At 43.2% G+C, this 72089-nt stretch overlaps 3 protein-coding genes across 7 annotated transcripts in view; all 3 read left to right on the top strand.

The window, feature by feature from the left end:
* Nucleotides 1-4954, top strand: part of LOC142748580 (zinc finger CCCH-type antiviral protein 1-like) — a 33894-nt gene extending 28940 nt beyond the window's left edge. For all 3 annotated transcript variants that reach the window (XM_075855665.1, XM_075855667.1, XM_075855666.1), the window contains exons 13-14: nt 1100-1251; nt 2827-4954. In XM_075855665.1, the coding sequence (XP_075711780.1) occupies nt 1100-1251; nt 2827-3113 (439 nt within the window). In that variant the 3' untranslated portion in view covers nt 3114-4954. The remainder of the gene's footprint in view (nt 1-1099; nt 1252-2826) is intronic.
* Nucleotides 4955-12505: 7551 nt separating this feature from the next.
* On the top strand, nt 12506-51907 carry ETV6 (ETS variant transcription factor 6). Of its 3 annotated transcripts, XM_075855669.1 has the most exons (9): nt 12506-12986; nt 13593-13809; nt 26728-26863; nt 45753-45917; nt 46333-46467; nt 46733-47275; nt 48038-48180; nt 48298-48398; nt 50962-51907. In XM_075855669.1, the coding sequence occupies exons 2-9, from the start codon at nt 13783-13785 to the stop codon at nt 51065-51067; spliced, it is 1356 nt and encodes a 451-aa protein (XP_075711784.1). In that variant the 5' UTR covers nt 12506-12986; nt 13593-13782; the 3' UTR covers nt 51068-51907. The 3 variants fall into 3 exon arrangements, with proteins under 3 accessions (XP_075711784.1, XP_075711786.1, XP_075711785.1); XM_075855670.1 differs by lacking the exons at nt 12506-12986; nt 13593-13809 and adding an exon at nt 26474-26587; XM_075855671.1 differs by lacking the exons at nt 12506-12986; nt 26728-26863 and having other exon boundaries at nt 13332-13809.
* A 15686-nt stretch (nt 51908-67593) lies between these two features.
* BCL2L14 (BCL2 like 14) overlaps nt 67594-72089 on the top strand; it is an 11655-nt gene continuing 7159 nt past the window's right edge. Inside the window, exon 1 of the mRNA XM_075859782.1 lies at nt 67594-67720. The gene's annotated coding sequence lies outside the window, so the exon portion shown is untranslated. The remainder of the gene's footprint in view (nt 67721-72089) is intronic.

Below are 72089 nucleotides of genomic sequence, written 5' to 3' on the forward strand. Positions count from 1 at the left end.
AGAAAATAGCCCCAACTCACGGTGACTCCATTACTTCCCTATGGGTGGTGGTACCTACAGAGAGAGGATAGCCCCAACTCACGGTGACTCTATTACTTCACTATGGGTGGTGGAACCCTACAGAGAGAGGATAGCCCCAGCTCACGGTGACTCCATCCCTTCACTATGGGTGGTGGGACCTACAGAAAGAGGATAGCCCCAGCTCACGGTGACTCCATTACTTCACTATGGGTGGTGAGACATACAGAGAGAGAATAGCCCCAACTCACGGTGACTCCATTACTTCACTATGGGTGGTGAGACATACAGAGAGAGGATAGCCCCAGCTCACGGTGACTCCATCCCTTTAATATGGGTGTTGAGACCTACAGAGAGAGGATAGCCCCAGCTCATGGTGACTCCATCACTTCACTATGGGTGGTGGGACCCTACAGAGAGAGGATAGCCCCAGCTCACGGGGACTCCATTACTTCACTATCGGTGGTGAGACCTACAGAGAGAGGATAGCCCCAGCTCACGGTGACTCCATTACTTCACTATCGGTGGTGAGACCTACAGAGAGAGGATAGCCCCAGCTCACGGTGACTCCATTACTTCCCTATGGGTGGTGAGACATACAGAGAGAGAATAGCCCCAACTCACGGTGACTCCATTACTTCCCTATGGGTGGTGGTACCTACAGAGAGAGGATAGCCCCAACTCACGGTGACTCCATTACTTCACTATGGGTGGTGGAACCCTACAGAGAGAGGATAGCCCCAGCTCACGGTGACTCCATCCCTTCACTATGGGTGGTGGGACCTACAGAAAGAGGATAGCCCCAGCTCACGGTGACTCCATTACTTCACTATGGGTGGTGAGACCTACAGAGAGAGGATAGCCCCAGCTCACGGTGACTCCATCACTTCACTATAGGTGGTGAGACATACAGAGAGAGAATAGCCACAACTCACGGTGACTCCATTACTTCACTATCGGTGGTGAGACCTACAGAGAGAGGATAGCCCCAGCTCACGGTGACTCCATCCCTTCACTATAGGTGGTTGGACCCTTTGCCTTATGGCCTCTGCTTTGTAATATTGTATTTCTTGCTATTAAGGCAAAAGGAACAGATGAAAAAAGTCAACAAGGGACAAGACGTTAAGGAAAACCGTCTGTTTCATGGCACAGACAAAACGCACGTCGACGCCATCTGCAATCAGAATTTTGATTGGCGTATCTGTGGCACACATGGCACAGTGTATGGACAAGGTAGGTCTTAGCTCCTCGGTAGTTAGCAGCATCCACAGAACAGCACCTATTGGAGGGCTGTTTGTTTTCTCACGTGGGCTGCAGATGATTCTGGGAGTATCGATCCAAGTCCTCGTGGCCAATCAGATGCCACCTGGGCATAGTCGTTTAAATGAAGGGCGACTTCCATAGTGAGTGAAACCATTCTGACATAACAAATGCCTTGTAAAGGGAACTGGTTGCAAGACAGGCTCCCGTAAATATATTCAATTGACAGATGCTCTGTAATCCTACAACTAGGGGGCGCACTCACACCCACAATATGGCTCCCTGAAATATAGAAAATGTCCCTTCTAGCCATTCTGAAGAGCCAAGATGAATGACATGACACTTCCTGGAAGCCGTGACCCCATAGAAATAGGAAGGGCGGAGCTTGCTTCTTATTGGTCCATTAAGTGGATGCAATCAGATCCACTAGTTTTTGACTGCATCACATGGGAACTCCCATCTAAATGGTGCAGGGAATGTGTTGCCAGAAAAACATGTTTTTTAAAAAAAAATTAAACATTTAGTGTGTGGGTGATTAAACATTGTTCAAATTTATTTTATTTTTTTTGCACGAGCCAGGAAATATTATAAATTATTTCTAATTTATAATACTACCCATTTTTGGTCACTAGATGGAGCTATTCCCAAAATTGCAGCATTGCAACATTGGGTTAAAAGCCCTCGCTCTAGTGAGCTCTCAGCATCCCCCCCTCCTTTATCCTGGCTAGTGCCGGGATAAAGGAGGGGTTTGAACGGTGTAACCTCCTACACTGTGTGTCGCCATTTTTTGAGCTAACACACAGTGTAGTAGGTTTACATACAGTAGTAAACACACACAAACACGAACATACATTGAAATCTCTTACCTGCTCCTGCCGCCGCGGCTCCCTCCGGCCCGTCCGCTCCGTTTGCTGCCGCTGGTGCAAGTGCACAAATCCGGAAGCCGCGACCGGAAGTAGTAATATTACTGTCCGGCCGCGACTTCCGGTCCACAGGAAAATGGCGCCGGACGGCGCCAATTTCGAATAGGACTGTGTGGGAGCGGCGCATGCGCAGTTCCCACACAGACGCCGTACACTGCAGTCAATGGGACGGGAGCCGTTCGCAGTCCCTATGGGACTGTGGCTGCCGTATTCCATGTCTGTATGTGTCGTTAATCGACACACACAGAAATGGAACAAAAAATGGCAGCCCCCATAGGGAAGAAAAAGTGTACAAATAAGAAAAAGTAAAACACAAACACACAAATGAATATAAACGTTTTTAATAAAGCACTAACATCTTTAACATATAAAAAAATTATTTGTGATGACACTGTTCCTTTAAGGATGTGGCTTCATCGTGTCACAATGTATCAATACATAAGACGCTTTCAGATTAGTAACTATGTATGTACACTTGTCATGACACATATTTCCATCATCCTCAACCTGTACAACTACAACTCCCAGCATGGCCTGAAAGCCCCGGGTTCCGCTATCATATCTGATATTGTACTGGTGACTTTACTAGGGAGCGGCTTGTAACCTGCCGACATTCTGCCCACAGGAAGTTACTTTGCCCGCGACGCCTCGTACTCCCATAACTACTCCACCCCGACGTCTAGCGGGAAGCGGTTGATGTTCGTAGCTCGCGTGCTGGTGGGAGACTACGTGACTGGAAACCCCCAAATGAAGCGTCCGCCGGAGAGATGCAGCCGCAGCGCCCAGTGCTACGACTCCTGCGTGGACAACATCATCAATCCCTCCATCTTTGTGGTGTTTGAGAAGCATCAGATCTACCCTGAGTATCTCCTAGAATACGAAGAAGAGAAAAAATCCTGCGCTGTCTGCTGAGGCGCCAAACGTAGAAGGAGGAGCGGAGCCGAAACGTCTCATAGTCTGAACCTGGAAGATCGCTGCAATTGTAACAAAAAATCAGATCAATTTTTCCACATTGGTGGGGGATTTACTAAGCAAAACGCGCCACAATTCTGACCCATACGGTTGCAAACGCAACCGCGCCAAATTTATTATGTGTTTTAGACGCTTTTAACACTTTTCTAGACGGTTTTTTATAATGCGCCAGATTTGTTAATTGTGTGCGCCATTCTTTTGCGCGCAAACAAATTATACGTAATGTCCAGCAGCCGTGAGATGGCGTAAGGAAAAGTGTCTAACAAGTCCATAAAGATGCGCCAAATTTAGCATACTACGTGCGCCATTGTGATAAATTTGGCTCATTTTCTGCCGGTCTGGGGTTATACTGTCTATCTTTAAGCCATTTTTTATAAATCTCCCCCATTGTCTGATCCCACTACGAACCATTCAGAATTCTGCTGATTTGGTGCATTGCATTTTAGGAGATGTGGTGTATTGTTTTGTTTATGAAAACATTACATCGGTTACAATGCATGCTGTTCAGGCACTGAGCCACCAGGGGGCAGCATCATGTCTTAAACCAGATGTCTTAAAAGGGTCTTTCCAGAATCCACAGGACCACAGGATAGGTGATCACTTTCTGACGCTTGGTCCGAACAAGCCCCCCTCCCGCTCCTCCTCGACCGCAGTGACGATCAAATTGAATGTAGCGGCGGCCGAGCATGCGCGCTACCGTTCCGTTAACAGAAACATGCTCGACCGCCGCTCCCTTTAATGTCCTCCAAGGATCAGGGGGGCCCCCAGCGATCAGACAATTATCACTTATCCTGTGGATAGGTGATAACTTATGATTCTTGGAAAAATCCCTATAAAAGAACAGAGAACACAGCTCTATATGTGACTAGAGTATAAGTTACAAAATATTCTATGTACATACCTCTGTGGTTTTGGAGCAGTGTAATGTTCTTTAACCTTGCCTAAAACTAATTTGAGGAGATAATACCTCAAGCTGCTGTACTTTAATCTTGGGGTACACCCAAGGCAGCCTGATGGGCCTCTGAGCCCCTAGGCGAGAATTAGTGAGGTCATCATGCAGGCGTGGTGACATCATTTAATGTGAGACAACCACTAATAGGGATCTACTGCAGTCCCCCTTCATCTTTGTGGGGGTAGACAGGACCTGTGGGCCCCTGCAGCTTCAGGACCTGTGGGCACTGGGCAGTCCTTGGTTACACTTCGCAGCACTAGCGCTTCCACTTGATGGAATGTTTTCTGGATGATATCCAGTCTTACTCTCGTTTATCTGGACTCAGGTCCGTCTTATGTGATTACGGCCCTCCTGATCCCCTGAAGGTCCATGTTACCCAACAGGAAACAGGCAGGGGGGCAAAAAACTGAATATGAAATCAGAATTTTTTCAAGAATTTCGAATTTTTTTCTGTAAATTCACTAGAAAATTCTACACAAATCAGTCACTTCTGCAAAGATAAAATTCTTAAAGGGATTCTCCACTACGGCCCCATCATATACCAACGGCTCTTCCTAGGATATTTCCTCTGCTAATATCGACATGTCCTGGGGTAGAGCCCAATGGCCAGGGGTGACAACAATAGAGAACCCCTTTTCTTCTGTTGAATGGTTAGGGTCACCCAAGTTTTACTGAACCCTTGTAGACAATTTTGACTCTTCCATATCCTAAACCCTCTTTAAAGTGATCATGGATGTGCAAAATTATTGTTAGTAAATGTCCATGTCTTTAAAATTGTGTATCAATAAAGATAAAATAAATAAAGGGTAACTCCACCCACAATAAATAATTCCTATTACTGGTGTTACTTCTGTAGTTTGTCTACATTGTGATCAGACATGAGATCCACACATCTTATATACAGTAACAGCTATTCATCTATTACTACTGACAACCAGCCTGTATATCATGTGTGAGAGGTTGTCACAGCCCCGCCCCCTGTTACTGACATCACTGATATATAATATAATTACACTGTGATCAGACAGGAGATCCACACATCTTATATACAGTAACAGCTATTCATCTATTACTACTGACAACCAGCCTGTATATCATGTGTGAGAGGTTGTCACAGCCCCGCCCCCTGTTACTGACATCACTGATATATAATATAATTACACTGTGATCAGACATGAGATCCACACATCTTATATACAGTAACAGCTATTCATCTATTACTACTGACAACCAGCCTGTATACCATGTGTGAGAGGTTGTCACAGCCCCGCCCCCTGTTACTGACATCACTGATATATAATATAATTACACTGTGATCAGACATGAGATCCACACATCTTATATACAGTCACAGCTATTCATCTATTATTACTGACAACCAGCCTGTATATCATGTGTGAGAGGTTGTCACAGCTCCGCCCCCTGTTACTGACATCACTGATATATAATATAATTACATGTGATCAGACATGAGATCCACACATCTTATATACAGTAACAGCTATTCATCTATTACTACTGACAACCAGGCTGTATATCATGTGTGAGAGGTTGTCACAGCCCCGCCCCCTGTTACTGACATCACTGATATATAATATAATTACACTGTGATCAGACATGAGATCCACACATCTTATATACAGTAACAGCTATTCATCTATTATACTGACAACCAGGCTGTATATCATGTGTAAGAGGTTGTCACAGCCCCTCCCCCTGTTACTGACATCACTGATATATAATATAATTACACTGTGATCAGACATGAGATCCACACATCTTATATACAGTAACAGCTATTCATCTATTACTACTGACAACCAGCCTGTATACCATGTGTGAGAGGTTGTCATAGCCCCGCCCCCTGTTACTGACATCACTGATATATAATATAATTACATTGTGATCAGACATGAGATCCACACATCTTATATACAGTGACAGCTATTCATCTATTACTACTGACAACCAGCCTGTATATCATGAGTGAGAGGTTGTCACAGCCCCGCCCCCTGTTACTGACATCACTGATATATAATATAATTACATTGTGATCAGACATGAGATCCACACATCTTATATACAGTAACAGCTATTCATCTATTACTACTGACAACCAGCCTGTATATCATGTGTGAGAGGTTGTCACAGCTCCGCCCCCTGTTACTGACATCACTGATATATAATATAATTACATGTGATCAGACATGAGATCCACACATCTTATATACAGTAACAGCTATTCATCTATTACTACTGACAACCAGGCTGTATATCATGTGTGAGAGGTTGTCACAGACCCGCCCCCTGTTACTGACATCACTGATATATAATATAATTACACTGTGATCAGACATGAGATCCACACATCTTATATACAGTAACAGCTATTCATCTATTATACTGACAACCAGGCTGTATATCATGTGTAAGAGGTTGTCACAGCCCCTCCCCCTGTTACTGACATCACTGATATATAATATAATTACACTGTGATCAGACATGAGATCCACACATCTTATATACAGTAACAGCTATTCATCTATTACTACTGACAACCAGCCTGTATACCATGTGTGAGAGGTTGTCATAGCCCCGCCCCCTGTTACTGACATCACTGATATATAATATAATTACATTGTGATCAGACATGAGATCCACACATCTTATATACAGTGACAGCTATTCATCTATTACTACTGACAACCAGCCTGTATATCATGAGTGAGAGGTTGTCACAGCCCCGCCCCCTGTTACTGACATCACTGATATATCATATAATTACATGTGATCAGACATGAGATCCACACATCTTATATACAGTAACAGCTATTCATCTATTACTACTGACAACCAGCCTGTATATCATGTGTGAGAGGTTGTCACAGCTCCGCCCCCTGTTACTGACATCACTGATATATAATATAATTACATGTGATCAGACATGAGATCCACACATCTTATATACAGTAACAGCTATTCATCTATTACTACTGACAACCAGCCTGTATATCATGTGTGAGAGGTTGTCACAGCCCTGCCCCCTGTTACTGACATCCCTGATATATAATATAATTACACTGTGATCAGACATGAGATCCACACATCTTATATACAGTAACAGCTATTCATCTATTACTACTGACAACCAGCCTGTATATCGGGGGTTTCAAACACCCCCTCATGTACATAGCACAAGGCCGGCATCAGCACGCAGCGAACCCGGGCAAGTGCCGGGGCCCACTACCCTTGGGATGGCCGACTTGGCCACCGGGTGCTGATGCTCTTGCCAGGGATTCCACTCCTAGAAGGAGCCCCTGCCTAGGAGCGGAATCCCCCCTCCCTGGTAGTGCCACACAGCCCCCTTCACTGGTAGTGCCACAGAGTCCCCCTCTCTGGTAGTGCCACACTGCCCCCCCCAGTAGTGCCACACAGCCCCCCTCTCTGGTAGTGCCACACAGTCCCCCCCCCCCCGGTAGTGCCACACAGCCCCCCTCTCTGGTAGTGCCATACAGTCCCCCCCGGTAGTGCCACACAGCCCCCCCTCCCCAGTAGTGCTACACAGCCCCCCTCACTGGTAGTGCCACAGAGCCCCCCTCTCTGGTAGTGCCACACAACCCCCCTCTCTGGTAGTGCCACACAGTTCCCCCCCCCCCCCCCCCCCCGGTAGTGCCACACAGCCCCCTTCTCTGGTAGTGCCACACAGTCCCGTCCCTCCCGGTAGTGCCACACAGCCCCCTCTGGTAGTGCCACACAGCCCCCTCTCTGGTAATGCCACACAGCCCCCCTCCCTGGTAGTGCCATACAGCCCCCTTCCCTGGTAGTGCTACACAGCCCCCCTCTGGTAGTGCCACACAGCCCACTTCCCTGGTAGTGCCACACAGCCCCCTTCCCTGGTAGTGCTACACAGCCCCCCTCTGGTAGTGCCACACAGCCCATCTCTCTGGTAGTGCCAGACAGCCCACTTCCCTGGTAGTGCCACACAGCCCCCCTCCCTGGTAGTGCCACACAGCCCCCCTGGTACTACCACACAGCCCCCCTGCCTGGTAGTGCCACACAGCCACCCTTTCTGGTAGTGCCACACAGTCCCCCTCCCTGGTAGTGCCACACAGCCCTTCTCCCTGGTAGTGCCACACAGCCCCCCTCCCTGGTAGTGCCACACAGCCCCCCTGTCTGGTAGTGTCACACAGCCCCTCCCCCGGTAGTGCCACAGAACCCCCTCTCTGGTAGTGCCACACAGCCCCCCTCCCTGGTAGTGCCACACAGCCCCCTCCCTGGTAGTGCCACACAGCCCCTCTCCCTGGTAGTGCCACACAGCCCCCCTCCCTGGTAGTGCCACACAGCCCCCCTCCCTGGTAGTGCCACACAGCACCCGCCTGGTAGTGCCACACAGCCCCCCTCCCTGGTAGTGCCATACAGCCCCCGCCTGGTAGTGCCACACAGCCCCCCTCCCTGGTAGTGCCATACAGCCCCCTTCCCTGGTAGTACTACACAGCCCCCCCTCTGGTAGTACCACACAGCCCCCATCCCTGGTAGTGCTACACAGCACCCTCTCTGGTAGTGCCACACAGCCCCCCTCCCTGGCATTGCCACACAGCACCCCTCCCTAGTAGTGCCACACAGCCCCCCCTCTGGTACTGCCACACAGCCCCCCTCCCTGGTAGTGCCACACAGCCCCCCTTTCTGGTAGTCCCACACAGCCCCCCTCCCTGGTAGTGCCACACAGCCCACCTCTCTGGTAGTGCCACACAGCCCACCTCTCTGGTAGTGCCACACAGCCCACCTCTCTGGTAGTGCCACACAGCCCACCTCTCTGGTAGTGGCACACAGCCCCCTCCCTGGTAGTATCACACAGCCCCTCCCCCCGGTAGTGACACACAGCCCCCTCTCTGGTAGTGCCACACAGCCCCCCTCCCTGGTAGCACCACACAGCCCCCACCCTGGTAGTGCCACACAGCCCCCACCCTGGTAGTGCCACACAGCCTCCTCTCTGGTAGTGCCACACAGCCCCCCTCTCTGGTAGTGCCACACAGCCCCCCCTCTCCTGTAGTGCCACACAGCCCCTCACTGGTTGTGCCACACAGTCCCCCTCTCTGGTAGTGCCACACAGCCCCCCTCCCTGGTTGTGCCACAAAGCCCTCCTCCATGGTAGTGCCACACAGCCCCCCTCTCTGGTAGTGTCACACAGCCCCCCTCCCTGGTAGTGCCACACAGCCCTCCTCCCTGGTAGTGCCACAAAGCCTCTCACTCTGGTAGTGCCACACAGAAACCCCCCTCCCTGGTAGTGCCACACAGCCTCTCTCCCTGGTAGTGCCAAACTGCCCTCCTCCCTGGTTGTGCCACACAGCCATCCTCCCTGGTAGTTCCACACAGTCCCCCTCTCTGGTAGTGCCACACAGTCCTCCTCCCTGGAAGTGCCACACTGCCCCCTCTCTGGTAGTGCCAAACAGCCCCCTCCCCATAGGTAGCGCCACACAGCACCCACCCTGGTAGTGCCACACAGCCTCCTCTCTGGTAGTGCCACACAGCCCCCCTCTCTGGTAGTGCCACACAGCCCCCCCTCTCCTGTAGTGCCACACAGCCCCTCACTGGTTGTGCCACACAGTCCCCCTCTCTGGTAGTGCCACACAGCCCCCCTCCCTGGTTGTGCCACAAAGCCCTCCTCCATGGTAGTGCCACACAGCCCCCCTCTCTGGTAGTGTCACACAGCCCCCCTCCCTGGTAGTGCCACACAGCCCTCCTCCCTGGTAGTGCCACAAAGCCTCTCACTCTGGTAGTGCCACACAGAAACCCCCCTCCCTGGTAGTGCCACACAGCCTCTCTCCCTGGTAGTGCCAAACTGCCCTCCTCCCTGGTTGTGCCACACAGCCATCCTCCCTGGTAGTTCCACACAGTCCCCCTCTCTGGTAGTGCCACACAGTCCTCCTCCCTGGAAGTGCCACACTGCCCCCTCTCTGGTAGTGCCAAACAGCCCCCTCCCCATAGGTAGCGCCACACAGCACCCTCCCTGGTAGTGCCAAACAGCCCCCCTCTCTGGTAGTGCCAGACAGCTCCCCTCTCTGGTAGTGCCACACAGCCTTCCTCCCTGGTAGTGCCACACAGCCCTCCTCCCTGGTAGTGCCACACAGCCCTTCTCCCTGGTATTGCCACACAGCTCCCCTCTCTGGTAGTGCCACACAGCCCTTCTCCCTGGTATTGCCACACAGCCCCCCTCTCTAGTAGTGCCACACAGCCCCCCTCTCTAGTAGTGCCACACAGCCTCCCTCCCTGGTAGTGCCACACAGCCCCCCTCCTTGTAGGTAGCGCAACACAACCCCCCTCCCTGGTAGTGCCAAACAGCCCCCCTCCCTGGTAGTGCGACAGAGCCCTCCTCCCTGGTAGTGCCACACAGCCCCCCTCCCTGGTAGTGCCACACAGCCCCCCTCCCAGGTAGTGCCACACAGCCCCCCTCCCTGGTAGTGCCACACAGCCCCTTCTCTGGTAGTGCCACACAGCCCCCCTCTCTGGTAGTGCCACACAGCCCCTTTTCTGGTAGTGCCACACAGCCCCGCTCTCTGGTAGTGCCACACAGCCCCTTTTCTGGTAGTGCCACACAGCTCCCCTCTCTGGTAGTACCACACAGCCCCCCTCCCTGATAGTGCCACACAGCCCCCTCCCTCATAGTGCCACACAGCCCCCTCCCTCATAGTGCCACACAGTCTACCTCCCTGGTAGTGCCACACAGCCCCCCTCGATGGTAGTGCCACACAGCCTCCCTCCCTGGTAGTGCAACACAGCCCCTTTTCTGGTAGTGCCACACAGCCCCCCTCTCTGGTAGTGCCACACAGTCCTCCTCCCTGGAAGTGCCACACTGCCCCCTCTCTGGTAGTGCCAAACAGCCCCCTCCCCATAGGTAGCGCCCTACAGCACCCTCCCTGGTAGCGCCAAACAGCTCCCCTCTCTGGTAGTGCCAGACAGCCCCCCTCTCTGGTAGTGCCACACAGCCCTCCTCCCTGGTAGTGCCACACAGCCCTCCTCCCTGGTAGTGCCACACAGCCCTTCTCCCTGGTATTGCCACACAGCTCCCCACTCTGCTAGTGCCACACAGCCCTTCTCCCTGGTATTGCCACACAGCCCCCCTCTCTGGTAGTGCCACACAGCCTCCCTCCCTGGTAGTGCCACACAGCCCCCCTCCTTGTAGGTAGCGCCACACAACCCCCTCCCTGGTAGGGCCAAACAGCCCCCCTCCCTGGTAGGGCCACAGAGCCCTCCTCCCTGGTAGTGCCACACAGCCCCCCTCCCTGGTAGTGCCACACAGCCCCCCTCCCTGGTAGTGCCACACAGCCCCTTCTCTGGTAGTGCCACACAGCCCCCCTCTCTGGTAGTGCCACACAGCCCCTTTTCTGGTAGTGCCACACAGCCCCGCTCTCTGGTAGTGGCACACAGCCCCTTTTCTGGTAGTGCCACACAGCCCCCCTCTCTGGTAGTACCACACAGCCCCCCTCCCTGATGGTGCCACACAGCCCCCTCCCTGATGGTGCCACACAGCCCCCTCCCTGATAGTGCCACACAGTCTACCTCCCTGGTAGTGCCACACAGCCCCCCTCGATGGTAGTGCCACACAGCCTCCCTCCCTGGTAGTGCAACACAGCCCCTTCTCTGGTAGTGCCACACAGCCCCCTCCCTGATAGTGCCACACAGCCCCCCTCTCTGGTAGTGCCACACAGTCCCCCTCCCTGTAGGTAGCACCTTTTGGGCTCCCTCTAGGAGTGGAATCCCCAGTTAGAGCATTGCTGACGCTCTGGCCGGGGATTCCGTTCCTGGAGAAGCCCCTGATGTCACTGTCCATCCCCCTCCATGATGTAATTCTCTCTTCCTCTAACCCCCACACACATTCCAGGTGTCACAATGTCTTTCTTTTCCAATATCTTCTTGCCATGTCCTCATGATGTCACATCATTCTCCCCCCAGGATGTCTCCTTCTCTTCCTCCCACCCCGCTTCTTTCCTATCTTTTCCTCCTCCAGGATGTCTCCTTCCTTCCTCTCATCCCCCCTTCCTTCCTCTCTTCCTCCCATCCCCCCTTCCTTCCTCTCATCCCCCCTTCCTTCCATCCCCCCTTCCTTCCTCTTCCTCCCATCCCCCTTCCTTCCTCTCTTCCTAACCTCCTGGATATCACCTTCCCTACCTCCCATCCCCCTTCCTTCCTCTCTTCCTAACCTCCTGGATATCACCTTCCCTACCTCCCATCCCCCTTCCTTCCTCTCTTCCTAACCTCCTGGATATCACCTTCCCTACCTCCCATCCCCCTTCCTTCCTCTCTTCCTAACCTCCTGGATATCACCTTCCCTACCTCCCACCCCCCTTCCTATCTCTTCCTCTCCCAGGGATGTCGCAGTGTCGTCCTCATTCTGCACCTGTCTCATCACAATGATTAATGTTTACATAAATACCTCCCCCTCCTCCTGCTATTCTCTGTCCCTTCCCATTCCCCTCCCCCTGCTATTCCCTGTCCCTTCCCATTCCCCTCCCCCTGCTATTCCCTGTCCCATCCCCCATCTTCCTTATTTCCCATGTCTCTCTGTAGCCTGAGCTGACATTTCCGGGTAGGTCTTCTTAAAGGGGCCGCGACCTCGTCATTCTGTCCGGAAGCTGTGGCCCCTGTGTGCAGCCTCTTGGGGGTCTGCTTGGTTTTCTGCTTCTCTCCAGGGCATGCAGCGACCCCTCCCGCCCTATTATTCCTTCCAGGGGAGCCGTGAAAAGTTTTCCCGCCGACAGCTGAAGGGTTAAGCAGAGACTTCCTCCACAACATTGTATCATCTGCGGCAGTGACTGTATCCAGAGCCGTCACATTGTATTATATCACCTGAATCTCCATCCAGGGTAATATCAAGCCCCTATACCTGCTGTCTTCTCCGAATACTATTACCCCCCCCCCCCCCTTATATTCACTTCCTACGTGTTTCCACCTTCCTGGTCTCAGACTATCCCACATTTTTCCAGAACTCCCTCCCCCATCACTCCTTGCTCCCCCCTGCCCATCACTCCTTGCTCCCCCCTGCCCATCACTCCTTGCTCCCCCCTGCCCATCACTCCTTGCTCCCCCCTGCCCATCACTCCTTGCTCCCCCCTGCCCATCACTCCTTGCGCCCCCCTGCCCATCACTCCTTGCGCCCCCCTGCCCATCACTCCTTGCGCCCCCCCTGCCCATCACTCCTTGCTCCCCCTTGCCCATCACTCCTTGCTCCCCCTTGCCCATCACTCCTTGCTCCCCCCTGCCCAGCACTCCTTGCTCCCCCCTGCCCAGCACTCCTTGCTCTCCCTCCCCCTTTGCTCTGCCTGGCACTTCCCTGTCTGTGTTTCCTGGTGCTCCTGTCCCTTTAAGAGGCAGAGCTGGTTGCTGGGAATACACGTCAGTTTCAGGACTTGCACTGAGATCAATGAGGGAGGGGGGGGGCACTCACTTCTGCCTTCACTTCTCTCTTCCAGGAAGGAAAACAGAAAAAAAAACTGAAATCCAGAAACAGAAGCAGAAACCCCAACAGCTCTGCCCCCCCCCCAACTCCAGCCGCCTGGGGGACAATGTGTTAACTTGTGGGAGTCAGAAGGGGTGATGGCACCCGGGATGTGCCCCCCCTGATCGCAGCACCAGCCGGCGGGACTCTGCTCATTCCTGGCCATGTCTTCTACACAGTTCTGTATTAAGGTAAGTGACCGGCTGGCGCCTCCTCGGGGGTCCTCTAACTGCACAGGGGGGTACTTACTTATAGTCACTGCCGCCTCATGTGAGGTGGGGGTCCTCTAACTGCACAGGGGGGGCACTTCTTATAGTCACTGCCGCCTCATGTGAGGTGGGGGTCCTCTAACTGCACAGGGGGGGCACTTCTTATAGTCACTGCCGCCTCATGTGAGGTGGGGGTCCTCTAACTGCACAGGGGGGTACTTATAGTCACTGCCGCCTCATGTGAGGTGGGGGTCCTCTAACTGCACAGGGGGGGCACTTCTTATAGTCACTGCCGCCTCATGTGAGGTGGGGGTCCTCTAACTGCACAGGGGGGGCACTTCTTATAGTCACTGCCGCCTCATGTGAGGTGGGGGTCCTCTAACTGCACAGGGGGGGCACTTCTTATAGTCACTGCCGCCTCATATGAGGTGGGGGTCCTCTAACTGCACAGGGGGGTACTTATAGTCACTGCCACCTCGTGTCAGGTGGGGGTCCTCTAACTTTACAAGGGGGGCACTTGTAGTCCCTGCCGCCTCCTCGTGTCATGTGGGGGTCCTCTAACTGCACGGGGGGATGGACACTTATAGTCACTGTGGTCTTCTCATGTCAGGTGGGGGTTCTCTAACTTTACAAGGGGGGCACTTCTTATAGTCACTGCCGGCTCCTCGTGTCAGGTGGGGGTCCTCTAACTGCACGGGAGGGGGCACTTCTTAGGGTATGTTCACACGGCTTATTTTCGGTCGTTTTTCAGGCCGCAAATAGCTCGAAAAACGTCAAAAAAATCAGAAGCAGAACGTCTCCAAACATCCAGCCATTGATTTCAATGGGAAATACGGCGCTCTGTTCCGACGGGGCGTTTTTTACACGGCCATTTTGAAAAAACGGAGCGTAAAAAGACGCCCACGAAAAAGTGCAGGTCACTTCTTCAGACGTTTCTGGAGCCGTTTACGTCACATTTACGTAAAATCTTTTTACGCCGTGGAGGGCGGTTGTGAAATTTGTAACGTTGTAGTCGTGTATTTGTCGCTTTTACGCACAATTTAATGCATTTATATGAGTGGTACCTGTTGTGCGCTGACTCTAATTTCAACAATTGCGCAGCCAAATTGGGGGTGGGGATTATAAGAGGTTGTTGATGTAGAAGATTATTCGTGTTTTCTGTATTCACATGTATCGCTGCGTCTGCGTGCAAAATGGCGCAAATGCTAATGCAAATGTATGTGTGCGATCTGACGATTTGTGTGCGCCAATGTTTGTAATTATGGGGTTAATCGGTTTCTTTACGGGACGCCCGGTTATTGGGAAACGATGGGTGCTACGGCCGCCTGTCACATGGGGCGCAGACAATCGATACCATGCGCTGCCTGCCAGTGTCTGCCTGCTAACAGGCCATGTCCCGGAGGGTTACACTATCAGATTTAATTGGTGGAGTTTCCCTTTAAATCGTCTGGGCAGACTTCCCCTTTAAGCTGCTGACAGTCATGCCTCCCAGTTGTCCTGATTCTATGGGGCTGTCACAGATTCCCTGAAGGGCTCCTGGTATCCAGATATTTATGGCAGCCTGTACTCTGTGAATGGAGCGCTCGCAGTGGGGACAACGCACTTCACAAAATACAGACTGCCCTAAACATCCCCTCGAGTCCCCTGTATGATGGCGGCGGAGACCCTTTATCTGAATTGCTCCATCTTGTAAACGTTCTATCTTTTAGGAGTCTGTTATAATGGAATTTGCTGAACTGTGAAGCTAAAAAAGAATCAATTGTAACTTGGTCTGGAAACCGTCAACATGCAGGCTAACTGCTGATGACGGATCTTATTCTAGATCTATTTTCTAATTCTGTCTTAAGCCAATCAGACACACAGACCATCGCCGTGATAGACTCAAAGTACTAACCAGGGACCGGTAAAAAGATCTGTCAGCAGCTTGTTGATGGTTTCCAGGGAGAATTTGATAAGTGGGGTGAGCAATTCAGACTTCGAATCCATGTTCTTAAAAGGTGGAGCTGCGGTGTCAAATAACCGTCACCTCTGCGTTATTCTCCGCGCCGATCCTTGTTGATGACTGCCATAAATATCATGAAATCAAAGCAATGCTCTGCAGCCTGTAGTAGCTGCAGAGCATTGTGCCCAGGCTTCTACTGGAACTCTTCCCTCGCCCCCGAGAGTAACGTGTCCCAAGGCAACTTCCCTGTCGTGGCCGCTGCCATCTCCCAGCATGCCCTGCAGCCGTCCCTGGCGCGGTTACTAACCGGTTGATCTATAGTGTTTTCCAGTCTGAGAAAGCTGGGTGACGTCTCCTGTGTGCGGTTTATATTGTGTGTAACCCAGCTTTCCCATGTTCCTGACAAGCGACGTTGTGATCCGTCCCCTGATTGGCAGTTCAGCCTTGTTGGTTGCCATGAAAGCTGAATTTTTTTTTTTATTAAATGCGTTTTTCCTCGGATGTTTCTGCCGCAGATTTTCGGAACGTGTACTGTTCACGCTCGTATTGTCCGTACGTCTGTGGCGCAACTTATCAGACTTCTGACACCAACAAACTGCGTTCCCCGGAGTCTGGCCTCTGGTGTAGGACGCGCTCTCCCTGCGTGACGCAGCCGTGTTAATCGTTACACAGGACGTGTTATAAAGCGGTGGCTGCTGACGCCGGCCGGCGCAGTGTGACGTCGCTGTTACAGATACGGAGTGCCGATCCTGCCCTTTAACCTCCAGGCTGCGCTCTAGAGGGAGTTTGCCCTTTGCCCGATCCTGGGAGGAGAACCGCGTGTTGACTGAGGAGATTGAAACGCGCCGCTCCGTCAGCGTCACATGACTGACGGATCTCTACTTATTCTCTGGTGACCGCCCGGAGGATATGTAAATAAACATGGCTGCCAGTTTTTTTTAGGAGACGACTCCTCACATAGTGTCCGTCTGTATGGTGCCGCCGCAGATATCCCCCTCCCAGAAGCAGCTTCCATGTAGCTCCGTAACTCGAGACGTTGTACGATGCCGATATACGACCGGCTTCACACGCACGTATCGTGGTCGCGACGCTCACAATGACTACGGTTCTACTAAACATAAATCGCCATAAAAAGGAAAGCGCACGTGGCGTAATATACTTGCTTCCGCACGCTAGGCATATTACGTGCACTTATGCTCCTTATGCCACCAGTATTTTGCGTATATCTTAAATTAGTTTGGCGCATTTTACGTCTCCCCTTAGCCACACCCCTTTTTTCTAGACACTTTCAGGTAAATTTAACACAATACGTTTGCCACATACAAGATGCATTTCACATAAAGAGCAGTGTCAGGGCATGTTCACACGCAGTGCTTTCAGACGTAATTCGGGCCGTTTACGCCTCCAAACATCTGCGCGCTGCTTGCAATGGGATTTACGGTGTTCTGTTCCCACGAGGCTTAATTTTACGCGTCGCTGTCAAAATACGGAGCGTAAAAAGACACCCGCGAAAAAGAAGTGCAGGACACTTCTTGGGGTGTTTTTTGGAGCCGTTTTTCATTGACTCCATTGAAAAACAGCTCCAATAACAGCCGAAAAAATGCGCCGCAAAAAACGTGAGTTGCTACAAAAACGTCTGAAAATCAGGAGCTGTTTTCGCTTGAAAATAGCTCCGTATTTTCAGACGTTTTTTGCTAAGCCGTGTGAACATACCCTTATAGTAGTTATATTCTTGTATATAGGGGCAGTATTATAGTAGTTATATTCTTGTATATAGGGGGCAGTATTATAGTAGTTATATTCTTGTATATAGGAGCAGTATTATAGTAGTTATATTCTTGTATATAGGAGCAGTATTATAGTAGTTATATTCTTGTATATAGGAGCAGTATTATAGTAGTTATATTCTTGTATATAGGGGCAGTATTATAGTAGTTATATTCTTGTATATAGGGGGCAGTATTATAGTAGTTATATTCTTGTATATAGGAGCAGTATTATAGTAGTTATATTCTTGTATATAGGGGCAGTATTATAGTAGTTATATTCTTGTATATAGGGGGCAGTATTATAGTAGTTATATTCTTGTATATAGGGGCAGTATTCTAGTAGTTATATTCTTGTATATAGGGGCAGTATTCTAGTAGTTATATTCTTGTATATAGGGAGCAGTATTATAGTAGTTATAGTCTTGTATATAGGAGCAGTATTATAGTAGTTATATTCCTGTATATAGGGGGCAGTATTATAGTGGTTATATTCTTGTATATAGGAGCAGTATTATAGTAGTTATATTCTTGTATATAGGGGCAGTATTATAGTAGTTATATTCTTGTATATAGGAGGCAGTATTATAGTAGTTATATTCTTGTATATAGGAGGCAGTATTATAGTAATTATATTCTTGTATATAGCAGCAGTATTATAGTAGTTATATTCTTGTATATAGGAGCAGTATTATAGTAGTTATATTCTTGTATATAGGGGGCAGTATTATAGATGTTATATTCTTGTATATAGGGGCAGTATTATAGTAGTTATATTCTTGTATATAGGGGCAGTATTATAGTAGTTATAGTCTTGTATATAGGGGCAGTATTATAGTAGTTATATTCTTGTATATAGGGGGCAGTATTATAGTAGTTATATTCTTGTATATAGGAGCAGTATTACAGTAGTTATATTCTTGTATATAGGGGCAGTATTATAGTAGTTATATTCTTGTATATAGGAGCAGTATTATAGTAGTTATATTCTTGTATATAGGGGCAGTATTATAGTAGTTATATTCTTGTATATAGGGGGCAGTATTATAGTAGTTATATTCTTGTATATAGGGGGCAGTATTATAGTAGTTATATTCTTGTATATAGGGGGCAGCATTATAGTAGTTATATTCTTGTATATAGGGGCAGTATTATAGTAGTTATATTCTTGTATATAGGGGGCAGTATTATAGTAGTTATATTCTTGTATATAGGGGGCAGTATTATAGTAGTTATATTCTTGTATATAGGGGCAGTATTATAGTAGTTATAGTCTTGTATATAAGGGCAGTATTATAGTAGTTATATTCTTGTATATAGGGAGCAGTATTATAGTAGTTATATTCTTGTATATAGAGGCAGTATTATAGTAGTTATATTCTTGTATATAGAGGCAGTATTATAGTAGATATATTCTTGTATATAGGGGCAGTATTATAGTAGTTATATTCTTGTATATAGGGGCAGTATTGTAGTAGTTATATTCTTGTATATAGGGGCAGTATTGTAGTAGTTATATTCTTGTATATAGGGAGCAGTATTATAGTAGTTATATTCTTGTATATAGGGGGCAGTATTATAGTAGTTATATTCTTGTATATAGGGGGCAGTATTATAGTAGTTATATTCTTGTATATAGGAGCAGTATTATAGTAGTTATATTCTTGTATATAGGAGCAGTATTATAGTAGTTATATTCTTGTATATAGGGGGCAGTATTATAGTAGTTATATTCTTGTATATAGGGGGCAGTATTATAGTAGTTATATTCTTGTATATAGGGGCAGTATTATAGTAGTTATATTCTTGTATATAGGGGCAGTATTATAGTAGTTATATTCTTGTATATAGGGGCAGTATTATAGTAGTTATATTCTTGTATATAGGGGGCAGTATTATAGTAGTTATATTCTTGTATATAGGGGGCAGTATTATAGTAGTTATATTCTTGTATATAGGAGCAGTATTATAGTAGTTATATTCCTGTATATAGGAGGGCAGTATTATAGTAGTTATATTCTGGTATATAGGAGCAGTATTATAGTAGTTATATTCCTGTATATAGGAGGGCAGTATTATAGTAGTTATATTCCTGTATATAGGAGGGCAGTATTATAGTAGTTATATTCTGGTATATAGGAGCAGTATTATAGTAGTTATATTCCTGTATATAGGAGGGCAGTATTATAGTAGTTATATTCTTGTATATAGGAGCAGTATTATAGTAGGTATATTCTTATATATAGGGGGCAGTATTATAGTAGTTATATTCTTGTATATAGGAGCAGTATTATAGTAGTTATATTCTTGTATATAGGAGCAGTATTATAGTAGTTATATTCCTGTATATAGGAGGCAGTATTATAGTAGTTATATTCTTGTATATAGGGGGCAGTATTATAGTAGTTATATTCTTGTATATAGGGGCAGTATTATAGTAGTTATATTCTTGTATATAGGAGCAGTATTATAGTAGGTATATTCTTATATATAGGGGGCAGTATTATAGTAGTTATATTCTTGTATATAGGAGCAGTATTATAGTAGTTATATTCTTGTATATAGGAGGGCAGTATTATAGTAGTTATATTCTTGTATATAGGGGCAGTATTATAGTAGTTATATTCTTGTATATAGGGGGCAGTATTATAGTAGTTATATTCTTGTATATAGGGGGCAGTATTATAGTAGTTATATTCCTGTATATAGGAGGGCAGTATTATAGTAGTTATATTCCTGTATATAGGAGCAGTATTATAGTAGTTATATTCTTGTATATAGGTGCAGTATTATAGTAGTTATAGTCCTGTATATAGGAGGCAGTATTATAGTAGTTATATTCTTGTATATAGGGGGCAGTATTATAGTAGTTATATTCTTGTATATAGGAGCAGTATTATAGTAGTTATATTCTTGTATATAGGAGCAGTATTATAGTAGTTATAGTCCTGTATATAGGAGGCAGTATTATAGTAGTTATATTCCTGTATATAGGAGGCAGTATTATAGTAGTTATATTCTTGTATATAGGGCCAGTATTATAGTAGTTATATTCTTGTATATAGGGGCAGTATTATAGTAGTTATATTCTTGTATATAGGGGCAGTATTATAGTAGTTATATTCTTGTATATAGGGGGCAGTATTATAGTAGGTATATTCTTGTATATAGGAGCAGTATTATAGTAGTTATATTCTTGTATATAGGGGGCAGTATTATAGTAGTTATATTCTTGTATATAGGAGAAGTATTATAGTAGTTATAGTCCTGTATATAGGAGGCAGTATTATAGTAGTTATATTCCTGTATATAGGAGGCAGGCTGATTTAGTGGTGACTATTTATGGTGAGACGTCCTGTTCATTGTATATTATCCTCATTATCACAATTACAGCATTATTACGCTGCGCTACATTCCTGCTCTGAACAGATTATTGTTTTTTTTCTTTGGGGGGGGGGGAATTTTTTGAACTTTTGTACACCTTGTTCTCTTATATGGGAGGATCTTCAGGTGCGATATTCATTGGTCTGTTTACAAAAGAAAAATCCAGTCTGTTGGGGAATTTCCCAATTGAGCCCTAAGCAACTTTACATGTTTGATGGCAGAAATCAGTTTTCTTGAACTGACGGGCTGAATGTAACAACTTCTCTAATATTTAATGCCAGGGGCGACCATTGCGTCAATATACCTTTTTTCATTCTATTCTACAGATTGGTGAGATGTGCTGCAGATCTTGTCTGTAAATTCCTTTAGTCCCAAATATCTGAAATCTTTTAAAACGACCCCTTTCCATAGCCCTATCAGGACCTTAAAGGATAATAGAAGGGTCGTTCCGTTTCCAAGAGCTTATCCACAGAAATAAGCTGCGGACAGCGGCTCTTGTTCTGGACGCCAGGTTGCCCATGTTGTCGGCCTCCGTGTATTTTCACATCCAGGATAGAGGTCACTGGACTATTGGTTGCCTGTGGGACCTGCTTACCCAAAAGTTGTTGCGTTTCATATGTTTACGTTTTTATTTTGACTCCTGCAGTACCTTTTTTTTACCACTAATATTTATCAAATACTTTCCATAGGTGTCAATGCAACAGCGCCCCCAGCTCTAACTTTACTCTGTAGAAACTCTGACCTGTGAAATGTCGTAATTTACAAAGAAAGCGCCACCCAGAAATGGTTAACCCCTCATTTTCTTCATTGGTATGAGCTCTGCAGCATGAGTAGTATTGGGAAGCTGGGTATAAAACCCCTTTAATAGCCATTCCTGTCCTGTTCTGGTGCTATATGTAGTTGTCGTCCTGTAGAACGGCTCTCCTCGCCTGTTTTTATTCTTTCTCGTTCCTCTTGTGACTTCCTTAGACCTGACTGATAGGTGAGAGCGTGCGGAGGTGTTTACAGCTGAGGTTACTGCACTCTTCCACGTTGATTCATAGTCCGTCTGACCAGTTTGGTCGGTTTTTTGGCTTCCGTTCCCCATTGGGCCGGATCCAAAGCCTAGGAGAGTTTCATGGACTCTCCCAAATGTATGGAAAGTCCTTAACCCCTCCGTCGCCAGGTGATCTTTCAAACCGTCTGCGTAATTCAGATCAGTGGGACCCTACAGAGGTCAAGTAGCTGTGAGACAACTCTAGGGATGGGAACGTAGACTGAGCGCAGCCGAGAGGGGCAAGAGTCATGAGGAAGAAGGAGACGGAAAGAGAAACGGAGAAGGAAATTATCCAAAGACAAGATGAGCAGCCACCGCAGGGTGAGACCGAGGTGGGAGGGTCACGAGGAGGAGAGAGGCGGCCGGGTGACGGGAAGGAACCAACGGAGGAAAAACGCAAGAATAAGGGACATGAGGAGACTCGGAGGAGATTGGCGAAAATGGGTAAGAACAGGTAACTCCAGGAAGGGACTCGGCAGTGCTCGCCGGGAATGAAGGAGTTAAAACTTTTCTTTATACGCGGGACGGGGGTATTAAATATTTACATGCTCAGTACAACAGAGTGGAGAACGTGTTCCTAAAAGGGTTAACTTAGCGGAGAAGTGATAGCCCAGGGGGGCACGGGGGCATCGGGCTATATAGAGAAGCCGTGGCAGCTGCTGGAATATGGAAATGCCGGGGTTATAAATGAAATTATTAGACTGCAGAAATTGGGGAGACTGTGGGGAATATCGGGACCGCTCCCCAACTGGACTCAACGCATCGTCCTCTCCGAAATTCATCCGTACTGACGGCTTTATTTATTTATCGAAGGAGGGGGGGGATTGCAGGAAATGTAATTTAGGGGCTACTCTGAGAATTTAAGTGGTTTTTGTACCGTATTCACATGGATGAGATGTGCGGCAGGCAGGGAAGTTGCTGTAAATGGTGCCAGGCGGGTAAGAGCAGGTGCCCACAGTGCCAGGCGGGTGAGAGCAGGTGCCCGCAGTGCCAGACGGGTGAGAGCAGGTGCCCACAGTGCCAGGCGGGTGAGAGCAGGTGCCCACAGTGCCAGGCGGGTGAGAGCAGGTGCCCACAGTGCCAGGCGGGTGAGAGCAGGTGCCCGCAGTGCCAGGCGGGTGAGAGCAGGTGCCCGCAGTGCCAGGCGGGTGAGAGCAGGTGCCCGCAGTGCCAGGCGGGTGAGAGCAGGTGCCCGCAGTGCCAGGCGGGTGAGAGCAGGTGCCCACAGTGCCAGGCGGGTGAGAGCAGGTGCCCACAGTGCCAGGCGGGAGAGAGCAGGTGCCCGCAGTGCCAGGCGGGTGAGAGCAGGTGCCCGCAGTGCCAGGGTGCGGTGATTGCCAAATATCGCCTGTTCAGTGCAGAATCCACGGCAATAATCATTATTAATTACTGCGCACGTATGTAATCCTGAGCGTGTGAACAAGGTCTAAGACAAAGATTCCCAACAACATCCATATATATATTCTATATAATCGCCTCAACCCTCCACATTCCAGGTGTCCATAAATAAATGAAAACTGGATTTTTAGTATCACACAGGATAGGATTAGATACAGAGGATCAGCAGACAGTATCACACATGATAGGATTAGATACACAGCTCAGCAGACAGTATCACACATGATAGGATTAGATACACAGCTCAGCAGACAGTATCACACATGACAGGATTAGATACAGCAGAGTAGCAGCCAGTATCACACATGACCGGATTAGATCCCTCAGAGTAGCAGCCAGTATCACACATGACAGGATTAGATACCTCAGAGTAGCAGCCAGTATCACACATGACCGGATTAGATACAGCAGAGTAGCAGCCAGTATCACACATGGTAGGATTAGATACAGCAGAGGAGCAGCCAGTATCACACATGACAGGATTAGATACAGCAGAGTAGCAGCCAGTATCACACATGACCGGATTAGATACCTCAGAGTAGCAGCCAGTATCACACATGTCAGGATTAGATACCTCAGAGTATCAGCCAGTATCACACATGACAGGATTAGATACAGCAGAGTAGCAGCCAGTATCACACATGACCGGATTAGATACCTCAGAGTAGCAGCCAGTATCACACATGTCAGGATTAGATACCTCAGAGTAGCAGCCAGTATCACACATGTCAGGATTAGATACCTCAGAGTAGCAGCCAGTATCACACATGTCAGGATTAGATACCTCAGAGTAGCAGCCAGTATCACACATGTCAGGATTAGATACCTCAGAGTAGCAGCCAGTATCACACATGTCAGGATTGGATACAGCAGAGGAGCAGCCAGTATCACACATGACAGGATTAGATACAGCAGAGGAGCAGCCAGTATCACACATGACAGGATTAGATACAGCAGAGTAGCAGCCAGTATCACACATGACAGGATTAGATACAGCAGAGTAGCAGCCAGTATCACACATGACAGGATTAGATATAGCAGAAGAGCAGCCAGTATCACACATGACAGGATTAGATACAGCAGAGTAGCAGCCAGAATCACACATGACAGGATTAGATACAGCAGAGTAGCAGCCAGTATCACACATGTCAGGATTAGATACAGCAGAGTAGCAGCCAGTATCACACATGACAGGATTAGATACCTCAGAGTAGCAGCCAGTATCACACATGACAGGATTAGATACCTCAGAGTAGCAGCCAGTATCGCACATGACAGGATTAGATACCTCAGAGTAGCAGCCAGTATCGCACATGTCAGGATTAGATACAGCAGAGTAGCAGCCAGTATCACACATGACAGGATTAGATACCTCAGAGTAGCAGCCAGTATCACACATGTCAGGATTAGATACAGCAGAGTAGCAGCCAGTATCGCACATGACAGGATTAGATACCTCAGAGTAGCAGCCAGTATCGCACATGACAGGATTAGATACCTCAGAGTAGCAGCCAGTATCGCACATGACAGGATTAGATACCTCAGAGTAGCAGCCAGTATCACACATGTCAGGATTAGATACAGCAGAGTAGCAGCCAGTATCACACATGTCAGGATTAGATACCTCAGAGTAGCAGCCAGTATCACACATGACAGGATTAGATATCTCAGAGTAGCAGCCAGTATCACACATGACAGGATTAGATACAGCAGAGTAGCAGCCAGTATCACACATGACAGGATTAGATACCTCAGAGTAGCAGCCAGTATCACACATGACAGGATTAGATACCTCAGAGTAGCAGCCAGTATCGCACATGACAGGATTAGATACCTCAGAGTAGCAGCCAGTATCACACATGTCAGGATTAGATACAGCAGAGTAGCAGCCAGTATCACACATGTCAGGATTAGATACCTCAGAGTAGCAGCCAGTATCACACATGACAGGATTAGATACCTCAGAGTAGCAGCCAGTATCACACATGACAGGATTAGATACAGCAGAGTAGCAGCCAGTATCACACATGACCGGATTAGATACCTCAGAGTAGCAGCCAGTATCACACATGACAGGATTAGATACAGCAGAGTAGCAGCCAGTATCACACATGACAGGATTAGATACCTCAGAGTAGCAGCCAGTATCACACATGACAGGATTAGATACCTCAGAGTAGCAGCCAGTATCGCACATGACAGGATTAGATACCTCAGAGTAGCAGCCAGTATCACACATGTCAGGATTAGATACAGCAGAGTAGCAGCCAGTATCACACATGTCAGGATTAGATACCTCAGAGTAGCAGCCAGTATCACACATGACAGGATTAGATACCTCAGAGTAGCAGCCAGTATCACACATGACAGGATTAGATACAGCAGAGTAGCAGCCAGTATCACACATGACAGGATTAGATACCTCAGAGTAGCAGCCAGTATCACACATGTCAGGATTAGATACCTCAGAGTAGCAGCGTACCAGACATAGCAGGGCAGACCGTTGCTGTAGGCCCTGTAATAACGTGCGGTATTCGTGGTTGTGGAGGATTTGGAGATTTGCTCCTGGTGTTTGAATAGTGAAATGTTCTTATTTTACCTTCTTATGTTCTGCGGTTTTCTCGGATATTTCTTCCGGTGCACATACAACGTTTCGCTCTGTAGAACGTGAGATAAGCGGCGGCGGCGATAATTCTGTCATCTAAAGTAAATACTGAACGTCCTGTGCAAAAAACAATGCAGATAAAAAAAAAAACGGTGTTACCTATAGCAACCAATCTGCTCCAACTACAACATATTTATCTGATGAGAAGATCAGAGCAGTGATGTGATTGACTGCCGAGGATACAAAGCAACCAATCCGGTTCCAGCTTTCACTTTCCCAGTGGATAAAGTGTAAGCAGGTATCTGATAGGTTGCTATGGATCCATAGCAACCTCTCAGATTCAAGCTTTCATTTTTTTATTTCAGTTTATAAAATGAAAGCAGTGAGCTGATTGGTTGCCATTTGCTAGCCCTATTTTTATTATCTGCACTGTTTATTTTATTCATGAGGCCCATGACCGCCAATAAGATTGTTTCTTTCATGTTCCTATCTTTACTTCCTAGATGAAAGCTAGAATCTGATTGGTTGCTATGGACAACATTACTGTTCTTAGTTACTTTACCTTATACATAGCAACCAGTATAAGGCATTTTTTCTGTATGTGTCAGATGTGGTAGTTGTTTGTAATGGTAATTTCCAACTGGAATGTGGGGGAGGGGGTGTTATTTATTCATTTTTTTAAATTCGCATATTCAACATGGCTGCCGTTGCCCACAACAACCAGACTAAACCTAACACTTATTTTCTGTTCTTTTCTGAAACGTTACAGCAGGAACAGATTTCCTACTCTCCTCCAGAAAGCCCAGGGCAAAACTGTGCCACACCATCCCCCTCATCTCTCCATGTCTCCGGGCCACGCGCTTACAGGATGGAAGAGGATTCCGTTAGGCTGCCGGCGCACTTACGTGAGTGACTTCACCAATACATAGACGGCCTGCTTTCTCCTGTACTCAGTGCTGCCCCCTGCTGAGTTATGTACTATGGATGAGTGACAAGAATAGTCCTAGAAGTAGTTCTCACTTTTCCCACTCATTCAGCTGTTACCTTAACAAACGTTATAAGTTTATATGGCGCTAACCAATAGTAACTACTATAATACTGCCCCCTATATACAAGAATATAACTACTATAATACTGCTCATATATACAAGAATATAACTACTATAATACTGCCCCCTATATACAAGAATATAACTACTATAATACTGCTCATATATACAAGAATATAACTACTATAATACTGCCCCTATATACAAGAATATAACTACTATAATACTGCCCTCTATATACAAGAATATAACTACTATAATACTGCCCCTATATACAAGAATATAACTACTATAATACTCCTCCTATATACAAGAATATAACTACTATAATACTGCTCATATATACAAGAATATAACTACTATATTACTGCCTCCTATATACAGGAATATAACTACTATAATACTGCCCCCTATATACAAGAATATAACTACTATAATACTGCTCCCTATATACAAGAATATAACTACTATAATACTGCCCCTATATACAAGAATATAATATAACTACTATAATACTGCCCCTATATACAAGAATATAACTAATATAATACTGCCCCTATGTACAAGAATATAACTACTATAATACTGCTCCTATATACAAGAATATAACTACTATAATACTGCCCCCTATATACAAGAATATAACTACTATAATACTGCTCCTATATACAAGAATATAACTACTATAATACTGCCCCTATATACAAGAATATAACTACTATAATACTGCTCCTATATACAAGAATATAACTACTATAATACTGCCCCCTATATACAAGAATATAACTACTATAATACTGCCCCTATATACAAGAATATAACTACTATAATACTCCTCCTATATACAAGAATATAACTACTATAATACTGCCCCTATATACAAGAATATAACTACTATAATACTGCTCCTATATACAAGAATATAACTACTATAATACTGCCCCCTATATACAAGAATATACTACTATAATACTGCTCCTATATACAAGAATATAACTACTATAATACTGCCCCCTATATACAAGAATATAATTACAATAAAACTGCCCCCTATATACAAGAATATAACTACTATAATACTGCCCCTATATACAAGAATATAACTACTATAATACTGCCCCTATATACAAGAATATAACTACTATAATACTGCCCCTATATACAAGAATATAACTACTATAATACTGCCCCTATATACAAGAATATAACTACTATAATACTGCCCCCTATATACAAGAATATAACTACTATAATACTGCTCCTATATACAAGGATATAACTACTATAATACTGCCCCTATATACAAGAATATAACTACTATAATACTGCCCCCTATATACAAGAATATAACTACTATAATACTGCCCCCTATATACAAGAATATAACTACTATAATACTGCCCCCTATATACAAGAATATAACTACTATAATACTGCCCCTATATACAAGAATATAACTACTATAATACTGCCCCCTATATACAAGAATATAACTACTATAATACTGCCCCTATATACAAGAATATAACTACTATAATACTGCCCCCTATATACAAGAATATAACTACTATAATACTGCCCCTATATACAAGAATATAACTACTATAATACTGCCCCCTATATACAAGAATATAGCTACTATAATACTGTTCCTATATACAAGAATATAACTACTATAATACTGCTCCTATATACAAGAATATAACTACTATAATACTGCTCCTATATACAAGAATATAACTACTATAATACTGCCCCTATATACAAGAATATAACTACTATAATACTGCCCCCTATATACAAGAATATAACTACTATAATACTGCCTCCCTATATACAAGAATATTACTACTATAATACTGCCCCTATATACAAGAATATAACTACTATAATACTGCTCCTATATACAAGAATATAACTACTATAATACTGCCTCCCTATATACAAGAATATTACTACTATAATACTGCCCCTATATACAAGAATATAACTACTATAATACTGCCTCCCTATATACAAGAATATTACTACTATAATACTGCCCCTATATACAAGAATATAACTACTATAATACTGCCCCTATATACAAGAATATAACTACTATAATACTGCTCCTATATACAAGAATATAACTACTATAATACTGCCCCCTATATACAAGAATATAACTATTATAATACTGCCTCCTATATACAAGAATATAACTACTATAATACTGCCCCCTATATACAGGAATATAACTACTATAATACTGCCCCCTATATACAAGAATATAACTACTATAATACTGCCTCCTATATACAAGAATATAACTACTATAATACTGCCCCCTATATACAGGAATATAACTACTATAATACTGCCCCCTATATACAAGAATATAACTACTATAATACTGCCCCTATATACAAGAATATAACTACTATAATACTGCCCCTATATACAAGAATATAACTACTATAATACTGCTCCTATATACAAGAATATAACTACTATAATACTGCCCCCTATATACAAGAATATAACTACTATAATACTGCTCCTATATACAATAATATAACTACTATAATACTGCCCCTATATACAAGAATATAACTACTATAATACTGCTCCTATATACAAGAATATAACTACTATAATACTGCCCCTATATACAAGAATATAACTACTATAATACTGCCCCCTATATACAAGAATATAACTACTATAATACTGCTCCTATATACAAGAATATAACTACTATAATACTGCCCCTATATACAAGAATATAACTACTATAATACTGCTCCTATATACAAGAATATAACTACTATAATACTGCCCCTATATACAAGAATATAACTACTATAATACTGCCCCTATATACAAGAATATAACTACTATAATACTGCCCCTATATACAAGAATATAACTACTATAATACTGCTCCTATATACAAGAATATAACTACTATAATACTGCCCCCTATATACAAGACTATAACTACTATAATACTGCCCCCTCTATACAAGAATATAACTACTATAATACTGCCCCCTATATACAAGAATATAACTACTATAATACTGCCCCCTATACACAAGAATATAACTACTATAATACTGCCCCCTATATACAAGAATATAACTACTATAATACTGCTCCCTATATACAAGAATATAACTACTATAATACTGCTCCTATATACCATATAACTACTATAATACTGCTCCTATATACAAGAATATAACTACTATAATACTGCCCCCTATATACAAGAATATATCTACTATAATACTGCTCCCTATATACAAGAATATAACTACTATAATACTGCTCCTATATACAAGAATATAACTGCTATAATACTGCCCCTATATACAAGAATATAACTACTATAATACTGCCCCTATATACAAGAATATAACTACTATAATACTGCCTCTATATACAAGAATATAACTACTATAATACTGCCCCCTATATACAAGAATATAACTACTATAATACTGCCCCTATATACAAGAATATAACTACTATAATGCTGCTCCTATATACAAGAATATAACTACTAGAATACTGCTCCTATATACAAGAATATAACTACTATAATACTGCCCCTATATACAAGAATATAACTACTATAATACTGCTCCTATACACAAGAATATAACTACTATAATACTGCTCCTATATACAAGAATATAACTACTATAATACTGCTCCTATACACAAGAATATAACTACTATAATACTGCCCCCTATATACAAGAATATAACTACTATAATACTGCCTCCTATATACAAGAATATAACTACTATAATACTGCCCCTATATACAAGAATATAACTACTATAATACTGCCCCCTATATACAAGAATATAACTACTATAATACTGCCTCCTATATACAAGAATATAACTACTATAATACTGCCTCCTATATACAAGAATATAACTACTATAATACTGCTCCTATACACAAGAATATAACTACTATAATACTGCCCCCTATACACAAGAATATAACTACTATAATACTGCCCCTATATACAAGAATATAACTACTATAATACTGCTCCTATATACAAGAATATAACTACTATAATACTGCTCCTATATACAAGAATATAACTACTATAATACTGCTCCTATATACAGGAATATAACTACTATAATACTGCTCCCTATATACAAGAATATAACTACTATAATACTGCCCCCTATATACAAGAATATAACTACTATAATACTCCTCCTATATACAAGAATATAACTACTATAATACTGCCCCCTATATACAAGAATATAACTACTATAATACTGCCCCCTATATACAAGAATATAACTACTATAATACTGCCCCTATATACAAGAATATAACTACTATAATACTGCTCCTATATACAAGAATATAACTACTATAATACTGCTCCTATATACAAGAATATAACTACTATACTACTGCCCCTATATACAAGAATATATCTACTATAATACTGCCCCTATATACAAGAATATAACTACTATAATAATGCCCCTATATACAAGAATATAACTACTATAATACTGCTCCTATATACAAGAATATAACTACTATAATACTGCTCCTATATACAAGAATATAACTACTATAATACTGCCTCCTATATACAAGAATATAACTACTATAATACTGCCCCCTATATACAAGAATATAACTACTATAATACTGCCCCCTATATACAAGAATATAACTACTATAATACTGCCTCCTATATACAAGAATATAACTACTATAATACTGCTCCTATATACAGGAATATAACTACTATAATACTGCCCCCTATATACAAGAATATAACTACTATAATACTGCTCCTATATACAAGAATATAACTACTATAATACTACCCCTATATACAAGAATATAACTACTATAATACTGCTCCTATATACAAGAATATAACTACTATAATACTGCTTCTATATACAAGAATATAACTACTATAATACTGCCCTATATACAAGAATATAACTACTATAATACTGCCCTATATACAAGAATATAACTACTATAATACTGCTCCTATATACAAGAATATAACTACTATAATACTGCCCTATATACAAGAATATAACTACTATAATACTGCTCCTATATACAAGAATATAACTACTATAATACTGCTCCTATATACAAGAATATAACTACTATAATACTGCCCTATATACAAGAATATAACTACTATAATACTGCTTCTATATACAAGAATATAACTACTATAATACTGCCCTATATACAAGAATATAACTACTATAATACTGCCCCTATATACAAGAATATAACTACTATAATACTCCTCCTATATACAAGAATATAACTACTATAATACTGCTCCTATATACAAGAATATAACTACTATAATACTGCCCCTATACAAGAATATAACTACTATAATACTGCCCCCTATATACAAGAATATAACTACTATAATACTCCTCCTATATACAAGAATATAACTACTATAATACTCCTCCTATATACAAGAATATAACTACTATAATACTGCTCCTATATACAAGTATATAGCTACTATAATACTGCTCCTATATACAGGAATATAACTACTATAATACTGCCTCTATATACAAGAATATAACTACTATAATACTGCCCCGTATATACAAGAATATAACTACTATAATACTGCCCCTATATACAAGAATATAACTACTATAATACTGCTCCTATATACAAGAATATAACTACTATAATACTGCTCCTATATACAAGAATATAACTACTATAATACTGCCCCTATATACAAGAATATAACTACTATAATACTGCTCCTATATACAAGAATATAACTACTATAATACTGCTCCTATATACAATATAACTACTATAATACTGCTCCTATATACAAGAATATAACTACTATAATACTGCCCCCTATATACAAGAATATATCTACTATAATACTGCTCCCTATATACAAGAATATAACTACTATAATACTGCTCCTATATACAAGAATATAACTGCTATAATACTGCCCCTATATACAAGAATATAACTACTTTAATACTGCCCCTATATACAAGAATATAACTACTATAATACTGCCTCTATATACAAGAATATAACTACTATAATACTGCCTCTATATACAAGAATATAACTACTATAATACTGCCCCCTATATACAAGAATATAACTACTATAATACTGCCCCTATATACAAGAATATAACTACTATAATACTGCTCCTATATACAAGAATATAACTACTAGAATACTGCTCCTATATACAAGAATATAACTACTAGAATACTGCCCCTATATACAAGAATATAACTACTATAATACTGCTCCTATACACAAGAATATAACTACTATAATACTGCTCCTATATACAAGAATATAACTACTATAATACTGCTCCTATACACAAGAATATAACTACTATAATACTGCCCCCTATATACAAGAATATAACTACTATAATACTGCCTCCTATATACAAGAATATAACTACTATAATACTGCCCCTATATACAAGAATATAACTACTATAATACTGCCCCCTATATACAAGAATATAACTACTATAATACTGCCTCCTATATACAAGAATATAACTACTATAATACTGCCTCCTATATACAAGAATATAACTACTATAATACTGCTCCTATACACAAGAATATAACTACTATAATACTGCCCCCTATACACAAGAATATAACTACTATAATACTGCCCCTATATACAAGAATATAACTACTATAATACTGCTCCTATATACAAGAATATAACTACTATAATACTGCTCCTATATACAATATAACTACTATAATACTGCTCCTATATACAAGAATATAACTACTATAATACTGCCCCCTATATACAAGAATATATCTACTATAATACTGCTCCCTATATACAAGAATATAACTACTATAATACTGCTCCTATATAAAAGAATATAACTGCTATAATACTGCCCCTATATACAAGAATATAACTACTTTAATACTGCCCCTATATACAAGAATATAACTACTATAATACTGCCTCTATATACAAGAATATAACTACTATAATACTGCCTCTATATACAAGAATATAACTACTATAATACTGCCCCCTATATACAAGAATATAACTACTATAATACTGCCCCTATATACAAGAATATAACTACTATAATACTGCTCCTATATACAAGAATATAACTACTAGAATACTGCTCCTATATACAAGAATATAACTACTAGAATACTGCCCCTATATACAAGAATATAACTACTATAATACTGCTCCTATACACAAGAATATAACTACTATAATACTGCTCCTATATACAAGAATATAACTACTATAATACTGCTCCTATACACAAGAATATAACTACTATAATACTGCCCCCTATATACAAGAATATAACTACTATAATACTGCCTCCTATATACAAGAATATAACTACTATAATACTGCCCCTATATACAAGAATATAACTACTATAATACTGCCCCCTATATACAAGAATATAACTACTATAATACTGCCTCCTATATACAAGAATATAACTACTATAATACTGCCTCCTATATACAAGAATATAACTACTATAATACTGCTCCTATACACAAGAATATAACTACTATAATACTGCCCCCTATACACAAGAATATAACTACTATAATACTGCCCCTATATACAAGAATATAACTACTATAATACTGCTCCTATATACAAGAATATAACTACTATAATACTGCTCCTATATACAAGAATAGAACTACTATAATACTTCTCCCTATATACAAGAATATAACTACTATAATACTTTCCCCTATATACAAGAATATAACTACTATAATACTGCTCCTATATACAAGAATATAACTACTATAATACTGCCCCTATATACAAGAATATAACTACTATAATACTGCCCCCTATACACAAGAATATAACTACTATAATACTGCCCCCTATACACAAGAATATAACTACTATAATACTGCTCCTATATACAAGAATATAACTACTGTAATACTGCTCCTATATACAAGAATAGAACTACTATAATACTGCTCCTATATACAAGAATATAACTACTATAAGGGTATGTGCACACACACTAATTACGTCCGTAATTGACGGACGTATTTCGGCTGCAAGTCCCGGACCGAACACAGTGCAGGGAGCCGGGCTCCTAGCATCATACTTATGTACGATGCTAGGAGTCCCTGCCTCTCCGTGGAACTACTGTCCCGTACTGAAAACATGATTACAGTACAGGACAGTTGTCCTCCAGAGAGGCAGGGACTCCTAGCGTCGTACATAACTATGATGCTAGGAGCCTGGCTCCCTGCACTGAGTTCGGTCCGGGACTTGCAGCCGAAATACGTCCGTCAATTACGGACGTAATTAGTGTGTGTGCACATACCCTAATACTGCCCCCTATATACAAGAATATATCTACTATAATACTGCCCCTATATACAAGAATATAACTACTATAATACTGCCCCTATATACAAGAATATAACTACTATAATACTGCTTCTATATACAAGAATATAACTACTATAATACTGCTCCTATATACAAGAATATAACTACTATAATACTGCTCCTATATACAAGAATATAACTACTATAATACTGCCCCCTATATACAAGAATATATCTACTATAATACTGCCCCTATATACAAGAATATAACTACTATAATACTGCTCCTATATACAAGAATATATCTACTATAATACTGCCCCTATATACAAGAATATAACTACTATAATACTGCCCCTATATACAAGAATATAACTACTATAATACTGCTCCTATATACAAGAATATAACTACTATAATACTGCTCCTATATACAAGAATATAACTACTATACTACTGCCCCTATATACAAGAATATAACTACTATAATACTGCCCCCTATATACAAGAATATATCTACTATAATACTGCCCCTATATACAAGAATATAACTACTATAATACTGCCCCTATATACAAGAATATAACTACTATAATACTGCTCCTATATACAAGAATATAACTACTATAATACTGCCTCCTATATACAAGAATATAACTACTATAATACTGCCCCCTATATACAAGAATATAACTACTATAATACTGCCCCTATATACAAGAATATAACTACTATAATACTGCTCCTATATACAAGAATATAACTACTATAATACTGCTCCCTATATACAAGAATATAACTACTATAATACTGTCCCCTATATACAAGAATATAACTACTATAATACTGTCCCCTATATACAAGAATATAACTACTATAATACTGCGCCCTATATACAAGAATATAACTACTATAATACTGCCCCCTATATACAAGAATATAACTACTATAATACTGCCCCCTATATACAAGAATATAACTACTATAATACTGCCCCTATGTACAGGAATATAACTACTATAATACTGCCCCTATGTACAAGAATATAACTACTATAATACTGCCCCTATGTACAAGAATATAACTACTATAATACTGCCCCCTATATACAAGAATATAACTACTATAATACTGCCCCTATATACAAGAATATAACTACTATAATACTGCTCCTATATACAAGAATATAACTACTATAATACTGCTCCTATATACAAGAATATAACTACTATAATACTGCTCCTATATACAGGAATATAACTACTATAATACTGCTCCCTATATACAAGAATATAACTACTATAATACTGCCCCCTATATACAAGAATATAACTACTATAATACTCCTCCTATATACAAGAATATAACTACTATAATACTGCCCCCTATATACAAGAATATAACTACTATAATACTGCCCCCTATATACAAGAATATAACTACTATAATACTGCCCCTATATACAAGAATATAACTACTATAATACTGCTCCTATATACAAGAATATAACTACTATAATACTGCTCCTATATGCAAGAATATAACTACTATACTACTGCCCCTATATACAAGAATATAACTACTATAATACTGCCCCCTATATACAAGAATATATCTACTATAATACTGCCCCTATATACAAGAATATAACTACTATAATACTGCCCCTATATACAAGAATATAACTACTATAATACTGCTCCTATATACAAGAATATAACTACTATAATACTGTTCCTATATACAAGAATATAACTACTATAATACTGCCTCCTATATACAAGAATATAACTACTATAATACTGCCCCCTATATACAAGAATATAACTACTATAATACTGCCCCCTATATACAAGAATATAACTACTATAAGGGCATGACCACACATGGCGGAATTCCTCCGCAACTGTCCGCATCGATGCCGCACAGAATCTGCGTTGCAGATTCTGCAGCGGATCTGCACAAAATGTGCAGAAAATTGATGCGGACTAGCTGCTGCGGACTGCGGGAAAAGTGCTTCTCTTCTCCCTATTCAGTGCAGGATAGAGAGAAGGGACAGCACTTTCCCTAGTGAAAGTAAAAGAAATTCATACTTACCGCCCGTTGTCTTTATGACGCGTCCCTCCTTCGGCATCCAGCCCGACCTCCCTGGATGACGCGCCAGTCCATGTGACCGCTGCAGCCTGTGCTTGGCCTGTGATTGGCTGCAGCCGTCACTTACACTGAAACGTCATCCTGGGAGGCCGGACTGGAGACAGAAACAGGGAGTTCTCGGTAAGTACGAACTTCATTTTTTTTTACAGATACATGTATATTGGGATCGGTAGTCACTGTCCCGGGTGCAGAAACAGTTACTGCCGATCGCGTAACTCTTTCAGCACCCTGGACAGTGACTATTTACTGACGTCTCCTAGCAACGCTCCCGTCATTACGGGAGCCCCATTGACTTCCTCAGTCTGGCTGTAGACCTAGAAATACATAGGTCCAGCCAGAATGAAGAAATGTCAAGTAAAAAAAGCAAGACGCATCCGCAGCACACATGACATGTGCATGACAGCTGCGGACTTCATTGCGGAACTTTGAATCTCCATTGAAGTCAATGGAGAAATTCCGCCATGAGTCCGCCACTGCTCCGCAACAGACAGAGCATGCTGCGGACACCAAATTCCGCTCCGCAGCCTATGCTCCGCAGCGGAATTGTACGCATCGTGTAAACGAACACTGCTAAATTAAAGTGAAAGTCAATGTAGAAACGGCTCCGCTGCGGATTAACGCTGCGGAGTGTCCGCAGCGGAATTTAAGTGCAATTCCGCCATGTGTGAACCCGCCCTAATACTGCTCCTATATACAGGAATATAACTACTATAATACTGCTCCTATATACAAGAATATAACTACTATAATACTGCTCCTATATACAGGAATATAACTACTATAATACTGCCCCCTATATACAAGAATATAACTACTATAATACTGCTCCTATATACAAGAATATAACTACTATAATACTACCCCTATATACAAGAATATAACTACTATAATACTGCTCCTATATACAAGAATATAACTACTATAATACTGCTTCTATATACAAGAATATAACTACTATAATACTGCCCTATATACAAGAATATAACTACTATAATACTGCTCCTATATACAAGAATATAACTACTATAATACTGCCCTATATACAAGAATATAACTACTATAATACTGCTCCTATATACAAGAATATAACTACTATAATACTGCCCTATATACAAGAATATAACTACTATAATACTGCTTCTATATACAAGAATATAACTACTATAATACTGCCCTATATACAAGAATATAACTACTATAATACTGCCCCTATATACAAGAATATAACTACTATAATACTCCTCCTATATACAAGAATATAACTACTATAATACTGCTCCTATATACAAGAATATAACTACTATAATACTGCTCCTATATACAAGAATATAACTACTATAATACTGCCCCTATATACAAGAATATAACTACTATAATACTGCCCCCTATATACAAGAATATAACTACTATAATACTGCTCCTATATACAAGAATATAACTACTAGAATACTCCTCCTATATACAAGAATATAACTACTATAATACTCCTCCTATATACAAGAATATAACTACTATAATACTGCTCCTATATACAAGTATATAGCTACTACTATTGCACCACCCCTGCCTATCATGGAAATTTAAACTTCTTTGGAACACTGTTTCCTTTTAAAACTATCAGCGCTTTTATCATCGTCTTTTTCTATCCTTTGTGATCGCTGCCGTCAATAGGATCCGAGCGCAGTCTTGATTACAGACACATCATTGGTGAGCTGGAGGATTCCTCCTATATTTGTAGATGTAGGGCGCCAATCACACTGTCGGTACATGACGTGAAACGTTCGTTACCCCCCCCCCCCCCCCGCACTTCTCTGTACAGTCATGTACAAAAATATCCAACAGTCGTATCCGGAACATCTCACAGCTGAACTCGTATAAAAAGGGGAATTCTCGAGTAAGAGAAATTGCACAATTTCATGGGAAATATTTCTACTATGAAGGATCTGACTTTATTAACTCTTTAAAATTTAAGATGAGCGTCGTCCACGTAGATGTTGGGAAATGCCAGCTAAGCAAATCACCTTATTATACCACATGTTTAATGTAATGTGTAGACGATTTTATGTATTATGGATGATCATCATCTGACTGGGTGTCAGTAACGGGGGGCGGAGCTGTGACAACCTCTCACACATGATATACAGGCTGGTTGTCAGTAGTAATAGATGAATAGCTGTTACTGTATATAAGATGTGTGGATCTCATGTCTGATCACAGTGTAATTATATTATATATCAGTGATGTCAGTACAGGGGGCGGAGCTGTGACAACCTCTCACACATGATATACAGGCTGGTTGTCAGTAGTAATAGATGAATAGCTGTTACTGTATATAAGATGTGTGGATCTCATGTCTGATCACAGTGTAATTATATTATATATCAGTGATGTCAGTAACAGAGGGCGGAGCTGTGACAACCTCTCACACATGATATACAGGCTGGTTGTCAGTAGTAATAGATGAATAGCTGTTACTGTATATAAGATGTGTGGATCTCATGTCTGATCACATGTAATTATATTATATATCAGTGATGTCAGTAACAGGGGGCGGGGCTGTGACAACCTCTCACACATGATATACAGGCTGGTTGTCAGTAGTAATAGATGAATAGCTGTTACTGTATATAAGATGTGTGGATCTCATGTCTGATCACAGTGTAATTATATTATATATCAGTGATGTCAGTAACAGGGGGCGGGGCTGTGACAACCTCTCACACATGGTATACAGGCTGGTTGTCAGTAGTAATAGATGAATAGCTGTGACTGTATATAAGATGTGTGGATCTCATGTCTGAGCACAATGTAATTATATTATATATCAGTGATGTCAGTAACAGGGGGCGGGGCTGTGACAACCTCTCACACATGATATACAGGCTGGTTGTCAGTAGTAATAGATGAATAGCTGTTACTGTATATAAGATGTGTGGATCTCATGTCTGATCACAATGTCATTATATTATATATCAGTGATGTCAGTAACGGGGGGCGGAGCTGTGACAACCTCTCACACATGATATACAGGCTGGTTGTCAGTAGTAATAGATGAATAGCTGTTACTGTATATAAGATGTGTGGATCTCATGTCTGATCACATGTAATTATATTATATATCAGTGATGTCAGTAACAGGGGGCGGGGCTGTGACAACCTCTCACACATGATATACAGGCTGGTTGTCAGTAGTAATAGATGAATAGCTGTTACTGTATATAAGATGTGTGGATCTCATGTCTAATCACATGTAATTATATTATATATCAGTGATGTCAGTAACAGGGGGCGGGGCTGTGACAACCTCTCAGTAACAGGGGGCGGGGCTGTGACAACCTCTCTGTGGATCACAGTGTGACTAGGGATGAAGTAGCTCAGTATTGGTGGAGTTGTTTTTATTGTGAGGCGAGTTTCCCTTTTGTTTTTCTGGCTGCCGGAGATCCCCCTTATAGCACTGTGGGGGGCCGCCTTGTTTCCAGCTTTTAGCACATAGTTCAGTAATTAGTAGGGGAGGTAACGCTGCTATTTCCAGGATAACTAGAGACAGGAGGATGCGGTTATGGGACAAATTAAAATATTCAGACAAACCAGAGCGTCAGCACGTCAGAGCGTCAGCACGTCAGAGCGTCAGCGTGTCAGAGCGTCAGCACGTCAGAGCGTCAGCGTGTAGGCTCGCGGGGAGAAGCCGACTGTGATCCATGCAAATATTACACAGTGGGATGGCTGAACTTCTGCAGGGATCGTTACAATGTAGCAGTGTAGCTGTAGTATTGTGGAGGGCGGCACAGCGTCTCTGCTCTCACATAGTGTTGGGCACATCCACGCAGTGATGCCCTATATACCATCCAACCCGGGTTCCTGTGGTCTCCGGCACAAGACGTCAGCGCTGATCCTGTCAGTCCTGTAAGGTGTGAGGTGCGGCCTCCAGGGATCTGACGTTTCGGATTGAGATCTGGGGAATTTGGAGACGACATCTTCAAGTCTTTGTCATGTTCCTCATCATTCCTGGACAATGTCTGCAGTGTGGCGGTGAGGGGGGGGGGGTTATCCTGCAGTGGGGGGGGGTTATCCTGCAGTGGGGGGGGGGGGTTATCCTGCAGTGTGCATTGTGAGCACCCCCCACGAGCTCCCTCACACACTTACTAAAAAACTTCTGAGAATACGGCGCTGTTTTCAAGGTTACGCAGCTCCCGACTTTCAGAAGTTTTTTAAGCAAACTCTCTTTTTTCGTTGCGTTTTTACGGCCGTTTTCGGAGCTGTTTTCTATAGAGTCAATGAAAAACGGCTCCAAAAACAACTCAAGAAGTGACCTGCACTTCGTTTTCGCGGGTGGTTTTTTACGCAGCCTTTTTTAAAAATGGCCGCGGAAAAAAACAGCCCGTCGGAACAAAACGCTGCTTTTTCCATTGAAATCAATGGGCAGGTGTTTGGGGGCGTTCGGCTTCCGATTGTTCGAATGTTTTTTGGCTGTTTACAACTGAAAATAGGCCGTGTGAACATATCCATATTCACTTCACCTGGCAGAGGTTTTATGTTGTGGCTGATCAGTGTATATACCCTCTATATACTCGCACCATTATCATATTTACACCTATAGATTTCCTAGTCGCTATATATATATATAGTGATGTGAGCGGCCACAATGTGTACAGCGCTGCAGAATATGCTGGTGCTATATGAACATCAGAGAGTACATCTACCCACAATATACCCCCGTATACCGCTGACACTAGGGGTATACACGGTTACTCCCCCCTCGGCCCCTCCATAGTGGGTGCTGCACCCCCTCCCCCTCCATAGTTGGTGCTGCACCCCCTCCCCTTCCATAGTGGGTGCTGCACCCCCTCCCCCTCCATAGTGGGTGCTGCACCCCTCCCCCTCCATAGTGGGTGCTGCACCCCCTCCCCCTCCATAGTTGGTGCTGCACCCCCTCCCCCTCCATAGTGGGTGCTGCACCCCTCCCCTTCCATAGTGGGTGCTGCACCCCTCCCCCGGCTCCTCATTTCTTCTCTCTCCACATGGGAAATTTCCTACTTGAGAACGTGAAGTGGAAGGAATTTACTGCGTGGGACGATGAGGTTTCCTGCCTCAAACTTCTTGGATGGGACCCGGGTTTCCTAATGGGGATGACGAATAAAATTCACCTCCAGGGACCTCTGAACTGTCCTGCATCTTAACCCCTTCAGTACCGCATCCCTGCCTTGAAAGACTCTGTCCTGGTAGTTTGTTACAATGTATCAGTGCAGGTAAAATATATCAGGCTGGAGTCCCAGATGATTACAGATGATTGTGTAGACTGGAAACAATTGTAACAAACCCTCAGCTGTGAGAAGTATTAGGTCAGGGGCGAGTTTTAAATCTCTGAATATAAACAAGACTGTTGCCATTCACTGTCTGCAAGCAGAGCTCTTGAAATGGTGAGGAATTCTGTTAGAAAGTTGCAGAAGGATAGACCTGTAACATTGTGTCCCAAAACAGATTACTAAAGTCCCATGCCGGATTATCAGGTGTTCTGCAGTAAAACATGCCGGATTACCAGGTGTTCTGCAGTAAAACATGCCGGATTATCAGGTGTTCTGCAGTAAAACATGCCGGATTATCAGGTGTTCTGCAGTAAAACATGCCGGATTACCAGGTGTTCTGCAGTAAAACATGCCGGATTACCAGGTGTTCTGCAGTAAAACATGCCGGACTATCAGGTGTTCTGCAGTAAAACATGCCGGATTACCAGGTGTTCTGCAGTAAAACATGCCAGATTATCAGGTGTTCTGCAGTAAAACATGCCGGATTACCAGGTGTTCTGCAGTAAAACATGCCGGATTACCAGGTGTTCTGCAGTAAAACATGCCGGATTATCAGGTGTTCTGCAGTAAAACATGCCGGATTATCAGGTGTTCTGCAGTAAAACATGCCGGATTATCAGGTGTTCTGCAGTAAAACATGCCGGATTATCAAGTGTTCTGCAGTAAAACATGCCGGATTACCAGGTGTTCTGCAGTAAAACATGCCGGATTATCAGGTGTTCTGCAGTAAAACATGCCGGATTATCAGGTGTTCTGCAGTAAAACATGCCGGATTACCAGGTGTTCTGCAGTAAAACATGCCAGATTATCAGGTGTTCTGCAGTAAAACATGCCGGATTACCAGGTGTTCTGCAGTAAAACATGCCGGATTACCAGGTGTTCTGCAGTAAAACATGCCGGATTATCAGGTGTTCTGCAGTAAAACATGCCGGATTATCAGGTGTTCTGCAGTAAAACATGCCGGATTATCAGGTGTTCTGCAGTAAAACATGCCGGATTATCAAGTGTTCTGCAGTAAAACATGCCGGATTATCAAGTGTTCTGCAGTAAAACATGCCGGATTATCAGGTGTTCTGCAGTAAAACATGCCGGATTATCAGGTGTTCTGCAGTAAAACATGCCGGATTATCAAGTGTTCTGCAGTAAAACATGCCGGAATTAAAGGAATTTTGCCGCAAAATGGGAATGTTCTGTTCTACTTAAAGAGGCTCTGTCCCCAGATTATAAATGCCCCCCTGTCTCCTACATAATGTGATCGGCGCTGGAATGTAGATAACAGCAGTGGCTTTTATTTTGAAAAACGATCATTTTTGAGCAAGTTATGAGCTAGTTTAGATTTAGACCAATCAGTGTCCTGCACTTCTCATTGTTCCAGCCCAGCATGATCCACAGCCCAGTGAGATTGTGCAGTGACAGAAGCCGGGCTGGAACAATGAGAAGTGCAGGACACTGATTGGTCTAAATCTAAACTAGCTCATAACTTGCTCAAAAATGATCGTTTTTCAAAATAAAAGCCACTGCTGTTATCTACATTCCAGCGCCGATCAGATTATGTAGGAGACAGGGCATTTATAATCTGGGGACAGAGCCTCTTTAATTGTAAAAAGGTTCAAGAAATTCTTCCTCTGACCCGCTGCTCGGCCTCAGTTTGGGGTCTGTTTCCCCCGTTGCTGCCCGGCCTCAGTTTGGGGTCCGGTTCCCCCGGTGCTGCTCGGCCTCAGTTTGGGGTCTGTTTCCCCCGGTGCTGCCCGGCCTCAATTTGGGGTCCGGTTCCCCCGGGGCCGCTCTTCCTCAGTTGGGGGTCTGTTTCCCCCGGTGCTGCTCGGCCTCAGTTTGGGGTCCGGTTCCCCCTGTGCTGCTCGGCCTCAGTTTGGGGTCCGGTTCCCCCGTTGCTGCTCGGCCTCAGTTTGGGGTCTGTTTCCCCCGGTGCTGCTCGGCCTCAGTTTGGGGTCCGGTTCCCCCTGTGCTGCTCGGCCTCAGTTTGGGGTCTGTTTCCCCCGGTGCTGCTCGGCCTCAGTTTGGGGTCCGGTTCCCCCTGTGCTGCTCGGCCTCAGTTTGGGGTCTGGTTCCCCCGGGGCCGCTCTTCCTCAGTTTGGGGTCTGTTTCCCCCGTTGCTGCTCGGCCTCAGTTTGGGGTCTGTTTCCCCCGGTGCTGCTCGGCCTCAGTTTGGGGTCCGGTTCCCCCGTTGCTGCTCGGCCTCAGTTTGGGGTCTGTTTCCCCCGGTGCTGCTCGGCCTCAGTTTGGGGTCCGTTTCCCCCCGGGGCTGCTCGGCCTCAGTTTGGGGTCTGTTTCCCCCCGGTGCTGCTCGGCCTCAGTTTGGGGTCCGGTTCCCCCCGGGGCTGCTCGGCCTCAGTTTGGGGTCTGTTTCCCCCCGGTGCTGCTCGGCCTCAGTTTGGGGTCCGGTTCCCCCTGTGCTGCTCGGCCTCAGTTTGGGGTCCGTTTCCCCCGGGGCTGCCCAGCCTGCGCTCTATGATAACGGTTCGCGGCGATGTCTGTTTGACCGCAGGAAATTTCCTTCCCCAAGACGAGCGCTTCCTGGAGAGACGAGGGGGGAGGAGGGGATTTAACTATTTTTAATTGCAAAAATTTTAATTCTATAAACTATATTCTTACATTTTTTTTTTATTTTTTCTTCTAATTTGAAATGCAGAATTTCCCGCGGGTACAGGGCCGTTATTTCCCTTCCCTTCCTTAGAACGGTCACAGATTAATCTATAACTTTAGGGCGGGGCCTCCGTCTCGCACATCTTGTCACTCGCTCGTCGTTTTCTGGTCATGTGACCGGGAATAAACCAATGAGCTCTCGGAATAGACGCCATGATAACGCGCTCTCTCTCTCTCTCTCTCTCTCCTTTAGGTCTCCCTCCTTCTCATTGGTCGCGGGATGACGTGTCTCAGTGGCTGCGCTGGGCGGAGGGCGACTTCTCGCTGCACCCTATAGAGAGTAACACCTTCCAGATGAACGGTAAAGCCCTCCTGCTCCTCACCAAGGAAGACTTCCGATACCGCTGCCCGCACTCAGGTAACCCAACGTTCACGCCAAAATGTGAACCATATAGACGTCCTCCAGCCAACATGGCCGCCATGACCGCTCCCACGGGATTATCACTCAGCTTTCCCAGACTCCTGAATGGCACTCTGTCTAGTTATGTTGTAGTAGAGCAGCAGGGGAAAATACGATTTTCCGTTCAGGAGTGCAGGAAAGCTGGGTAACCGCCTCTGCGGGAGCTCTAATGGCGGCCATATTGATGCCACCCAGCTTTCCCAGGGACAGATATCATTTAAAAACCACAGATTTAACCGCCTGAGGGGACGACTCGGGGTCTTGTATTTACTGGACATTTTTTTTTTTTGTAATATCATCGTAATCATCCTCTGTGTTTCATTGCACCGCGGCGCCCCCTAGAGGTTGGCGAGTGACACGTTTTGTGCTGCAGGTGACGTCTTGTACGAGGTTCTGCAGCAAATCCTGCGACAGAGGAAACCCCGACCGCTGCCCCCGTCTGTGTTTCACACTGGAAACTCCCTCCACAGTCACCCCGATATCATCCTCCCCCACAACCACCATGACGGTAAGTGATGGGTAATATTACTGCCGCCTCGGGTATCCCTGAGGGGCTGTCATCCAACTTTCCAAACATCCTGAATGACCTAAAAATGTTCATTGTTATATCTCCTGGGTAAGTGTCAGTCTTCACTGCAATACTGGCATTCTATTCATGAACCAGGAGGCTCAGGATGAGCAGAGCGCTAGGTCCTCCCACATAAAGCAGAATCTCTACATTGCTGGTAGATGCGTTTTTCCTATTAAAATGTATTTATTTTTTATTTCTCCAGATCAAATTCAACACAGACCCCAGAGAGCGTCCTCCGAGCTCCACCTGCAGAGCACCCCGACTATAGAGCTGCGGCATCGATCCCACTCCCCCCTCTCCGCCAACCATCACCCGTCTCCAGATCCTGAATCCCGCCCACTGCGCTCACCACTGGACAGCAACCTCCGCCGCCCATCCCCCGCGGACCGACTCCACCGACTGCAAAGTGAAAGCAACCACCACAATCAGGACGCCTACCCGCTGTCTGTGTCCCCTGCCGAAGCCAACCACTGCGCCAGCGATGCCCATCCCAAACCCAGCAGCCCGCGGCAGGAGAACCCCCGGGTCATCCAACTCATGCCGAGCCCCATTATGCACCCGCTGCTCCTCAACACGCGGCACCCGGTGGAGTTCAAGCAGCCGAGGTTGGGAGCGGAGGACGGACCGCAGCGCGAGGGCAAACCGATGAACTTATCCCACCGCGAGGAGATGTCCTACATGAATCACGTCATGGTGTCCATCTCTCCCCCCGAGGAGCAGACCATTCCTATGGGCAGGATAGCGGGTATGATGGCGGCGTCCGTATGTCCGAGCCCTACACAGGGCGGGGTTACAATGCGTGGGCTGTGCTATTGGCCTGTAATCGCGCAGAGTCGGAAGTGATCAGTGGACCCGAAACCACAGTGACAACCCCCTCGGGTGGCGCTAGAGCATGTGAGGGTGGCAGTGATGGGGCATGAACCATTCTAGAAGTCTCTGACTGCGGAGCTTGTAAGGGATTGGTTACCTATATAGTGTTTATATGAGGTGATGTGTAGGGTGTTTCTGTATACAGCGGGGTGATGGGGTGACATGTGGGGTGCAGTGCTACTTGTAGGGTGTTTCTGTATACAGTGGGGTGATGGGGTAACATGTGGGGTGCAGCGCTACTTGTAGGGTGTTACTGTATACAGCGGGGTGATGGGGTAACATGTGGGGTGCAGCGCTACTTCTAGGGTGTTACTGTATACAGCGGGGTGATGGGGTGACATGTGGGGTGCAGTGCTACTTGTAGGGTGTTACTGTATACAGCGGGGTGATGGGGTAACATGTGGGGTGCAGTGCTACTTCTAGGGTGTTTCTGTATACAGCGGGTGATGGGGTAACATGTGGGGTGCAGTGCTACTTCTAGGGTGTTTCTGTATACAGCGGGTGATGGGGTAACATGTGGGGTGCAGTGCTACTTGTAGGGTGTTACTGTATACCGGGGTGTTGGTTGTAGGGTGCGATGCTGAGTGTGGGGCGACACGCCTGGTTATTGGTCCTGATTGTGTCTCTCGCCCTCCAGACTGCCGGCTGCTCTGGGATTATGTGTATCAGCTTCTGTCTGACGCCCGATACGACAACTTTATCCGCTGGGAAGATAAGGAGTCGATGGTTTTCCGAATCATGGACCCCAATGGTTTGGCGCGACTCTGGGGCAACCACAAGGTGATTTCTTCATGTCCCGTAATTCTCTCCGTTCCCGGATACTTCCCGCGTTCACGACTTGTCTTATGTCGCCCCCTCCCCCTCCTTCACTAATTGCTCTCTCACCCCAATAACCAGAACAGAACAAATATGACGTATGAGAAGATGTCGCGGGCTCTCCGCCATTACTACAAGCTCAACATCATCCGCAAGGAACCGGGACAGAGATTACTTTTCAGGTAACGATACTCGCCTCCACTGTACGGTGGTCGTGCCCCTCACCCCGACATAATGCAGGGGTACAGGAGCAAAGCCACCGGAAACTCCGGGCGCAGCCAAAAACGTCCTGTAAGAAGAAAATATAATTATCTCCACCGTCACTGCTGATATTAACATGACGGGGGCCGTAATCATCCCGAGCCGCATGATAGAGACGCGTCATAACACCAGTACTACCAAATCCGTTATTACTAATCAATAAATACAACTCCCATCATGCCTCAGGATTGAGCACAGATTTCATATTATCTTTAAACTAAGAGGATGTTTCTCTTTGGCTCTAAATCTCCTGCTCAGTAATGTATGTAATGACCCCTGTGGACAACTACTATAATACTGCCCCCTATATACAAGAATATAACTACTATAATACTGCCCCCTATATACAAGAATATAACTACTATAATACTGCTCCTTATATACAAGAATATATCTACTATAATACTGCCCCTATATACAAGAATATAACTACTATAATACTGCCCCTATATACAAGAATATAACTACTATAATACTGCCCCCTACATACAAGAATATAACTACTATAATACTGCCCCCTATATACAAGAATATAACTACTATAATACTGCCCCTATATACAAGAATATAACTACTATAATACTGCCCCTATATACAAGAATATAACTACTATAATACTGCCCCCTATATACAAGAATATAACTACTATAATACTGCCCCTATATACAAGAATATAACTACTATAATACTGCCCCTATATACAAGAATATAACTACTATAATACTGCCCCCTATATACAAGAATATAACTACTATAATACTGCTCCCTATATACAAGAATATAACTACTATAATACTGCTCCTATATACAAGAATATAACTACTATAATACTGCCCCCTATATACAGGAATATAACTACTATAATACTGCCCCTATATACAAGAATATAACTACTATAATACTGCTCCTATATACAAGAATATAACTACTATAATACTGCCCCCTATATACAAGACTATAACTACTATAATACTGCCCCTATATACAAGAATATAACTAATATAATACTGCCCCTATATACAAGAATATAACTACTATAATACTGCCCCCTATGTACAAGAATATAACTACTATAATACTGACCCTATATACAAGAATATAACTACTATAATACTGCCCCCTATATACAAGAATATAACTACTATAATACTGCCCCTATATACAAGAATATAACTAATATAATACTGCCCCTATATACAAGAATATAACTACTATAATACTGCCCCCTATGTACAAGAATATAACTACTATAATACTGCCCCCTATGTACAAGAATATAACTAATATAATACTGCTCCCTATATACAAGAATATAACTACTATACTACTGCTCCTATATACAAGAATATAACTACTATAATACTGCCCCCTATATACAAGAATATAACTACTATAATACTGCCCCTATATACAATAATATAACTACTATAATACTGCCCCCTATATAGAAGAATATAACTACTATAATACTGCCCCTATATACAAGAATATAACTACTATAATACTGCCTCCTATATACAAGAATATAACTACTATAATACTGCCCGCTATATACAAGAATATAACTACTATAATACTGCCCCTATATACAAGAATATAACTACTATAATACTGCCTCCTATATACAAGACTATAACTACTATAATACTGCCCCTATATACAAGAATATAACTACTATAATACTGCTCCTATATACAGGAATATAACTACTATAATACTGCTACTATATACAAGAATATAACTACTATAATACTGCCCCTATATACAAGAATATAACTACTATAATACTACCCCTATATACAAGAATATAACTACTATAATACTGCCCCTATATACAAGAATATAACTACTATAATACTGCCCCTATATACAAGAATATAACTACTATAATACTGCCCCTATATACAAGAATATAATTACTATAATACTGCCCCTATATACAAGAATATAACTACTATAATACTGCCCCCTATATACAAGAATATAACTACTATAATACTGCTCTTATATACAAGAATATAACTACTATAATACTGCCCCTATATACAAGAATATAACTACTATAATACTGCCCCCTATATACAAGAATATAACTACTATAATACTGCTCTTATATACAAGAATATAACTACTATAATACTGCCCCTATATACAAGAATATATCTACTATAATACTACCCCTATATACAAGAATATAACTACTATAATACTGCTCCCTATATACAAGAATATAACTACTATAATACTACCCCTATATACAAGAATATAACTACTATAATACTGCCCCCTATATACAAGAATATAACTACTATAATACTGCTCCTATATACAAGAATATAACTACTATAATACTACCCCTATATACAAGAATATAACTACTATAATACTGCTCCTATATACAAGAATATAACTACTATAATACTGCCCCCTATGGACGAGGATAGAACCATAGTAGCCGTACATTGACCGCCTCCTGTTTCTCAGGTTCATGAAGACGCCGGATGAGATAATGAGCGGCCGGACGGATCGTCTGGAACATCTGGAGTCTCAGGAGTTGGATGAGCAGATGTATCCGGAGGATGAATGTTGAGGTGCGATCTCCTCGTCTCCTTCGTGTTGAGGGTGCGACGTTGCTGGCGCTGGTGGAGGGATCACATGGACTGGAATTGTAGATTCTGCCTTCACCACCATCTGAACAACGGGCATTCGTCCCGCATCACCCTTAATGGACTTCAGTGGTTACTGATGGGAGAGACTTGGCGTAATATGGCTGCGCACTGGTACTGTGAGGGCGGCATTGTGTGCGGCACCAATGCCAGGTCTAGTTAATGGGTTTTGTTTTATGTTGTATATTGATGCAGGACTCGTATATTTGGAAGCATTTGCACTGGAGAAAGAAACCGCGGACGACGCACTGTGACTGGGATCGCCGCGCTGGGACTCGCAGGGTCTTCGTGGCTTTGGGACAAAACTTTCTTCAATTTTTTGTACATTTTGTAAATTGCACTAATGTCATTTAAACTACCCCTGGTTTTAATTCACTCGCTCTGCTGGTGATGAGACTTGCAGCGTTATGGATGATGTCATCACCCCCTGCCTAGTGACATCATACTTCCCGTCTGTGACGCAGCATTACTTCCTGTTTACACTCGGCTACTTCCTGTTAGCATTTTGGTCTCCACCATTGCGCTTGTTTATTTCTTTAATGTAGGAAAAAAATAATACTGAAAAAGGCCTTAATCACCTAGTGGTAGAGGGTGGAATGATCGCCTGGCGATGATGGGATTTTATTTTTCTTAGTTACGTCGTCATCTAAAAAAAAATTCTTTCTATGTTTTAGTTGTTGTTTTTTTTTAACAGCTGATTTGTGGTTTTAAAAAAAAAAATATGAAACTTGATTCACAATTCTACTAAATCAAGTCTGCGATTTCCTTCCACGTGTAAGTGTGATTTCTAAATGTTAGTCTTGCCTATCCATTCACTAGAGAGCAGCGGTGACATCACTGAGAATGCAGCCTATACACTCACTAGAGAGCAGCGGTGACATCACTGAGAATGAAGCCTATCCATTCACTAGAGAGCAGCGGTGACATCACTGAGAATGCAGCCTATCCATTCACTAGAGAACAGCGGTGACAGCACTGAGATTACAGCCTATCCATTCACTAGAGAGCAGCGGTGACATCACTGAGAATGCAGCCTATCCATTCACTAGAGAGCAGCGGTGACATCACTGAGAATGAAGCCTATCCATTCACTAGAGAGCAGCGGTGACATCACTGAGAATGCAGACTATCCATTCACTAGAGAGCAGCGGTGACATCACTGATAATGCAGCCTATCCATTCACTAGAGAGCAGCGGTGACATCACTGAGAATGCAGCCTATCCATTCACTAGAGAGCAGCGGTGACATCACTGAGAATGCAGCCTATCCATTCACTAGAGAGCAGCGGTGACATCACTGAGAATGCAGCCTATCCATTCACTAGAGATCAGCGGTGACATCACTGAGAATGCAGCCTATCCATTCACTAGAGAGCAGCGGTGACATCACTGAGAATACAGCCTATCCATTCACTAGAGAGCAGCGGTGACATCACTGAGAATGCAGACTATCCATTCACTAGAGAGCAGCGGTGACATCACTGAGAATGCAGCCTATCCATTCACTAGAGAGCAGCGGTGACATCACTGAGAATGCAGCCTATCCATTCACTAGAGAGCAGCTGTGACATCACTGAGAATGCAGCCTATCCTTTCACTAGAGAGCAGCGGTGACATCACTGAGAATGTGGACTATCACTTCACTAGAGAGCAGCGGTGACATCACAGAGAATGCAGCCTATCCATTCACTAGAGAGCAGCGGTGACATCACAGAGAATGCAGCCTATCCATTCACTAGAGAGCAGCGGTGACATCACTGAGAATGCAGCCTATCCATTCACTAGAGAGCAGCGGTGACATCACTGAGATTACAGCCTATCCATTCACTAGAGAGCAGCAGTGACATCACTGAGAATGCAGCCTATCCATTCACTAAAGAGCAGCGGTGACATCACTGAGATTACAGCCTATCCATTCACTAGAGAGCAGCGGTGACATCACTGAGAATGCAGCCTATCCATTCACTAGAGAGCAGCGGTGACATCACTGAGAATGCAGCCTATCCATTCACTAGAGAGCAACGGTGACATCACTGAGAATGCAGCCTATCCATTCACTAGAGAGCATTTTTTGCTTGGATCTCTCATGGGCTACTTCTCTTTTTGGCCACTGGGTGGTGCTATTGGCCTTACTTACTTTCTTGCTACCACCCTCCTGATCCTGATCGCTTGATCTTCTTCCCTGTTTTGTTTAGGATTATTCTGTTTCCTTCTGCAGATTTACGAGGCGTTTGAGCCGTGGAGAGACGCAGCGTTGACATTGCCGGGTCACTTCCTGCTCTCCTCTGTCCTATCCCATAATCCATACATGTCGGAAGAGCGGGCCGATGTGCCGGGCGCCATGCGCGCTATAAAATCTCACCGCTCCACTCCTGGGCGCCACCGCAGACGTCTTGATGGCGGGGCTGGGGTCTGTGAATGTTTAGGGGTCTGTATTACTTTCGGGGTGTCATATGCACTAGTTGAATCTAATGCTATGTTTGGGGCGTGTCCTATAATAAATGGGCGGGGCATAAGGGGGAAAAAATGAAGACCTTTTACTTTTGGCATGACAGAACAGATTGTGACTCCCTTATATATTCCGACATAGGAACATAACACCGGAAAAAGCAGAATACAGTCCGCCACCGAACCGCTATATACCGTCTTATAATTACCATTGGCCTCATATATGACCACAAGGTGGCGCTCCATCTCCAGCACTTAGTGGCGGTGTAACATTATACAGTGATTGCTTTATTTATATAAGGCCTTATTCACACAAGCGTGTCCGTTTTGCGAGCGTAAAAAATGCAGCGTGATTTCTGCGTTGCTGTTCTGTGTGGTGCACGTCTGCACGTTTGCAGAATCTCATAATACACAACTCAGCTGCTGCAGAACCTCATAATACACAACTCAGCTGCTGCAGAACCTCATAATACACAACTCAGCTGCTGCAGAACCTCATAATACACATCTCAGCTGCTGCAGAACCTCATAATACACATCTCAGCTGCTGCAGAACCTCATAATACACATCTCAGCTGCTGCAGAACCTCATAATACACACCTCAGCCGCTGCAGAACCTCATAATACACACCTCAGCCGCTGCAGAACCTCATAATACACACCTCAGCCGCTGCAGAACCTCATAATACACACCTCAGACGCTGCAGAACCTCATAATACACAACTCAGCCGCTGCAGAACCTCATAATACACAACTCAGCCGCTGCAGAACATAATACACAACGCAGCCGCTGCAGAACCTCATAATACACAACTCAGCCGCTGCAGAACCTCATAATACACAACTCAGCTGCTGCAGAACCTCATAATACACAACTCAGCTGCTGCAGAACCTCATAATACACAACTCAGCTGCTGCAGAACCTCATAATACACATCTCAGCTGCTGCAGAACCTCATAATACACAACTCAGCTGCTGCAGAACCTCATAATACACATCTCAGCTGCTGCAGAACCTCATAATACACATCTCAGCTGCTGCAGAACCTCATAATACACACCTCAGCCGCTGTAGAACCTCATAATACACACCTCAGCCGCTGCAGAACCTCATAATACACACCTCAGACGCTGCAGAACCTCATAATACACAACTCAGCTGCTGCAGAACCTCATAATACACAACTCAGCCGCTGCAGAACCTCATAATACACAACTCAGCCGCTGCAGAACCTCATAATACACAACTCAGCCCGCTGCAAAACCTCATAATACACACCTCAGCCGCTGCAGAACCTCATAATACACACCTCAGCCGCTGCAGAACCTCATAATACACATCTCAGCCGCTGCAGAACCTCATAATACACAACTCAGCCGCTGCAGAACCTCATAATACACATCTCAGCTGCTGCAGAACCTCATAATACACATCTCAGCTGCTGCAGAACCTCATAATACACACCTCAGCCGCTGCAGAACCTCATAATACACACCTCAGCCGCTGCAGAACCTCATAATACACACCTCAGCCGCTGCAGAACCTCATAATACACAACTCAGCCGCTGCAGAACCTCATAATACACAACTCAGCCGCTGCAGAACCTCATAATACACAACGCAGCCGCTGCAGAACCTCATTATACACAACTCAGCCGCTGCAGAACCTCATTATACACAACTCAGCCGCTGCAGAACCTCATAATACACAACTCAGCCGCTGCAGAACCTCATAATACACAACTCAGCCGCTGCAGAACCTCATAATACACAACTCAGATGCTGCAGAACCTCATAATACACATCACAGCTGCTGCAGAACCTCATAATACACACCTCAGACGCTGCAGAACCTCATAATACACAACTCAGCTGCTGCAGAACCTCATAATACACAACTCAGCCGCTGCAGAACCTCATAATACACAACTCAGCCGCTGCAGAACCTCATAATACACAACTCAGCCCGCTGCAAAACCTCATAATACACACCTCAGCCGCTGCAGAACCTCATAATACACACCTCAGCCGCTGCAGAACCTCATAATACACATCTCAGCCGCTGCAGAACCTCATAATACACAACTCAGCCGCTGCAGAACCTCATAATACACATCTCAGCTGCTGCAGAACCTCATAATACACATCTCAGCTGCTGCAGAACCTCATAATACACACCTCAGCCGCTGCAGAACCTCATAATACACACCTCAGCCGCTGCAGAACCTCATAATACACACCTCAGCCGCTGCAGAACCTCATAATACACAACTCAGCCGCTGCAGAACCTCATAATACACAACTCAGCCGCTGCAGAACCTCATAATACACAACGCAGCCGCTGCAGAACCTCATTATACACAACTCAGCCGCTGCAGAACCTCATTATACACAACTCAGCCGCTGCAGAACCTCATAATACACAACTCAGCCGCTGCAGAACCTCATAATACACAACTCAGCCGCTGCAGAACCTCATAATACACAACTCAGATGCTGCAGAACCTCATAATACACATCACAGCTGCTGCAGAACCTCATAATACACAACTCAGCCGCTGCAGAACCTCATAATACACAACTCAACCGCTGCAAAACCTCATAATACACACCTCAGCCGCTGCAGAACCTCATAATACACAACTCAACCGCTGCAAAACCTCATAATACACACCTCAGCCGCTGCAGAACCTCATAATACACAACTCAGCCGCTGCAGAACCTCATAATACACACCTCAGCCGCTGCAGAACCTCATAATACACAACTCAGCCGCTGCAGAACCTCATAATACACAACTCAGCCGCTGCAGAACCTCATAATACACAACGCAGCCGCTGCAGAACCTCATAATACACAACTCAGCCGCTGCAGAACCTCATAATACACAACTCAGCCGCTGCAGAACCTCATAATACACAACTCAGCCGCTGCAGAACCTCATAATACACAACTCAGATGCTGCAGAACCTCATAATACACAACTCAGATGCTGCAGAACCTCATAATACACAACTCAGATGCTGCAGAACCTCATAATACACATCACAGCTGCTGCAGAACCTCATAATACACAACTCAGCCGCTGCAGAACCTCATAATACACAACTCAGCCGCTGCAGAACCTCATAACACACAACTCAGCCGCTGCAGAACCTCATAACACACAACTCAGCCGCTGCAGAACCTCATAATACACAACTCAGCCGCTGCAGAACCTCATAATACACAACTCAGCCGCTGCAGAACCTCATAATACACAACTCAGATGCTGCAGAACCTCATAATACACATCTCAGCTGCTGCAGAACCTCATAATACACAACTCAGCTGCTGCAGAACCTCATAATACACAACTCAGCTGCTGCAGAACCTCATAACACACAACTCAGCTGCTGCAGAACCTCATAACACACAACTCAGCTGCTGCAGAACCTCATAACACACAACTCAGCTTCTGCAGAACCTCATAATACACAACTCAGCCGCTGCAGAACTTCAAAATACACATCACAGCCGCTGCAGAACCTCATAATACACATCACAGCTGCTGCAGAACCTCATAATACACACCTCAGCTGCTGCAGAACCTCATAATACACACCTCAGCTGCTGCAGAACCTCATAATACACACCTCAGCTGCTGCAGAACCTCATAATACACATCTCAGCTGCTGCAGAACCTCATAATACACAACTCAGCCGCTGCAGAACCTCATAATACACAACTCAGCTGCTGCAGAACCTCATAATACACAACTCAGCTGCTGCAGAACCTCATAATACACACCTCAGCTGCTGCAGAACCTCATAATACACATCTCAGCTGCTGCAGAACCTCATAATACACAACTCAGCTGCTGCAGAACCTCATAACACACAACTCAGCCGCTGCTACCACATGCCCCTGTGTAATGATACAGCCGGGCAGATTTGCCATTCAGGTGTCTGGGAAAGCTGGGTGACAAGCTGTAATGGTGGCCATCTTGGTTGTCACGTCTGCTCTGAACGCCTCCGGGACGGGAATTTACTGCGGATTTCCTTGACTTTAGGAGGAAATGTCCTTTACAGCTGCAGCACATACGGGGGAGGGGCAAAAACAGGCGCGGCCATACAAACCAATCAGATCCTTACTTTCCTTTTCTGTAACACGGCTGCTGTAATCTTATTGGTTACCATGGTCACCAGCCTGGGCTTTACACGTGAGTCATCACCATGGACACGACCCGCCCCAAACACCGCCTCCAAGGGGTGGGAAACCCCAAAATGAGGACAGAAAAACAAAGCCCCTCAAAATATTTATTTCCAGTGATTGCGACATGAAAAGCTGCAGAGACCTGAACACCCCCGGAAACGGCCGCCATATTGCCCCCTTATGTCCAGTAGATCTAGTTTTTACAATGTGCGAGTGTTACCGTGGAAACCCATCAACTTGTACGAAATCCACGACGATTCGGCTACGTCTGACATCAAGACGGCGAAAATAACCGCGCACTGATCCAACCTGGCATCATTGTGTCTATAACAGATACATCAGCAGGACACGTGACTAACTACACGGACAACCAGCCTGTATATCATGTGTGAGAGGTTGTCACAGCCCCGCCCCCTGTTACTGACATCACTGATATATAATATAATTACATTGTGATCAGACATGAGATCCACACATCTTATATACAGTAACAGCTATTCATCTATTACTACTGACAACCAGCCTGTATATCATGTGTGAGAGGTTGTCACAGCTCCGCCCCCTGTTACTGACATCACTGATATATAATATAATTACATTGTGATCAGACATGAGATCCACACATCTTATATACAGTCACAGCTATTCATCTATTACTACTGACAACCAGCCTGTATATCATGTGTGAGAGGTTGTCACAGCCCCGCCCCCTGTTACTGACATCACTGATATATAATATAATTACATTGTGATCAGACATGAGATCCACACATCTTATATACAGTAACAGCTATTCATCTATTACTACTGACAACCAGCCTGTATATCATGTGTGAGAGGTTGTCACAGCCCCGCCCCCTGTTACTGACATCACTGATATATAATATAATTACATTGTGATCAGACATGAGATCCACACATCTTATATACAGTAACAGCTATTCATCTATTACTACTGACAGCCAGCCTGTATATCATGTGTGAGAGGTTGTCACAGCCCCGCCCCCTGTTACTGACATCACTGATATATAATATAATTACACTGTGATCAGACATGAGATCCACACATCTTATATACAGTAACAGCTATTCATCTATTACTACTGACAACCAGCCCGTATATCATGTGTGAGAGGTTGTCACAGCCCCGCCCCCTGTTACTGACATCACTGATATATAATATAATTACATGTGATCAGACATGAGATCCACACATCTTATATACAGTAACAGCTATTCATCTATTACTACTGACAACCAGCCTGTATATCATGTGTGAGAGGTTGTCACAACCCCGCCCCCTGTTACTGACATCACTGATATATAATATAATTACATGTGATCAGACATGAGATCCACACATCTTATATACAGTAACAGCTATTCATCTATTACTACTGACAACCAGCCTGTATATCATGTGTGAGAGGTTGTCACAACCCCGCCCCCTGTTACTGACATCACTGATATATAATATAATTACATGTGATCAGACATGAGATCCACACATCTTATATACAGTAACAGCTATTCATCTATTACTACTGACAACCAGCCTGTATATCATGTGTGAGAGGTTGTCACAGCTCCGCCCCCTGCTACTGACATCACTGATATATAATATAATTACACTGTGATCAGACATGAGATCCACACATCTTATATACAGTAACAGCTATTCATCTATTACTACTGACAACCAGCCCGTATATCATGTGTGAGAGGTTGTCACAGCCCCGCCCCCTGTTACTGACATCACTGATATATAATATAATTACATGTGATCAGACATGAGATCCACACATCTTATATACAGTAACAGCTATTCATCTATTACTACTGACAACCAGCCTGTATATCATGTGTGAGAGGTTGTCACAACCCCGCCCCCTGTTACTGACATCACTGATATATAATATAATTACATGTGATCAGACATGAGATCCACACATCTTATATACAGTAACAGCTATTCATCTATTACTACTGACAACCAGCCTGTATATCATGTGTGAGAGGTTGTCACAGCCCCGCCCCCTGTTGCTGATATCACTGATATATAATATAATTACACTGTGATCAGACATGAGATCCACACATCTTATATACAGTAACAGCCATTCATCTATTACTACTGACTACCAGCCTGTATATCATGTGTGAGAGGTTGTCACAGCTCCGCCCCCTGTTACTGACATCACTGATATATAATATAATTACATTGTGATCAGACATGAGATCCACACATCTTATATACAGTAACAGCTACTCATCTATTACTACTGACAACCAGCCTGTATATCATGTGTGAGAGGTTGTCACAGCCCCGCCCCCTGTTACTGACATCACTGATATATAATATAATTACACTGTGATCAGACATGAGATCCACACATCTTATATACAGTAACAGCTATTCATCTATTACTACTGACAACCAGCCTGTATATCATGTGTGAGAGGTTGTCACAGCCCCGCCTCCTGTTACTGACATCACTGATATATAATATAATTACACTGTGATCAGACATGAGATCCACACATCTTATATACAGTAACAGCTATTCATCTATTCCTACTGACAACCAGCCTGTATATCATGTGTGAGAGGTTGTCACAGCCCCGCCCCCTGTACTGACATCACTGATATATAATATAATTACACTGTGATCAGACATGAGATCCACACATCTTATATACAGTAACAGCTATTCATCTATTACTACTGACAACCAGCCTGTATATCATGTGTGAGAGGTTGTCACTGCCCCGCCCCCTGTTACTGACATCACTGATATATAATATAATTACATGTGATCAGACATGAGATCCACACATCTTATATACAGTAACAGCTATTCATCTATTACTACTGACAACCAGCCTGTATATCATGTGTGAGAGGTTGTCACAGCTCCGCCCCCTGTTACTGACATCACTGATATATAATATAATTACACTGTGATCAGACATGAGATCCACACATCTTATATACAGTAACAGCTATTCATCTATTACTACTGACAACCTGCCTGTATATCATGTGTGAGAGGTTGTCACAGCCCCGCCCCCCGTTACTGACATCACTGATATATAATATAATTACATGTGATCAGACATGAGATCCACACATCTTATATACAGTACCAGCTATTCATCTATTACTACTGACAACCAGCCTGTATATCATGTGTGAGAGGTTGTCACAGCCCCGCCCCCTGTTACTGACATCACTGATATATAATATAATTACATTGTGATCAGACATGAGATCCACACATCTTATACAGTAACAGCTATTCATCTATTACTACTGACAACCAGCCTGTATATCATGTGTGAGAGGTTGTCACAGCCCCGCCCCCTGTTACTGACATCACTGATATATAATATCATTACATTGTGATCAGACATGAGATCCACACATCTTATATACAGTAACAGCTATTCATCTATTACTACTGACAACCAGCCTGTATATCATGTGTGAGAGGTTGTCACAGCCCCGCCCCCTGTTACTGACATCACTGATATATAATATAATTACACTGTGATCAGACATGAGATCCACACATCTTATATACAGTAACAGCTATTCATCTATTACTACTGACAACCTGCCTGTATATCATGTGTGAGAGGTTGTCACAGCCCCGCCCCCCGTTACTGACATCACTGATATATAATATAATGACATTGTGATCAGACATGAGATCCACACATCTTATATACAGTAACAGCTATTCATCTATTACTACTGACAACCAGCCTGTATATCATGTGTGAGAGGTTGTCACAGCCCCGCCCCCTGTTACTGACATCACTGATATATAATATAATTACACTGTGATCAGACATGAGATCCACACATCTTATATACAGTAACAGCTATTCATCTATTACTACTGACAACCAGCCTGTATATCATGTGTGAGAGGTTGTCACAGCCCCGCCCCCTGTTACTGACATCACTGATATATAATATAATTACATGTGATCAGACATGAGATCCACACATCTTATATACAGTAACAGCTATTCATCTATTACTACTGACAACCAGCCTGTGTATCATGTGTGAGAGGTTGTCACAGCTCCGCCCCCTGTTACTGACATCACTGATATATAATATAATTACATTGTGATCAGACATGAGATCCACACATCTTATATACAGTCACAGCTATTCATCTATTACTACTGACAACCAGCCTGTATATCATGTGTGAGAGGTTGTCACAGCCCCGCCCCCTGTTACTGACATCACTGATATATAATATAATGACATTGTGATCAGACATGAGATCCACACATCTTATATACAGTAACAGCTATTCATCTATTACTACTGACAACCAGCCTGTATATCATGTGTGAGAGGTTGTCACAGCCCCGCCCCCTGTTACTGACATCACTGATATATAATATAATTACATTGTGATCAGACATGAGATCCACACATCTTATATACAGTAACAGCTATTCATCTATTACTACTGACAACCAGCCTGTATATCATGTGTGAGAGGTTGTCACAGCCCCACCCCCTGTTACTGACATCACTGATATATAATATAATTACATTGTGATCAGACATGAGATCCACACATCTTATATACAGTCACAGCTATTCATCTATTACTACTGACAACCAGCCTGTATATCATGTGTGAGGGGTTGTCACAGCTCCGCCCCCTGTTACTGACATCACTGATATATAATATAATTACATTGTGATCAGACATGAGATCCACACATCTTATATACAGTAACAGCTATTCATCTATTACTACTGACAACCAGCCCTGTATATCATGTGTGAGAGGTTGTCACAGCCCCGCCCCCTGTTACTGACATCACTGATATATAATATAATTACACTGTGATCAGACATGAGATCCACACATCTTATATACAGTAACAGCTATTCATCTATTACTACTGACAACCAGCCTGTATATCATGTGTGAGAGGTTGTCACAGCCCCGCCTCCTGTTACTGACATCACTGATATATAATATAATGACACTGTGATCAGACATGAGATCCACACATCTTATATACAGTAACAGCTATTGATCTATTACTACTGACAACCAGCCTGTATATCATGTGTGAGAGGTTGTCACAGCCCCGCCCCCTGTTACTGACATCACTGATATATAATATAATTACACTGTGATCAGACATGAGATCCACACATCTTATATACAGTAACAGCTATTCATCTATTACTACTGACAACCAGACTGTATATCATGTGTGAGAGGTTGTCACAGCCACGCCCCCTGTTACTGACATCACTGATATATAATATAATTACACTGTGATCAGACATGAGATCCACACATCTTATATACAGTAACAGCTATTCATCTATTACTACTGACAACCAGCCTGTATATCATGTGTGAGAGGTTGTCACAGCCCCGCCCCCTGTTACTGACATCACTGATATATAATATAATTACATGTGATCAGACATGAGATCCACACATCTTATATACAGTCACAGCTATTCATCTATTACTACTGACAACCAGCCTGTATATCATGTGTGAGAGGTTGTCACAGCCCCGCCCCGTTACTGACATCACTGATATATAATATAATTACATTGTGATCAGACATGAGATCCACACATCTTATATACAGTCACAGCTATTCATCTATTACTACTGACAACCAGCCTGTATATCATGTGTGAGAGGTTGTCACAGCCCCGCCCCCTGTTACTGACATCACTGATATATAATAGAATTACATGTGATCAGACATGAGATCCACACATCTTATATACAGTAACAGCTATTCATCTATTACTACTAACAACCAGCCTGTATATCATGTGTGAGAGGTTGTCACAGCTCCGCCCCCTGTTACTGACATCACTGATATATAATATAATTACATTGTGATCAGACATGAGAGCCACACATCTTATATACAGTAACAGCTATTCATCTATTACTACTGACAACCAGCCTGTATATCATGTGTGAGAGGTTGTCACAGCCCCGCCCCCTGTTACTGACATCACTGATATAATATAATTACATTGTGATCAGACATGAGATCCACACATCTTATATACAGTAACAGCTATTCATCTATTACTACTGACAACCAGCCTGTATATCATGTGTGAGAGGTTGTCACAGCTCCGCCCCCTGTTACTGATATATAATATAATTACATTGTGATCAGACATGAGATCCACACATCTTATATACAGTGACAGCTATTCATCTATTACTACTGACAACCAGCCTGTATATCATGTGTGAGAGGTTGTCACAGCCCCGCCCCCTGTTACTGACATCACTGATATATAGTATAATTACATTGTGGTCAGACATGAGATCCACACATCTTATATACAGTAACAGCTATTCATCTATTACTACTGACAACCAGCCCGTATATCATGTGTGAGAGGTTGTCACAGCCCCGCCCCCTGTTACTGACATCACTGATATATAATATAATTACACTGTGATCAGACATGAGATCCACACATCTTATATACAGTAACAGCTATTCATCTATTACTACTGACAACCAGCCTGTATATCATGTGTGAGAGGTTGTCACAGCCCCGCCCCCTGTTACTGACATCACTGATATATAATATAATTACACTGTGATCAGACATGAGATCCACACATCTTATATACAGTAACAGCTATTCATCTATTACTACTGACAACCAGCCTGTATATCATGTGTGAGAGGTTGTCACAGCCCCGCCCCCTGTTACTGACCACTGATATATAATATAATTACACTGTGATCAGACATGAGATCCACACATCTTATATACAGTAACAGCTATTCATCTATTACTACTGACAACCAGCCTGTATATCATGTGTGAGAGGTTGTCACAGCCCCGCCCCCTGTTACTGACATCACTGATATATAATATAATTACACTGTGATCAGACATGAGATCCACACATCTTATATACAGTAACAGCTATTCATCTATTACTACTGACAACCAGCCTGTATATCATGTGTGAGAGGTTGTCACAGCTCCGCCCCCTGTTACTGACATCACTGATATATAATATAATTACATTGTGATCAGACATGAGATCCACACATCTTATATACAGTAACAGTTATTCATCTATTACTACTGACAACCAGCCTGTATATCATGTGTGAGAGGTTGTCACAGCTCCGCCCCCTGTTACTGACATCACTGATATATAATATAATTACACTGTGATCAGACATGAGATTCACACATCTTATATACAGTAACAGCTATTCATCTATTACTACTGACAACCAGCCTGTATATCATGTGTGAGAGGTTGTCACAGCCCCGCCCCCTGTTACTGACATCACTGATATATAATATAATTACATTGTGATCAGACATGAGATCCACACATCTTATATACAGTAACAGCTATTCATCTATTACTACTGACAACCAGCCTGTATATCATGTGTGAGAGGTTGTCACAGCCCCGCCCCCTGTTACTGACATCACTGATATATAATATAATTACACTGTGATCAGACATGAGATCCACACATCTTATATACAGTAACAGCTATTCATCTATTACTACTGACAACCAGCCTGTATATCATGTGTGAGAGGTTGTCACAGCCCCGCCCCCTGTTACTGACATCACTGATATATAATATAATTACACTGTGATCAGACATCAGATCCACACATCTTATATACAGTAACAGCTATTCATCTATTACTACTGACAACCTGCCTGTATATCATGTGTGAGAGGTTGTCACAGCCCCGCCCCCTGTTACTGACATCACTGATATATAATATAATTACATTGTGATCAGACATGAGATCCACACATCTTATATACAGTAACAGCTCTTCATCTATTACTACTGACAACCAGCCTGTATATCATGTGTGAGAGGTTGTCACAGCCCCGCCTCCTGTTACTGACATTACTGATATATAATATAATGACATTGTGATCAGACGTGAGATCCACACATCTTATATACAGTAACAGCTATTCATCTATAACTACTGACAATCAACCTGTATATCATGTGTGAGAGGTTGTCACAGCCCCGCCCCCTGTTACTGACATCACTGATATATAATATAATTACACTGTGATCAGACATGAGATCCACACATCTTATATACAGTGACAGCTATTCATCTATTACTACTGACAACCAGCCTGTATATCATGTGTGAGAGGTTGTCACAGCTCCGCCCCCTGTTACTGACATCACTGATATATAATATAATTACATTGTGATCAGACATGAGATCCACACATCTTATATACAGTCACAGCTATTCATCTATTACTACCGACAACCAGCCTGTATATCATGTGTGAGAGGTTGTCACAGCCCCGCCCCCCGTTACTGACATCACTGATATAATATAATTACACTGTGATCAGACATGAGATCCACACATCTTATATACAGTAACAGCTATTCATCTATTACTACTGACAACCAGCCTGTATATCATGTGTGAGAGGTTGTCACAGCTCCGCCCCCTGTTACTGACATCACTGATATATAATATAATTACATTGTGATCAGACATGAGATCCACACATCTTATATACAGTAAGGCTATGTTCACACGGGGTCTTTTGCCGAGTTTTTTGACGCGGAAACCGCGTCGCAAAACTCGGCAGAAACGGCCCGAGAACGCCTCCCATTGATTTCAATGGGAGGCGTCGGCGTCTTTTTCCCGCGAGCAGTAAAACTGCCTCGCGGGAAAAAGAAGCGACATGCCCTATCTTCGGGCGCTTCCGCCTCCGACCTCCCATTGACTTCAATGGGAGGCAGGAGAAAGCGTGTTTTCTGCCCGCGGCGCTCAATGGCCGCGGGCGAAAAACGGCGCGATCATTGCTATTCACACGGAGTATTTTGGGGGAGGAATATCTGCCTCAAAATTCCGTTTGGAGCTTTGAGGCAGATATTCCTCCCCCAAAATACTCCGTGTGAACATAGCCTAACAGCTATTCATCTATTACTACTGACAACCAGCCTGTATATCATGTGTGAGGTTGTCACAGCTCCGCCCCCTGTTACTGAGAGGTTGTCACAGCTCCGCCCCCTGTTACTGAGAGGATGTCACAGCTCCGCCCCCTGTTACTGAGAGGTTGTCACAGCTCCGCCCCCTGTTACTGAGAGGTTGTCACAGCTCCGCCCCCTGTTACTGAGAGGTTGTCACAGCTCCGCCCCCTGTTACTGAGAGGTTGTCACAGCTCCGCTCCCTGTTACTGAGAGGATGTCACAGCTCCGCCCCCTGTTACTGAGAGGTTGTCACAGCTCCGCCCCCTGTTACTGAGAGGTTGTCACAGCTCCGCCCCCTGTTACTGAGAGGTTGTCATAGCCCCGCCCTACAGTGTATCTGGTTAGTCTGTTGACTCTACATTACACTAGATGCGATGCAGCGGGGCACTTGTTTGTATCTTTTGGCCGTTTGTGGAAGGAAATGATTGCTGTAACGCCGCTTCCTCCTCTTCAGCTGTTTCTTATTTATACCTGAGTCTTAGGTGACAACCATTAGTGATTACACGACAGCTCGGGCAGGGGGGGGGGGGGGTCACCCAGCTTTCCCGGGACCCTGCATGGCCAATCTGTCTATTTATCTGGTGATATCATCTATGTATGAGCACATATAACTGGGCCCGCTCTTCACAGCTGGAGTGTCGTCTCTATGACTTGTTTCCGGGATTTTCCCCAGACTGTGGATATTACTGACGTGTTGACTCATTATCTTCTGACCTCGGAGACGCCCGGGGGGCGGGGCGGGGCGGGGCGGGGCGGATATAAAGGGATCCTCGGCCAGCAGAGCAGGGGCAGAAGTTTCTGTTGACGGAGACGAAGGGGCCGCCTCAGCTCTGCTGTATACGAGTGTTTCAGGCTCAAAGTCCTCAGGAAACGGCAGGTAACGTGTGTGGAGGTGACGGTGGTCCCGCCGGGTGCGGAAACCACGTGGCGGCTTCTACTGATGTAAACGCGACAAAAGCCGACAGAGAAGTCGTGTTCGGCTCTGTTCACACTGTTCTGTGACGCGTTTAATTGCAAAATCCGCGCGCGTTTTTTTTCCTTTGCCTGTTGCAGAGATGAAAAAGAAAAAAAAACAAAAACCCCACAGTGTGATGCAAAACCACTTAAAAAAAACCGAGCTGGTTTCTCCAGGTAGAATTTTCTGCCTGCAAAAAAACTGTGTGTGAACAGGGCCTTAACTTGACTACGTCTGTGTGTTTTTATATTCCGTCACTATATGCAGTTTTTTTAAAGTGGGCGGGACTTAGTGTGAGAAGCGGGGCCACCTCGCAGCCGGCGTAGATTTTACTTTGTGGCGCGCGGACCGCCGAAGATGCGACGAACTTAATGGGCTTCACCGCATAATATGTTGTATCTTCCTCCAGAGCGCGTCCGTCGCTTTACCACAAATTGCTGCGGTTTTGCGATGATGAATTTAAAGGTAGGACTTTTTTTTTTTTACATTTATTTTTACACGTGAGTTACCTGTAAAGACCGCGCTGCAGAACGCGGTAAAATGTGCGTGGTTTTTGAGGCCGCTTTGACCGCGCCATTATAACGACTTGGACGGCGTATAAAGCGCCAATCTTAGTACATCGGGGCCTTTTGGCCGCTCACGCGGGACGTTTATTTCACTCATTGTGTGACGAGGATCAGACGTCGGAGTCCAAATACATTTTTTTCGCTGCAGACCGCGCCGGTTTACATTGATTTTTGGAAAATAGCGGCAAAATAAGTTTTGCTGAAAAAAAAAACAACCACTCATTTGGCTGCGGTTTTTGTTTTGGTAGATAAACTCCTGTCTCTCTGGAAGTTCATCAACGAAAACCGCACCGTGACCCCGGCTTTAGGGGGGGCATGAACGGCGGGGTGAATATTTTTGCGTTCAGTCCGTTTTGGCGGTCGCGTTATTTGTTTGTTTTCTCTTTGACGTGAGATTCTTGTTACAGAAAAGTGCGGGGGGGGGGCAGTGATTTACTCTTTTACTTAGAGGCGATTTATTTTCCCGTATCTCATACCTGGGATTGCGCTCCGTATTTTCTAAGACTAGGAAGGTCTATGGAGAGATTTGCATTTCCCGTAAAACGCGCCTCGTATCGGGCGGAGACGCACCGGATGCTGTTACTCTGTAGATACAATATTGTGATGGTGGGGGAGGGGCAGAGATTAGGACTGGGCCGGGCCCGCCCCCTCCGTCTTTCGGCTGATCATCCCAGCTCCTCCCCCATTTCTAGGATGTTCTGCAACTTTGTAATATACTTTCAATTCTCTGCTTTTCTCAAGATCTCTGCTTGCTGTCAACAAATGGGAACTTTCAGATGGCTGAGAACTTGTACAGGTCTGTTTCCCAAGGCTGAGGATTTGTTACATTGTATCAGTGTCGACAATTGTCTGTAAACCAAACACATCAGCAACGCAAATCTCTCTCCTGTCCTGATGGCTTGTTACAATGTATCAGAGGATTGTCTAGCGTGGATAGAACTGTAACAAACGCTCAGCTGCGAGAAGTGTTAGGTCTGTACATGGTTTTTAGCCTCTGCAAGTAAACCAAAAAGTTCCTATTCACGTACAGCAAGCAGGGATATTGAAAATGGTGCCACGTAATACAGCAGATTTGAGCTTAAAAAAACCAAACTTGTTTTGCCGGCGGATAATGAGGGCTCAGGGGTTCGGTGTGGGGGGGGGGGGAGCACTTTTATAACAATAACCACAAATTTCAGTTTGTTTAATTCCCCTCCCCCGCCCACAGCTGTGACGCAATACAAGTCTGTGCAAAGAGCGGATACTAGAAGCAGTGTAACATCTTTAAAGCACCGGGGCGTCACCTCCTCCCTGGTGTGCAGCACATTGAGGGTTAATGGAGACGTCACATGATAAACGGTATTCCTGCACAACCGCCTAACGTAGAAATGATCAGCGAATCCTCATTATAAATCCGCAGCTGGAGTCCTAATCATTCCTGATATGTTTCTATGTCCCGGCAATGTAGATTACAAGTCATCACCTGACTCAGGTCTACAGGGAAAAGGCGGCTCGTTATGTAAATAAGTTCTGTTCCCAGAAACCCACAGAACTCGTCCAGCAAGATCTGACTCCATAAATACTAGATCATTGAAGTCAATGGGTGCGTGAAAACCACGCATGCCGCACGGAAGCACTTCCGTGCGAACTGCGTGATTTGCGCAACAGCTGTCAAAAGGATGAATGAAAAAACAGAAAAGCACCACGTGCAACAAACATCCAAACGGAGTGTCATAATGATGGCGGCTGCGCGAAAAGCACGCAGCCGCGCATCATGCACTGATGACACACGGAGCTGTTAAGTGCCTTTTGCGCAGGCAAAACACCGCGTTTTTGTGAATCCAGCCTAGTACTGCCCCTTTATACAAGAATATAACTACTATAATACTGCCCCTTTATACAAGAATATAACTACTATAATACTGCTCCTATGTACAAGAATATAACTACTATAATACTGCCCCTATATACAAGAATATAACTACTATAATACTGCCCCCTATATACAAGAATATAACTACTATAATACTGCCCCTATATACAAGAATATAACTACTATAATACTGCCCCTATATACAAGAATATAACTACTATAATACTGCCCTTATATACAAGAATATAACTACTATAATACTGCCCCTATATACAAGAATATAACTACTATAATACTGCTCCTATGTACAAGAATATAACTACTATAATACTGGTCCTATATACAAGAATATAACTACTATAATACTGCCCCCTATATACAAGAATATAACTACTATAATACTGCTCCTATGTACAAGAATATAACTACTATAATACTGCCCCTTTATACAAGAATATAACTACTATAATACTGCTCCTATGTACAAGAATATAACTACTATAATACTGCCCCTATATACAAGAATATAACTACTATAATACTGCCCCCTATATACAAGAATATAACTACTATAATACTGCTCCTATGTACAAGAATATAACTACTATAATACTGCCCCTATATACAAGAATATAACTACTATAATACTGCCCCCTATATACAAGAATATAACTACTATAATACTGCTCCTATATACAAGAATATAACTACTATAATACTGCCCCCTATATACAAGAATATAACTACTATAATACTGCTCCTATATACAAGAATATAACTACTATAATACTGCTCCTACATACAAGAATATAACTACTATAATACTGCCCCCTATATACAAGAATATAACTACTATAATACTGCTCCTATGTACAAGAATATAAACTACTATAATACTGCCCCTATATACAAGAATATAACTACTATAATACTGCTCCTATATACAAGAATATAACTACTATAATACTGCCCCTATATACAAGAATATAACTACTATAATACTGCCCCCTATATACAAGAATATAACTACTATAATACTGCTCCTATGTACAAGAATATAACTACTATAATACTGCCCCTATATACAAGAATATAACTACTATAATACTGCTCCTATATACAAGAATATAACTACTATAATACTGCTCCTACATACAAGAATATAACTACTATAATACTGCCCCTATATACAAGAATATAACTACTATAATACTGCCCCTATATACAAGAATATAACTACTATAATACTGCCCCTATATACAAGAATATAACTACTATAATACTGCCCCTATATACAAGAATATAACTACTATAATACTGCTCCTATATACAAGAATATAACTACTATAATACTGCTCCTACATACAAGAATATAACTACTATAATACTGCTCCTACATACAAGAATATAACTACTATAATACTGCCACTATATACAAGAATATAACTACTATAATACTGCCCCCTATATACAAGAATATAACTACTATAATACTGCCCCTTTATACAAGAATATAACTACTATAATACTGCCCCCTATATACAAGAATATAACTACTATAATACTGCTCCTATATACAAGAATATAACTACTATAATACTGCCCCCTATATACAAGAATATAACTACTATAATACTGCCCCTATATACAAGAATATAACTACTATAATACTGCCTCTATATACAACAATATAACTACTATAATACTGCCCCCTATATACAAGAATATAACTACTATAATACTGCCCCTTTATACAAGAATATAACTACTATAATACTGCTCCTATATACAAGAATATAACTACTATAATACTGCCCCCTATATACAAGAATATAACTACTATAATACTGCTCCTATATACAAGAATATAACT

The sequence above is a fragment of the Rhinoderma darwinii genome, chromosome 3 (assembly GCF_050947455.1).
Source record: "Rhinoderma darwinii isolate aRhiDar2 chromosome 3, aRhiDar2.hap1, whole genome shotgun sequence".
Classification (NCBI taxonomy): domain Eukaryota; kingdom Metazoa; phylum Chordata; class Amphibia; order Anura; family Rhinodermatidae; genus Rhinoderma; species Rhinoderma darwinii.

Bases quoted from the DNA above. Each gene is read 5' to 3' on its own strand.
- ETV6 (XM_075855669.1), top strand. From the start codon at position 13,783: ATGTCTTCTACACAGTTCTGTATTAAG. The intron at 13,810-26,727 runs GTAAGTGACCGG...GAAACGTTACAG, and splicing joins CTACACAGTTCTGTATTAAG to CAGGAACAGATTTCCTACTC. The intron at 48,399-50,961 runs GTAACGATACTC...CCTGTTTCTCAG, and splicing joins GGACAGAGATTACTTTTCAG to GTTCATGAAGACGCCGGATG.